A 67,019-nucleotide genomic window follows, 5' to 3' on the forward strand; every position below is an offset into this window, starting at 1 on the left:
ATGCAGGTAGCCTTCCTCCCACCCCTGCACGGCGCATCTCTGCTGTGCTAACGAGACACATTTCCCCAACGTAGAAAAAGAAAAGAAAAGTTCCATTAATTCAGTTAATGTTCTATCTAATGGTTCTTTTAGCAGCTCTCAAGCTTCGAGCACAAACTGTACACTTTGCACTTTCTTTCATCCCTCATGTAAAAAAAAATCATGAATATCATCATCATCATCATCATCATCATCATTATTATTATTATTATTTGCTGCATACAAACAAAAAAGATGATTCAAATGTGTGATCTAACCAGTTTTCATCCTGTCAGCGTGCATGTGAGAGCATGCAGTCAGGAGTGAGGCATAATGCATAAGTCATTCAACTTTTTTTCATTCATAATCGAGTAGATTTAAGAGATAACAGCGTGGGATTAGCAGACTGTAGTAGCTGACATTTGCCACAGGACAAAAAAAACCTGGTCGACGAGACTCTTTTTGTATTTTAACAGAATATTTCTACGGTTTAGTTTTCTGCTAACTACTAATTAATACTAACTAATAACCTTTAAGAAGGAGAGAGAGAGAGAGAGAGAGAGAGAGAGAGAGGATATTATTTATGCCAACTTGCTGTAAAAAGCCCAAAAATTATAATAAATATTACAACAACAAATATGACTGCATTAATATAAACACAGCCACTAAGAATAACTTAACAGTGGTATTTTTTTTATTAATTAATCATGACGATAATTAATAAGTGGACAAAAAAATACTGCAAAGCTTCTGTTACGAGGTGTCCCACACAGTATGTACTTTGGGAAGAGACCATGCACAACAAGATGCTGCCTTGTTAAGCTGTTTGACTTCCTCTTAGCTCCCTGTACGCATGAACGGGGTAAAATAAGAACAATTATATCAGGACCTTTACAGTGAGTCCAATTTTTCTTCTTTAAATTCCACAAAAGTTACCACAGATTTTCATGTGGTTTTCATCTGATGCACTTAAACTGAAGAAGTCATCATCTCTACCACTGAGTCATCTCTTATCCCTCTGTCTCTTAGTCAGTCTTGACAAATCTATAGGCCTATTTGTCACCACAAGAAAAGCACCCCGGCCCCTCCCCGTCCCTCACGCCTTGCTTTAATAAACCGGGTTTGCATGAGATGCCATTCATGTTCAGAAAAGAAAAAAAAACCCAGGCAAGCTGGAAGAGACTCGCGGTGGAGCTTACAGCAGCAAAATGACATCGCCTCTTTCCTACGCATCCCAACCCCAACTGAGACCCAGACATCAAAGGCAGGTGGAGTGAAACCATGAAATTACAGGTAAGGTGTCAATTACCCTTTGAAACCAAGCACTCTCCAAATCCAGGCAAGACCCAGCCGGTCCCTGGAATTAGAACAAATAAAGAGGAACTGAGGAAAGAATGGCAGGGAAGGGAAGGGAGGGAAGAGGAGTGAAGGAGGAGGTTTTACAGGCCATGTTGACAATATGGTATCAGTATAAAAGGCCCTAATTCACCTTTAAATTATCCCCTCCTCCTCTCTTCAGTACAACTGTACAACCATCGCCTGTTTGAGCGCGTGAGAGAGTCTCATCTGGGGAAAAAGGAGGGGATGCAAAAGAGCTGCAAGTAAAATCTGCATCTATGCAACTGTTTTTGCATGCATCAAATTTCCCGTGCAGAGTTTATGTGGCAAAAAGAAGCACTCTTAAACCCACTTGCATCTCTGGTTTCACTCACACACCTTTGCCCCTTAAACATCAAAGTCAAATTTTCGGCATGTAATGAAGGATAAATCTAGCTGAACACCTTCTAATTTACAGGTACACCTTTTTTATGAGTAATAAAGTCTTTATAGGTTAGATTACACTAAGTATGATCTAACTGGGGGGAAAAGAAATGACAACAACATCAGGTTTGGGGTTTTGTTGCTCGTGTGTTTGTTTCTGTATTTCCGAAGTGCTGCTTTTATAAACTACTGAGGCAAAAGAAAGTCTTTTAACTCACGCACAACAGTCTCTTGTTTCTCTGTGATTCCAGTTTGACGATATAGTATTTATTTTTGCCTCATAAAGGAAACTGTCACAGTGGGAATTAATTTAATTAATTCAGTCAGTAAGTCAGTTGACAGCTCATGTGGGGGTGGGGGTGGGGCGATCCATCCGCGGCTTTGGGTTACACAACACACACCCGACAGCGCGAGCCTGGTCCAGCCCAGACGCTGCAGAACACCCACAACGCTTCCCCGCCCCACCACCAACCCCCTCCACCTCCAGCCTGCCTTCCGCTGCCAGGTGGGCCTCACCGAGCCCGGCTTTAAAGAAGGCTGAGGAAGGTAAAGATGACCTTAGCTAGAGGAAACACTACACTTTATACACCCGTTCACAGAATATGCATCAGAGACAACAAAAGATACGACTGAACCAGAAATGCTACGTAACAATATGTTCCCCATTGTGTCTACAGCTTGCAGCTGAAAACAGATTTTTGTAGGTTTTGAAGACTGAAATCTAAACATGAGGTAAATCATGTGATGTGACTGAAAGCTGCAGAATAGCTGCTTCCTGGACTCTGTGGTAAGTAAACACAGTTCACCCACAACATTAAAACCACTGTCAGCTGAAGTGAATAACACTGATTATGTTATTATGATGGCACCTATCAAGGGATGAGGAATATATATATATTAGACGGCAAATTAATCCAACACTGGTGTGTAGGAAAAAGCTAAGTATGACAATATAACAGATTGTAACATGAGCTAAATTCTGTTATTATTCAGTCTGCAGCATGCTGTGGCGTCTACAAAAAGCAGTCTAAAAAAGGCAACTGGTGGTAGGTAGCTGTTCAGTATATGTGAACCACAGGATGGCCCATGTGGTCCAAACCAAGAGAGCTACTGTAGAATATACTGGATGTTAATGCTGGCTTGTTATGCACCTATAATAGCCACATGAGCAGCAGAACTGGACCATAGAGAGAGGACAGCCTGGTTTATGAATCACGTTTTCTTTTGCAAGCTGGCAGAGGCAGTTTGAATCCTTGAGCAATGTGCTCCTAGAAACCCGTCAGTCTCTGTGTGTATCACTTTGATATGTACCAATAACCTACGCCTAATAGCAGTGTCCCCTTTCAGCAGGGTAAGTTCTGTTACAGACGTTGTTCAGGAATGCTTTGAGTACAATGATAAAAGTTGGTGGGAATCAAGTGAGATCTTGCAGCTCACAAGGCTTAAAGTATCTGCTGCTGACATACTGGTGCCATAGTACACAGCACATGCAGCGGTACACCTTCAGAGGTCTTGTGAGGTCCTTGCTTTGACAGCAGGTTAGGACTGTTTTAGTGGCACAAGGTGTGGTTTTGATGTTGCGGTGGAAGTGTTATACAAATAATGGAGTAGCATGGATTAAATGCCCAGTTTATGATGCCCTAATGCACTTTAATACTGTTTATGTTTGGTCTATTTTAAAGCAGTACACCTGTCAGTATTCTGCACAGGACTTTTTATTGATAATTATGATTGAAACCAGACTCATTATGAAAATGCTGTTACTGTTTTTCTTTGTAACTTAGATCCATGTTGCATAATTTTTGACATGTAATTAATCAAGGACCTTTAATTCACATTATCACTTAGAACTCTTTGACCCGAATGGGTTATGCAATACACTAGCAAACTGATATTATCATGTCAACTCAGTCTTTGATACAGAAATTAAAGAAGGAGGGAAAGTCCACAGATCAGCAAAAGATTAAAACCAACTCCCTAACATTATGTAGATCTCCTCATAGTCTGCCTTATCAGAGCGTGAAACATAGACCTCAGGGAGTGTGCCATGGTGTTAGGTGTTTTTCCCTTCTTATAGCATAGCCATAGTAGGTACTACAACTGCAATTTGTACACGTACAACAGTCTACCTGTTTAATGAAACCTGCTGTGAGCTCAGGTTACCTTTACACTTAGTGTGTTTACAAATGCTTCAGTTGCTAATGAATGTTGTATGAATGGAGAGCCAGACAGAGCAGACAGATCGTCTGTCAGCAGCCTGATGACAATAATAAGTCATCTACCTTTTCAAGGTCATAAACAACTTCCCATTATTAATTCGGCATTAACTGCTGTGATTCATTGGGGGTTGCGGTCTACAGTTGATTGCTGCCAAGTGTTTTATGCATGAGCTGAGTTAAAACGTTGGTGTGTGGCATTGTTTCCAGCAGCACAGGCCAAACATCTGTCAATTCATCTTACACTTCCTAATGAAGTCTTTTTTCTTTTTTTGGTTTTTGGTTTTTTTTTTTTTTTAAACAAAAAAACTGGGATACTGTCAAAAGCACTCAAAGTTATACTCTTTTTGCTATTACCCAAAGTACTCATTTCTTAAAGTTATAGTGTGGAAAAACTAACCACTAGATGTCAGTAGACTGCAGATTGCGCTCAACTGAATTCTGTCTTTTACACCTCCCAATTGAAGTGCATAATGAAGCTAATACATAAGTTTAATAAGAAAGATCTTTATTTACTCATCTGTCTGCTTTCCCTGGTAATTTGGCTGTTTCCATCAGTCTGTAAGACTTAATCATCGTCATCAATCATAGTCCAATCATCTTTCTACCCGCCCTTCTTCAAGCCAATCAGCCTCCACTCTGCGTACTTTAAATAAAACTCTCATGTTACCCTTGCAGACTGCTAAATACAGCCTGCTTCCCCCCCCCCCCTCATGCAAGACACTCCATCCAACCCTCCATCTTATCTTCACCACCATCAGCGTCTAGACATTTTACTCTGCCGTGATGGGTCATTTGAGTGTAATCACCAAATACTAAAATTTTGTATATCAAAAACTCTGTTCAGTTCCTTCCAATGATCTGTCCTTATTTAAAACCTAGCTACAGTGGCTGCTGTAGGACAAACAACTCTGGCTACCGTACATTTGTAGTGAATGTGGGCTGCCAGTCTGCTGACCTATTTACTCTGGAGAAAGCTGTAAAACTTTGTGAAAAGAGTCTGATATGACTCGATGAGTCGCTGAAGCTCACTTCTAACTGATGACGGCGATGACGAGTTGATTGGTTGAGGCTTTCCTGAACTTTCTGTCAGTAAGCACTGCTGTTTTTACCACTGTTAGCTGCTATTAGCAGGTGACAGGGAAACTTTTATTTAACTAGCTCTGATATTGTTGGACTTGGATACTTGGCAAATAAAAGCGTGTTTTTGGGCCCTTTAGGCTAACATTAGCTAGCATAATGTTAGCATATAACCAGCTGTTGTTGTTTAGCCAGTTCTTGGCAGTTGTCTGGAGACAGAAGCACTGTGTTTTATTAATCTGCTGACAGTAAGTAAATGTGACCGTCTTGAGAATAAATAAACATATTTGTGCACGTTTTTGTTGGCGTTGGAGCCCTGATGGGAGGACATGAGGCTTTAGGTGAGGAAGAGTATGAGATTGTATCCAGATGCTGGTTGTGTTGTCCCTGTCCTTCCCAACTACATTTTCTAATCTCCTCCGCCTTTGGCATACTGCTTTTGTGGCCAGTCTCAAGCTACATGCAATTGCTTCTAAAGCTATTAGGCAAAGTGTCCATCTTGGTCACTGCATTCAAGATTGTGGGTCAACAAGGTGTTTTCCGCAAAGTGGTGCCCACACCTACATATTTTTTGATGGAACAATTCTAAGCTTATAGGAATGCATCAATTTGTTGGAATACATAATCAATGTATATTTATGTGTATATCGTTCTATTAAGTAAACTCAAAGGATGACTTACCAGTCCTTTAAATTGATTTTGAAGCTAAGAGAGAAGTTTGTCATTGTGCTTGTATGACTGATAAGCATAGTCAGCTGTGCAGTCTTATTCGTCATCAACTGGCTTCTGCACTATGTAAGTGCTTATCAACACATTGCCAGCATCCAGGTGGCTAAAGCTTCTTTAAAAACCTCTCCTGAAAATCATGTATTTTTAAAGCCTTTTTCTTTCATTTCCAATTAAAGTTACTGTGACATGAAAAAGTATTTGCCTTAATAAATAATTATTCTGGTTTCCACAACAACATCCGTGTGGAAAAAAAGCAGCGCTGTCTCTTGAACTTTAAAGCTAAAGTCATTTTAGGCAACCCTTCATCAAACTGTTAGAGGCACCAAGCTTTCAAGTAATGTGTGAACTTGCCTTTGTCAGAGCGACTTAGATAACAACAAGCAAGTGACACTTTTCGTCTGAGACTACCTCAGAGGGGAAGTGATGCAATGCTGACCCAGGAGATTCAAAAACAACTCTGAGCCCAGAATCAAAGAGGCCGGACACTTTTGTCTGTTCTGCTGACAGACGCGACGTTTCAGTGGAGGTGGAGCCATGAAAGTCTCTCAGGTCGGAGTCACTCCTCTGGGATCACTCACACCCTCTTACACACATTTTAAATATATTCCAAGAACTGCCATGTTGTTTATATGTTTGTATGCAGAAGCGAATTGTTCTGGGCAGATGTGAACAAGTTGCTAGCTGCTTGCCTGCGTAAGCAACTGTGTGTGGTGGATTTGAATTTTATGACTCAAACATAAATTATAGATCGAGATTACAAAACAGTGCATCGCTCGAGGTAGAACATAGTTGAAAACACGTGTTTCCACCGATAAATGCAACAACATCAAGTGTTCGAGCAAAGTGTATGAATATTTTCGCTCTCTGGAGGTCGGTTGTTGTTGCTCAGCTGGGACAAGACAGCTGGCCTTCGTGCTATGCCATTACTTCAGATCCCATTATTACAGAGAATCCCAGCAGTAATGGAAATAGCCTGTCGTCTTGGGCCAGGTAGCACAGCTAGCCCATAAATCAAACTGGCGTTAGGGGAGGTGAGTGAGGCGGGGAAGGCAGCGGTGATGGTGATGGATGGGGAGAGTGAGTAGGAGACAAAAGTGGGGTAAGAGAAGACGGGAGGAGTTTCCTGTGCTTGCTGACAAGCTCGAAGAAGGCTTGAGCAAACAGGTCCTATAAGATGCAAGCTAAGATAGCCATCAGTAGACCAGTAGAAGACAGACAAGTTTGATTTAGGTTAGTTTAGATTGAAAATGTGTCATCACTGATTATCACTCTGTCACAGATACACACACCTTATTTGCTGCTCATTTGGTTGTATTCAGTGTTAAATCAGAACTTCAACATTGCCTTTTGAGATGTAGCCTACAGTAACTATCCATTAATTAGTAACAATAAACATGCTTGTGTATTCCTGATATTGTCACAGTTACTTATTGTGAGCAGATTAGACGTGCAGACCTCCCGTTTCTGCACAGCTAGCAACAAACTGGCGAAACAACAAGAGCGTCTAATGGTGAAATTTTAGAGACTGTAACTTTAAAATGAGAAGGAATTAAAATTTTAAATTACATTATTATACTATTATTTTTTGCCAATGCAGACATGTGTTATTATTATTATTATTAGTATTATTATTATTATTATTATTATTATAATGATACCAATGCTCATGTGCCCATGCATATTATGTGCCATTATAGTGATATCCAGTCAGATATGATGTTGTTATCGAGAATTACCGTAATATTTAAATTATGAAAAAGAATGCAAATTGTTGCACAGGTATTTATTTATGAATCAGGCTGCTTCAAATTCAAAAGATATCCAGTTAAATTCGGGAATAACAAAGTGAAGTCTTAATTAAATTCAAAGTGAATTTTTTGGTCTGGATTGAAATGAAATACTGAATATTTGTGAAAGAAACGAATATAGCCGTCACGTAGACACATCAGCTCAAAACTTAGGTTAGGCATCCCTTAACTCATTTGTCCAACAACAGCTCACTAACCTCAGTATTATTCCACTCGCTGGAGATGCAAATTGCTCGGCTGCTCATAATTTACGTCCGACAGCCTGGTGGTTGAAATAATTATTTAAAAACAGTCTTGTGGCATCACAATAATGAAAAGCCACTCTTGGATTTGTTTTATTTGGTGGGGATTTCAGTGATTTGTCTGTGTAAATGGGGTTAAATTCCTCGTGGTGATGTTGCTGAACAATCCTGCCACTGTTTTCTGGAGTTATGACTGACTGGATGCTTAATTATGATCCTGTGAAGTAAGGCAGGTGGAATCATTGTGATCTCTCTGGTTTGCGTTGATTAGCTGTTATGGTGTTTGATTGCTGTGTAATGAAGTCAGAATTAAAGAGTTAAACATTTCAAGGACCGCAACGTCTGCACCGTCTATGTTGTTATTATTTTTTTTTATAACAGAATAAAAACCTTGCAAGTCAGAATTAACACATCATCTATTTGAAGTTCAACAACCGGAGCACAGCATATAACAACTACTATCAAAGCATTAACGCTGCATGTGTAAATTGTTGTAGGTGTGTTTCGCTGATCGAGTAAGCATGGAAGAATCTGGCAGAGATGTCCTGTTTGCGGGAAATCCAGAGGGAAGCCACTTAGAGGGCTGCATTTATCACTCCCATGAGTAATAACCACCGAGGAAAACACAACTTGGCACCAAGCACAATGGCGCAATTGTTTTTTGGGGGGGTTTGTATACGGGAGGGGGTAAAATGAAGTGCTTTTAATATTCACATATATCTGTTACCAGTTTGGATTGCAGGCCTCTCCTCCTTTCAGGAGGGCTTGTTTAGCATTGAGCCCTGGGGGGAACAGGTGGATTTTTTTTCCCTCGCTGTGTCTGGACAAACCAGTACACACCAGGAGACAACATTGCAGAATGGATTTCATAATTCAGGTCTTTTTTAATTAGCTCGTAATAGCGCTTTTGCATTGGAGATCTGCACTATTTGCATGCCTCGTGAGTAGGAAAAAGGTGATTATGTTCCATCATGCCACACATCGATGTTTTCTTTGGCCAGGTGATGTTATGTTTGCTTGGCAGGGGTGCCAGTTTCTGCATTTCAGCACAAAGCATTTTGTTTTAGGGCTAATTACACGGCAGGCAAAGGCAAATGAGCCCCGTTTCTTCCTCTCCTCTGTGGGTGACAGTTATTGACAATCGACCCTGTCTAGCCATAATACGCCAGAGGGAGAGGAATCAACCACTTCCAACATAAACACTTCAGAAAGAGGAGCTTCAAATGGGGCAGGTTTTACCTTGACAACTGTAACTATGTTCAACAAATTAGTCCAAGATTCCCTGGTTGTTTACACACCTTGAAATGAAAAGAGACCATTTTTTTAATCAGACTGACAGCACGGATCCTTCAGATTTAGCATTTTGTTTTCATTGCTGTGGCTGTGAATGGGCACAGCAGATGACACCCACTCCAAGTTGAATCTGAATCATCAGATCTGATGTTTGTGTGTGTGAGTTTGTGTAAGTGAGTGTGTGCAATTGCCAGAGGGTCGCACTGTATTTTCAAACAGTTTTTTGGCATCAGTTGTATCCTGTAGGATTAAGAAGTACACAATTTGACTGTTTTCTGGCACTCATCATCAGATAGTCACAATCTTACTTATTTTGTCCGTTGGGTGTGTTTGAGCGTGCGAGAGCGTCTGAAACCAGGATCAAAGATCAGCAGATTTAGTCAGTGTCTCCCCCCGTTGAGTGACTCTCAGCCTTGTGTGGAAATGGTTGGAAGGGTCAGTGCCCGCCGGTCACCCATGCAGCTATTCCCTCTCTCCTGTGATTGTCCAGCGTCTGCTTCCAACACTCACTCGCAGCAGCTTCAAAGGACGCACCCCGTCACACCCTGCACTTCAAAGACGCACGGTCAACATCTGTGCCAATCAAACTGTGCACAGATGTGTCTGCGTAAGTCGCTACTGATGTGGCAACTTTAAATGGATGACCTGTCAGTCGAGATTTGCCCAGCGTTTTGTTTTTTGTTTTTTAAATCAGCAAGGCCCCCACAAGCTCTAAGTGATTTTCTTTGGCATTTTAATAAATAATAAATAAATAAAATAAAACATCTCCAGCTGTTAGATTAATGGTCTTCAAACCCACAACGATTAAGCAAAGGGGGAAAAAAGTGAAATTGGTATAGCTGCAAAATGTGCATGCAATTTATAAAGTCAAGAGAGACGAGAGTGTTCATATTGCAAATACTATTGTAAAATTTCATATACACAAGTCTACTTTTGTAGACTTTTATGTATATTTTAATGTGATTTTCACCAACCAGCAAGTGTGTTGGGGTTTTTTCTGCTATTGTTTAACTGAGTGCTAGATGTTAGCTTCCATAAACTGTACTGAAGTAACCGGAAAAAAAGACAGAGCAGTAGAGATGTGACATAAATTCTTCAGACGTTACTCTCAACAGGCCGAATAGTCCCACATTTGCCATTTAATATTTTAGACTTATAATTTCATAGCAATTTAGCTTCACCCAGCTCCTCCAACCCCCCTTGCACGCGTCTGGATTTTATTCAGTCCATTATATCATATTTTATCTGCTCTAACATGAATAATAATAGTTTATATTAATAGACTATTATTATTTTGTACCTTTAAGTCATCATAATAAAATCTTTCTCCTATTTGTGCCAGACAAGGTGCTTTATTCTCTATACTACCAACATTATAGAGGGCTGAGATTCATACATCAATAAGCCAGAGCTGCTCTCTTTAGGGGTCGTCACAGCAGATCATCTGCCTCTATCTCTATCGCCTATCGCCTCTTCTGTCACAACAGCCCTCTGCATGTCCTCCTTCACTAGATCCACAAACCTTTTCTGTGGTCTTCTTCTTACCTGGCATATATCCACAGAGTTGAGATGGTTTGGACTAGAGATGGACCGATCCGATATTAGGTATCGGTATCGGTCCGATACTGACCTAAATTACTGGATCGGATATCGGAGAAAAATAAAAAATGTAATCCGATCCATTAAATATCACGAAAGCACCTCACAAAACTTGCAACACGCCGTAACTCACCTCAGAACGTATGCATCACGTGATAGAGCGGCTGTGGCATGCAGGACCTGTTGGTGGTCTGGATAGCATGTGGAGCTTCGCTAGCAACCTGGCATTTCATCTCCGACAAAGTTATCCCCGAGAGAAGTAAAGCAAGTGTGTAAGTCCATCTCTGAATGTTTGTAAAGCATTCCCACGTTAAGCTTAACAAGCGACTGCCTCTCGCTCTCCGGCTGCTACTTCAATCGTGAAACTGCTTAAATCAGCTGATCGGCTTTTCTGTCGCGAGTCTGTCTCTCGTTTGTTTTTGGTCCACTTTGCGCCAGAAAGAGCAAACCAGCGGCTGAACAACAGCAGCACGTTTAAGCTTGATAAGCTGTTGTTAGAATGTATTTAATATTACTTTCTACACCAGGATCTTTTTCTACGTAGCTGACGGCTGGTAACTGTGCAGGGGCGGATCTAGCAAAGTTTAGCCAGGGGGGCCGATAGGGCATTAACTGGGAAAAGGGGGCACAAAGACATACTTTTCTTTCTTATTCTCATTTAAAATGTCTAGCTTTTAATAAATAATTATCTGACACCCAAAGTTTTAATTTGATGTAAAATGAATAGAAGTCAATTACTGTACATAGTGACTATTAAGTCTAATATATATACCCTAGTAAGCTATAGTACTTTTTACTTTGGGAAGGTACCATCTGTGCAGTCTGCAATTTTGTTGAAGAAAGATGTTGAATCTATTTAATATTTCTTGAAAAATAATTGATTTCTGTGCATTTTTTTTCACACTGCATCAAATTAAGGTTGATTACGTCGATTAAGCATCATGAGGTGGCGCGTGAGGGGTGGCTCCCTATTTTTTATTTATTTAATTTTGTTGTTGCTGGGAGTTGGAACCCTATTAGTTAGGTTGCTTAATATTTACGCTAAGTACTCTTTAAAATACCAGAATAGGGAGGATGGTGTAGGTCTAAGTTTATTAGATTGATCAGTATTGCTGAACTATGAAATATTTTTTTTGTATACAGGTATAACAGAATAGCTTTAGTGTAGTTGTTGTTTTAAACTTGAGTATGAACTTGCAGACTTGCAAAATGCAGCAAGATATTTTAAAAAACAGTTTTGTTGATTAAAAAACACTATATCGGATTCATATCGGTATCGGCAGATATCCAAATTTATGATATCGGTATCGGTATCGGACATAAAAAAGTGGTATCGTGCCATCTCTAGTTTGGACATTTGCAGACATGTCCAAACCATCTCTTCTCTAACCTTGTCTCCAAACCACCCGACCTGAACTGTCCCTTTGATCTACTCATTTCTAATCCTGGTCTCTCCCAGATTTAAGCATCTTCAAATCTGCCACCTCCAGCTCGGCCTCCTGTGTTTTGTGGATGCTGCTCTCTCCAAACCATACATCACAGTCTCGCTACTATCTTGTAAATCTTACTGCTATCCTTCTGCCACAAATCACCCCGACACTCCACCCACTCCACCCTCACTGCGTTCCTTTTTCTTGTGTGCTGTCCGTCGCTTTCGATGGTTGCCCCCAGGTATTTAAGCTCCTCCATCATCACTACTTCCACTCATTGCATCTTTACTCCGACACCTGCTTTGCACATGCATTCTTTCAATCCCGCTGACAGCCTCCAATATGCATTGATTGATTCCATTGCACTGACAGTTATTTCAAATCCTCTGAATACCTCTACCCAGTAACAGACACGTCTACAAACACACTGGAGATATCAGAGTGTCAGAGGAGCACTGAGAGCTGGTGCTGGGCTCAGATCTCACGCTTTTGTAAAATACCAGATTCATGTCTTTCCTCTCAGGAGTTTGGAAGTTGCTCACATGAGCTGAAGTGCAGGTGGTCCCATATTCTGCCAAAATGATCTGGATCTGGATCAGGATCAGAATCTGAATCTGCGTAAATTACAGCATCTGAAAACCTCACTTTTCCTGCATGTTCAGACGAGGATTGCGGTCATAGATCATCCTCGCTGTGTGTGTCTGCGTGCTCATATTTTCTTTGGTTCCCTCCTTTTTTCACTTACTGTTTTTTTGCCTTTGTTATCTGTTTTGTTGTTATTTTGTTAAGTCCTCATGGTGGTAATCTTGCTTGTTTTTAACAGAATTGTATTTCTATTGTCAAAAAAACCCAACACACATTTACAAAAATGCTGATCTGTCGCAGAACTGAAAGATCAGACAAGTTTCTGCCTGAGCCGGACAATCTGAGCTTTTCACTCAGTTAAATTTCAGTTAAATTCATAAGTGATTAATATGACCCTTAAAGGACCTTTTTGTACCAAAGAATGACCATCAAAAAAGACACAATTCAGTGAAGTGAAAAGCTAAAATAACGGAAAATTTAGGACTTTGCAAATAAAAAAATATCAACAGATTAAATGTCAAAATAGTTTCAGTTGATCAGTTCATCAATTATTTGTCTTGGTGTGTGTTCTGTTGCAGAATTTCGCAAGAATGGGTGATATTTCTGTCATAAAGTGTTATTTCCATCATGAAAGAAAGATTTTTTTCATCCAAAACATTTCTTTCCTTTTCCGTTTTCTGTTCTTTCATTTTTTTTGGACTCACAGAGAACATCAAACAGGTTTAATTGTTTCTTTTTCTGGGACCTATTTCAGGAAGCGATCTCAAACATTAAGTTTTTTAGGGGGCTTTTTTGTTTTTTCAGCTTTTTTCTTTTTCTTTCTTTTCATAGTTCGTACATTCCTTGACCTTAAGATAATATCATTTTTTTCCTGAGATTTTTTTTTCTAAGTTGAGTTGCTTATTTAGGGATTAATATTGAACCCCTCACTGTAATTACACATATATCCTGCTCGAGCTTCTTTATGAATGTGTTTCAAGACACATTTATTCCCTTGTGGGAATGTGAGCTCCTGGTTCTCAATTTTGTGGGACTGTCGCACATTCTCACCCTGATGTCTGGATGTACAAACAAACTGAGCGCTGCACACAGATGGGTACAAAAGCCAGGCTTACGGCTGAGGCGAGGAGGAGTCAGGTGGATCAAGGAGCAATGTGGGAAAGGTGGAATCTCCCGCTGATCCTCCTGGGACCAACACCAGGAAGAGAAATGTCAGATTTACAGGATTCAGTGTTCTCCTGGGAAACATGGAGGTACTGACGCACATTCACACACGTTTACTGGGAAAAGAAGGTAAATAATTGTAGATATTTGACCGTTCCTGAGAAGATTGTCCTCACACAGTCAAAGACACCCTCAAACTTGTAGTCGCCTTTCTTTCAAGGTCTAACTGGCAGGTATGATTATACAAATGCAAAGTAATGCACGGTCATACAGACTGATAAACTGTCAGATTACAGGATTCAGCTTTTGATGGGAAAATGCTGGGAAACACATTCACAGACATATATAGATAAACATCTGACCCTCAGTTTCATCCTCTCTAGAATAGAAAATGTAAATGTGCAAAAACGAATTAGATGGAAAAAAAACTTTAAATTAATTTACCTTTAGATAAATATATATACATCTAGTTAGCATTTGTAAACACCATTTGTATCCTGACATCTTAAGCACCATTAATTACTTAATGTGCATATTTCATTTTACTGTAACAGAGCGATTTATGAAATAAATTTACATTTTTTTCAAATAATGCATCAGAATCAGAAGCATTTATTTGAATTGTAAACAGTCTGTTTTATAGATAATGCATTTTTATAGCTAAATACAACAGACGCTTCATTAGAAAAGACACAAAGCCTCTAAAAAGTGCCTAAACAGCTTGTGTGACCTTTTTTGCAAAACTCCCCAAACCTATTAACTGAAGATTTATTGTCATTAAGTATACACTGCATTGAAAAAAAATACCATAATTACTTTTTATGAGTTTGCATTTGAAAAAAAATGATTATATTTTCTCAACTAAAAATACAGGCTCTGTCAAATGGCTTTAGAAGAAATATGACAGTGAGTTACAAAATGTAAAGATGACAGTCCTGTGGGACCCCGGCCTGCAGTAAGAAGCGAGATTAGAGAGATTACAGTTAAAGAGTATCTCGTCCTGTGGAGCCCCTTCTAAACACCAGCTCCCATCAGATGGGCCTGGTCTGATGGAGGAAACAGGAGAGATTATACATGTTTAACAGTAATCCCCCTCTTCTGGAGCGATGCCAGTGCAGAGCAGAAGACCTCCGTTCGACTGGAGAAACAAAGAAAAACAAGGAGAGAGAGACAGTCCCGGGTGGAGAGTCCACACTTTTAAAAAGATTTACAACTTTCACGAAAGAATGCTGCAGCTGACTCGGAGAATAAGTCACGTACCAAAGCACGTGCATTTTGTTTTAAAGCTTTTAAAAGAGAAACGTGAAGAGAAGATGTCGATTTCATTCCTGACACTTGTCATGTTTGTTATCTTTTTGAGCCACTAGGCTCCGTGTCTTACTAATTAATTTTGTATTTTTTGGTGGGGGTTATACTACTAGGGTACAGGATGTTATATGTTTGATTCATTCATGGATAGATGCAGGCACAATTACTTTTAACAAAGGAAAAATGACTTTGGTCAAAGTTACTGTTAATCTTTCCTGTCACTGATGTTCAGTTGGCATTTCTAACCAACAACTGCACCTACAAAGTGAAGTTCTTCTGCAAAATCACCTAAAAAAAACGCCCCCCACACTAGTCAGTACAAAATTAAGGCCTATAGTCATCTTATGTCACTGGCTGGTGTCTTTGTAAGGTGATGATTCTGTTCAATTCAATTCAGTTTTATTTATATAGAGCCCAATCACAACAGCAGTCACTTCAAGGAACTTTATACAGTTAAGCAAACAAGACAAAGAAAGGCCAACGATCTCACAACCCCCAGTGAGCAAACACGTGGCAACAGTGGGAAGGAAGAACTCCCTTTTAACAGGAAGAAACTACTGGCAAAACCAGACTTTGGGGGACTTTTCACCCTAAGTCAGTAGTGCCGTGAAAAAGAGACAGGAAAACAGAGAAAGAGAGACACTGGGGGTGGTGTAAGGCAGCGGTCCCCAACCTTTTTTGCGCCATGGAGCGATTTATGTCCGACAATATTTTCACAGACCGGCCTTTAAGGTGTCGCAGATAAATACAACAAAATAAAACTAGTACCTGTACCAAAAAAAGAAGATTTATTAATAACACACAGGAAAAGACACAGGGAAACTGAGTTAACGATAAAAACGATTTAAAAAATAATCGAGCTTCAACTCTCGCGGCCCGGTACCAAACGACTCACAGACCGGTACCAGTCCGTGGCCCGGGTGTTGGGGACCGCTGGCGTAAGACACACAACAAGGGCCTTGCATCAGAATCAAACCTAGGCCACTACATTTAGCCTGCACAACCAGTTTGCGACACCAGCACCCCAGGAGCTTAGATCTAAATTAAATGCGGGCATGAGGTGGTATCTGTGTCAACAGAGCTGAAACAGATTTATTTATTCTCCGCAGCCTTTTGCCATAGCCACACTCACGCCAGCTGATAGAGGAATCCTAACTTTGTGTAGATTCAAACTTGAGTCAGACAGCAGTAGGACGGCTCCCCTCAGCAACAGGCAGCAGTTCAATATTCAAGCCAGAAAACAAGCCTTCACAGTAACAATTACTTATACTGCAGGTATATGTAAGACTCCATTCAAACAGAAGTGTTTTTCATTTAATGTCTAGTCAAATTTTTCTTATTGATGTTGACAGTTTATTTTTACTATAGAAATGCAGTTGCCATAGTGTTTCATGTTATGTGTGAAAACAATACAAGTTCACTTTTGTAAGAATCATATATGTCGGATGATTATGTTTGTTCTGTTTCTTTTGTGTCTTGGATTCTGTGCTCGTGATCGACCTGTAAATCAAGCACTAGTTTAAAACAAAGCATAACACATTAACTCAGGGTGTCAAGTGACATTAATGTGTGTGACACCAGTGATTACATGTTGTGGGACAATTTGCTGCTTTAAAGATCCATTCTGTAGTATTACCTTAAAAGGGATAGCAGTTTTTTTTTTCTGTACTTCATAAACGATATTTATGAATATTACAAGCAGAGTTAGTACTATGAGGCAGATTTACTGACAGTAGTTGATTTTATTCTGGTTTTATTTGCATTTCTAATGTGGAATTGTGTAATGTTGTCTGTATGTTTTATAATAAAATAAAAAAAAGCTCAAAAGCCAAAAGAAAATAACATGCTACCCATGAGGCCGATAGCAAGGAGAGATCAAAGACATAAACAGACAGTCAAACTGACTGACTGACTGATTGATTGAAAGAAAAGCCTGCCAGACAGACTGAGACTGACAGCCACGCTGAGTCAGTGTCTGAGAATGAGAGGCAGAGGTGGAATGAGCAAGCAAGGGAAGCAGAGAGCGAGAAAGAGAGGGAGAGAAATGAAACATTAGAAAACATAAAGTTGAAAATGACTGTGTTAATTTACCTCTGATAACTGGTTCAGTGCCAGACCACACACACGGACGATCAGATATAGATGTCTGCACATACACACACACACATATACACACACTGCATACCTGGATGGGTGGGCTCGATTGCTCGAGGCTACAGTTGTAGTTGTAATTCGTCTCCATCGCAACAACAACGACTCATGGCTGACAATCAAAATACTGGAACAATTCTTCAAAGCTAATTAAAGTCTAATGATCTTTTTATTCTGTAGTAACCATAAATTGGTAAATATGCAACTATTGAATTACATTAAATGCATTGCACGTCCAATAACCAAATCAGGTGGTGATATAATTTTTTTTAATATTCAGAATGTTGTTGGGTGAATTACTCACAGATTCTGCAGATATACCAAACATTTCTGTAGCTAAATTAACTCATCATCATCCAAGGTGGGTAGTCAGTTTTAACCTGTAATTTCTAACTATTATATCCTTCCTAACTTGTAATTGGGAGAATATGACTCATGACTTAATTGGTGAGGAGCAGGAAAATGTTATAAGGAGAGAGAAAAAATCCTCCATGCATGCTATTTCCCCACTTTACAGTAATGAACCCACGTGATCACTCTTCAGTCAGATCCCGAAGACATAAGGAAAAGAAACTCTTAGTAAGCATTTGTAAGCACTTTAATTACCATAATAGGTCTATTTCAGAGAAAATGGCCTTAATGATATAAAATTGTCATCCTGTTCAGTCAATAGACACTAACATTTTAGATATGGCAAGACATTTGTTCATGTAATTTACTATTTAACATTCATTACATTTTTACATTTACTGTAAGTGCTTCAGAACCTAAAATGAACATTTGGTAACACATTCACGCTTCCAGCCAAATCTGAAACTTTTTTATCCTCACTGATGAGCGTCTCTGTTTTTCTAAAACATGGTCGTGTAGTTTTTGCTTGTACCTGCAGAGGGCAGTGCAGGCCTACAATTGTAAAAAAGTAACAAACTGTTACGTTGTCTCCCTCTGCGTGTCAATAGTGGTAAATCGTGACACTTCAACACGGATTCTCAAAATTTAACGCAATAAACCGAATTGTCTTTGCTCCAGGTAGCAAAAAGGTGTCACCAGCACATTATTTTCTACATTATTATTTTATCAGAATATATAAATTATTTTTAAGGTAGAATAGAACAGCCCTTAATTGTCATTGTTCATGTACAATAAAATTATGGGTACTCCATGAAAACTGTGCAGAAGTAAAATTTAAAAAATCAAAATAGTAAAGATAGAAGAAATATACACAGTCAGGTAAGAGTGAAAGGTATATACAAGGTTTAACACAACATGCCCCAGTTCCAGGTGATGATGTCAGGAAAGACCTTGCAAACCTGTTACTACATCTATTACAACACTATTTATGCTTCAAGTTTTAAGAAGTCTCAGGCTTGAGCAGTGAGAATCTTATACTAGACAAAAATGGGACCAGACACTGGTCTCTCCTCAGTTCCCAGATGTTTATGGACTGTTGTTAAAAGTAGAAGGGATGTAATGGTAAACATCGCTGTTCAACTGTTTTCAGACTTGTTGGTGCCATCAAATTCAAAATTATCCTATTGTTAGTATTATTTTTAACGTTAAACCTCAGTTTAAGTATTTCATGTGCTTTCTGTGTTTTATGGTAAATTAAAAATGGGGTTATGAAATTTGCAAGTCATTGCATTCTGTTTTATTTTTATTTTCATTTTACACACCATCCCGTTGTTTTTGGAGTTGGAGTTGTAGATTGGCAAAAGTTTTTAATGTATTTATAAATTTTCAAATTAGTGACGGGCCACTCGAATACCCTGGTCTGGAGTACAAACTGTTACAGTTACATTTAAATCAAGTGTGCAGTTTTACATATATGTGAAATTTTATATAGATTTTCATATATGAATATATATTTTAGTCTCATCCAGCTGCACACTTTGTAAATACTTCCTCCAAAGGAAATGTCTAATGGGATCACAGAGCGTGATGATAAATATGTGACCTTTTGAATAGCAGATGTTGTCCAAGGCCCAGACTCACAAAGCTCTACTACTAATACACTTACAATCACAAAACAATTCCCTTTACAGTAGATGAATGTGGCAGAGAGGGTATGCTTAGCCAAAGAAACTTACAGTGCAAATATGAAGACATTTATTCACATTAATTGTAAAAATCAATATGTTCTTTACGAGCATAAGGCATAGAGTCCAGTGAAGATCATAGACACAGGCTGCTGACTAAGGAGTAATGATACATAATAAGCTTGAGGGGACACAGACTACAACCTAATTACCAGGTCCTAAAGACCTTTGCTGAAACGAAAAACCTCAGTATATTTCCCTGTCTATAATGCCTGACTGTCTCCCCCCAAATCAGCCAACTAGAAACGTTCCCAGACATTCGGAGCAGGATAATTCTGTCCAAACTCCACCCAGTAGGAGTTTAAATTTAAGCAACCGAGAGCCTGGACAAGTATGCAAAGAAAAAAAAACAATTAAATACAACTAGAAACATAAGTGTAATATTAAGATCAAGGATTCAATACTTTTTTGCCATGTCATCGTTAGGAATTTGCCTCAGTGGGCCCATGTCTGACAATAATCACAGCAAAACACCTAATTATATCTGATATATGAGGGGATTTGTTAAGAAAACTACAATTAGTTCTCTGTGTGCACAGTACACAAACCTCTGTGTCAGATGACATCCTGATGTGAACCATGTGTTGACAACATCGAAGTGATTGTGCTTCTGCTGATTTTAGGCGGCATCATACATCACACAAAGACACAATTACATACCATTGCAAGTGGCTTTTACTGTAAATAGCAGTATCACGTTCCTGAGTTTCACTATCACTATCAATCTACTGTTACCTTTCTGTTAAAGCTTGGAGAGGGTTAATGTCTCCTTAGGTGCTGATGGTACAGACTTATCTTAACTGTGAGTTGAGTCAAAATGTACAGGAAATGGCCTAGACTGTCATTCTAAACACAGTACAGCCAAGTTTTTTTGAAAAAATGTTTTTTCATTGAAAGCAGCACTGCTCAGCTCGCCATGTCGTAAATTTCAAAGTTGAGAAACAAAGTGTTAAATCATCGAAGCATCTTCAAACCTACAAAGATATTTCATCCATTCTGTTTCTGATTTATATTTTTGCAATACTGTGCCTCTGCATATAGGATTTCCTTGGTAAGGGCGTAAATTACGAATTGTGTCTTTTTGCAGTGGGTATGTTAAAGTCTGAGCCAAGATGCCGAAGCTTTGCGCATATTTTCAACACATGCTGGAATTCCTGCCTCAAAAACTGCTTTGCAATGCATTTTCTCGCCATATTTTTCTGCATCTCTTACAGAAATCAAAGAGGAACACGATGTTTTCTTCTGAGTGTTGTGTTTATGAACCTGAAGTTATAAGAAGCCAATTAAAGCATGAGTTTCAAAAACTACTGCTACTATATACTACATACTTTGCTCATCTTCATTTAAAGATCAACTCAATAATATGACTGTATCAGGAAAAGTCACACATAGGAATTCCAAGCAAAGACAATGGCAAAAAAATAAAAGCCATGCAAAAAAGTAACGACCTCAAGAACATGTTTTATGTTTTCCTGTTTTTCATTCCAGGAAACAGAGAATGGGAGGATGGTCCGACTCCCCCTTGTGCTTTGCGTAATATTGGCTTCCTTTGTTCCAAATGAAAGCCTTTAAAAACAGCACACATGCTCGTTCTGTATCAGTTAAAGCGACATCATGGTGTCAAAGGTGCTCGTGGGTGCTGCTGTTTTTGTTGTCGCCCTCATTTCAGAGAGTACGTTTGTGCTGCTTTATCTGTGTTTTTTGGTGCAACATTTCAGATGTTATTTTTCTGCTATTAATATTTTGCGCGTCTGTAAAAGAAAAATATGCTTCTTCATCTCAGGTGCGGGCATAATCGGAGGCAGGGAGGCAGCGCCGCATTCTCGGCCCTACATGGCCTCCATCCAGGTGCCAGAAGGGGAGAATCTGAAACATGAATGCGGAGGCTTTGTGGTAGCAGATCAGTGGGTGATGACTGCAGTGCACTGTCTACCTAACGGGTAAGGCAACATTTTTTACAGTGTAACAAATGTATGGAAACATTTGCAAGATCAGAATCATATTAGCATGATATTTTCCATTTAAAGCTGGTGCTGTTTGGATTGTGTTTGTTTGTATTTGCTTGGGCAATAATCTCTCCTGTGCTTGTTCAAGTTTCATGTTTAAATTTGCTCAATGGCTCTACAAAAGCATTTAGAGTTTGCTTTTATGTAGTAGATAACTCTTTTTCTTGATGATTATTCAATAATATAACACTATTGTGCTCTTTTTTAAGACCAGATGGAAGGAAGGTGATGCTCGGTGTCCATTCTCTGAGTGAACCTGAAGAGACAAAGCAAATCTTTGACATTTTGGAACTTCACAATCACCAAGATTTTGACCCAAGTAATTATGACAATGATATTGCTTTAATTAAGGTAAGTGCATATGCTATGCCCTTATACTATCTGAATACTCAGAAACAAGAGTCTATAATAGTAAACCAAAACAGTGATATAGTTGGAATCATTATCTGTGGGGGCTTTTGCAGCTGGATCGTCCATTTAACATTTCCGAAGCGGTTAAAGCGGTGGAATTTCTGCGTGCTGGAGGCACAAACCCCGACACCGGTAACGAGGTCGAAACAGCTGGCTGGGGATCGGTTGACAACCTGGGGGCCAGACCAGATAAACTCAAAGAGGTGACTGTCGAGGTGATTAGCCCAGATCGGTGCAGACGCAGCGACTACTTTGGTAGAAAGTTCACCACTAACATGATATGTGCACATAAAGTATGCGCAAACCCCTGTGACCAACCACATAAGAATGAGGACAGTTGTGATGTAAGTTTTACTTCCTTTTATTCTCCTAAACATAAATGATGAAACGTGAAAACAGTTGTTAGACAGCTGGCTTAGATTGCATTACTGATCCTAAACTTGTGCTTTTTTTTCCTGCTTCTTTGTTGTGGTCATTCAGGGGGACTCTGGGGGTCCTCTGCTCTATAAAGGCGTTGTGGTGGGCATCACCTCAAATGGCGGAAAAAAGTGCGGCCAAACAAAAAAGCCTGGAATTTATACTATCATCTCTCACTACACTCAATGGATTGACAACATCATGAATCCACAGCCAGCCGCAGCAGAAGAGCAGAGCGCATAAATGAAAGCAGATGTTACATTCAAGTTTTTAGCTACAGCTGACTATGCATCTGTCACAGTGTTTTTTATATATACATATATGATTAATGCATGTCTGTAGGAGCAGTTCATCAATGTGTGGCAAATGACAAAAACATATGTAAACGTCTTTATTTTTTTCTACTGCTCCTGATTGCTCCCTCTATGGGCGTCGCCATAGGGAATTGTCTGCCTCCATTTTACCCTCTCTAGCATCATAATAACAATCACATAATGTAGCACTTTGCTGTATTATGGAATTAATAAAAACGTAGTACATGTCTCGTGTTATACCTGTACCTTGCAGAGATAGATAGATAGATAGATAGATAGATAGATAGATAGATAGATAGATAGATAGATAGATAGATAGATAGATAGATAGATAGATAGATTGATTGATTGATTGATTGATTCTACCTAAAATAAGATTGTATTACTGGGCATCCCAGCTCAGAACAGTAGTAGAGATGAAGAGATTGGTTCTGTTAAACAGAACTCCAGGAATGCCAGGAATATTAATATCTACAGTGCAATGTCTTAGTCAACAGTCTCAGAGGAAAATTAACGTAATACACGGGTTAAACAAACACTGTAGGTATGGAATGCAGTGCATGCAATTAAAGGGGAAAGTAGCAGGTCATGGACCATGCTTACTGTTCACTAGGAAATATCAAGTGTCCCCCCTCTGTACTTGTTATTTTTAATAGAAGATAGGCCAAAAGTTAAGAATAAACCAATTATTTGATGGAAACGTGTTCACATTATCTACTCCAGGAAAAAATAATTGGCTTACTCCTAGGTGACTTATGTATAGACATCTAAAAATTAGACATCACATCACTAAACACACTGACTGTGGCGTTCTGAAAAAGGATCCAACCAATATCGAATTATGATTTCATCTACGTATTCCAACAATAAAACATATATGTATTTTAAAAAGTGAGTGACAGAGATATCAGAAAATGCCAGATATATTATACAGCTTTAATTACTTTAACTTATAAGAAGATGGACACTTATCATTGCTGTCACTTATCAGCTTTGTTCTATCAATAGTTTATATATCTGTTTGTAGCTAAACTATATTTCAAATGAAGCCAACCCTGAAAGTCAGTCGGTGCCTTTTCCTCTTGTTTAGTTTTGTTTAACACTACCTGTAAGTTGTGCTATTGGCAATAAAGTTCCAAATGTACTTTGTGAGTAGAAAGACAAACAATAATAGATCAGACTAACTGAAAATATGGTTAAAAGCCAAAGTTTACAATGTTGGAACACAACACCAAGATGTCATCTAAACAATTTATGCATCACTGTTGTAATTTTAATACATGTGTGTCAGCTTATTGGCAAGTGGAAACATTTGTAAAATTGTCTTCAAGTCTCAGGCAATCAAGACAACAACAACAACAACAGATCTCATAAACTTTCCAGTCTTCATACCAGTGGTGAGGAAGTCCAAAAGCAAATAAAAAGAGCACATGTACTTTTTCTTTTCCTCCTTTCACTGGTCTGTGCAGACAAGCAGGTATGTGAGTAGTTCCCAACATGCTCCACTGATTTGTTTAGCTTGATCAAAACCACACCATCACCCCCGCCATTGTGTTCTACCAAGAGGCTCACATTTCTAAAAGACAGTACATCTTAACAGTCATTTAAAGGTATTCATAGCTAGTTAACTTAAAATACAAAGGTTATAAAGACAATAAAAAAGATTACAAGGACATTTTCTGCAAGTGATTCAACCTTCAAAAGCAAACCATACTACCACATGAGTATCAAATAAAGGAAACAAATGTTTAATGTAATTCAATCCAATTTAAAACATCTACACTAACACTTTTTTTTTACCAAACAGGAAGTTTAAGAAAGGTTCAAGGCTCTAGGGTACATCATTGTACTGCTTTTCCATCTGCAGTGTTCCCCTTTTTATAAGAAAGAGAAGTTAATTTTCTCTTAATAAGTAGTTCACTTCCAGTGCTCCTTCCTTCCTCTCTTCAATCACTTTGTTTCGTTCCTGCAGCTCCTGCAAAGAAAATCTCTTCACTATGTGGGGGTGTCCTCCATGTGAGGCAACCAGTTTACTGATCCCAGACAGCAAATCTTTCACCTGAGGATAGCTCAAAGCATTCTGGGATTTTATAATGTTTAGCTCATAATAACGGCTCCCGCACTTCCGGACAAGATCCTGCAGAGCTGAATGAGCACCAGCAACATAGTTGTTGATTTTCTGAGGCCTGCACTTGTTGTTGTCGAATTGAACGAACAACACGATGGCATGCTCTGCGAATTCTCGTCCAAAGATCTTCTGGAGGTGTCCGAACATCTCGCACTCTCCCTGGGTGAAGCGTCCCACCTGGAGCACCAGCAGGAAAACATGGGGCCCAGGTACGGCCAGAGCCAGGCAGTCCTTCACAAGCTCTACATTCTCCACCCCGTCTTCGTCCCACAGCTCAGGGGTGTCGACGAGGATGAGCTTCCTCCCTGCTGCGTATACCTCCTTTCTCTCGCAAAATACGGTCGGTAGGGCCGGTTCATGAGTGGATCCGTTAATTGAGTACTGGCTACCTGCTCTCTCTAGGATTACATTCAGAGCAGAAGACTTACCGCTGCCACTGAGACCAAGAAAGATCACAGAGATCTTATTCTTTTCATCATCTGAAAGCCAAAAATGAAATGGAAAATGACTGTTAGAAAACACCTACAGAAAATTAGACCATACAACTCTTATGAAAATGTTGAAAATATGATTACACACTAGCTACAGCCCCAATAATATCTATAACTTGTGGAGGGCCATTTCCCCTGTTGGGGTCTATATCATGTTCTTCTGGTTTTACATGTGTCAAACTGAATTGTAACACTAAATATTATAACAATATCCATATAAAAATGTAACTCTATCACCCCCTAGGGGCAATTAACATCACTTTTACCTCTTCCAGTAGATGCTGGACGATGTATTCACCACTCTTTGGTGTACAGGGAAGTTATAGGTCTGTATTTTTATTCATCTTGACAACTTTAGTTTTAAAACACCAGAACAAATGGAAATAGCTCTTACCATCAGGGGTACTGATCTGAAGTTGCAACATGGCTCTGTGGCTTCTTACAGCCTCCTCAAGGTTCTCTCTTTTTGCCTCATACTGCTTTTGTTCAGCTCCCTCCTTCTTTCTTTCCTCATCGTGCTTTGCATTCAGCTCCTCCAGCTCCTTGGCTCTTCTCTGCTCCTGTTGTTGAAGTAGCTGCATGAAAGCTTGCTCCTTCTCTTCTGCCTCGCGTACTTTCATTTTCAGCATGTTCATGGCCGAGTCTTCTGTCCTACGTTTCATGGATTCACTTAGCATGCTTTCAGTGTAACCTGTGACGCCATTTTCAGTCATCAGGTAGTCAACCATCTCGAGCAGGGTGTGCAGCCCGCCACCCGGAGCAGAGGACCTAACTCGGCAGTACCTGCCATCACATACATTTATCAAATCTAGCAGGGCGTCATCTAATGTGTCAACAACCTTTCCATCTTCCACAGAGAGGACAATTAAGTATTTTAAAGCCTCAGCTCCAAAGTGGGCCTGAAGGATCCCTGTCAGTCTTTGTTCTCTCATTGTGTAACAGCCACCTTGGATCAGCAACAGAAATGTTCTGATTTCCTCTGTGCAAGACTTGAAACAGCTATCGATTGTCTCACAGATGCTCTCCTCTGTCATGTTTTCCTTTAACTCTGCATAGTGCAAGCTGATCGAACGATCCTCCACAGTCAAATCACAGACTTGGTTTGATCCCACAGATCTAAAACTTAACTTGTGACTTTCATCCTCAGAGCTATCCTGAGCCAGAGATTTCAGAGCAGACCATTCTTCCATCATTGATATGACCACCATCATCTCTCTTATATCTGTTACATTTTCTGTCAAACAAAACAATAACAACTTTTCAGTACACAAACCAACACATCCTTAGGATCTAACGTTTAAAATAATTTGCAACTATTTAGTCAATGATTTGACCTCATAGTAAAAGAAAAATACGATTACTCACTCCTAGCCATGTCTTTTGCAGGTGCTCCAGCAAGTCTGCACTAAGATTCTTGTCAGCTCAAGATAACACCTGAAACTAGACACTCAGGCTCTGAAACAAGCATTATAAAGGAAAAAGGTAAAACAGGTAAAAGGTAAAACAGGATGCTTCTGGATTACAACATGTGGCACTACAAGTTCAACTGTCAAGGAAGTGCATTCCACCGTTCACGCCTGGATGAACATGTATTTTCCTTGTGCTTCACTTTAGGTTTGAGAATACAAAAGAAAAAAAGCATTACTTCAAATAATTTTGGTGCACAAAGCAGTTTTCCATGCTAAACTTTAAAATTCAGTAAAGACTTGATCTTAACACAACAGGCCTAAGATAACGTGCTTCCGCCTAAGATGGAAGCGCTCATAATGTCAGTGTCTGCACAAGGTGAACATTTTAAATGGAACCATTGTGGGAATTTGCAAACACATAATCAGCTTGCCTGATCCGGTTTCCCTTTCCTACTTTAATCATTTACTGCCCTCTGCACCATGGAGCCAGTCTGCAAGACATCCGGTAATTGTTTTTGTTTTTTTTAATCTGGATAACAGCTGAATCAGCCACACTGCAGACCGTCAAGAAACATAAGTTTACTTTGGAGTCATGGCATGCCAAATATACTGTGGTTCAACAGCCTGTGAACACTTCATCTCCGATGAATTACTACTAATAAAAATTCCAAGGAAGAAAATCCCCAAGAAACCATTAAATGAGCAGTAATAACACATAGCTATATTATAACACGCCACGTTAGAATAAAGACACACTACAGTATGCAGCTGTTTTACCCCGTACGTGATCGCAGAAGGATTGCAGCATCACTAGAAGCTGCGTGAAACTGCCAGCTGCTGTCAAAACGGCCCAAAACAAGACCGTACTAAGACGTGACAACGGGGGCATCGTCTGTTAAAACCCGAAAATTTTATTTCTTATAATGGATTGGTGTGTCCGACACGACGCGAAATACTATAAAACTGTGTCGGGAGTAAATCAAATCATAATCTTATATTGTAAAGTTTGCCCGGAAGTACTTATATGCTGGTTTAGTAACCCCCCCAATTATTGAAATCGTTCGCTCCGTTGCTATGCTATCTTCTGTAGACACTCTCCAGGGTGATGGAGAAGAAAATGTAGTTACACGGCCCGATACGGAAAAATACGCAACGCTTTGTCGGTTTTGTGTGAACGGTGACAACAATTACAATGTCAAGTATAAGGAAAGTTAACGGGAAATTCTCTGGAATCAACCCAGCCGTGAGGTGATGTTTGAATCGAGTTGTGTTTTGTTAGAAAATGCTTCACCGTAGCTGCCATGCTAACGTAGCTAACGTTAGACAGAACCACTCTCCGTTACTAGTCGACGTATCAACGCCATTTATCGTTATTAATTTTGACTGAATAGCGTATAGTAATGCCCACATTATCAACGTTTCAAACCAGCTGAAGTTTATATTTTTTATTAATAAAAACATCTGGTCAAGCTGCATAATAGTTTTGCTATCCCCTGCCGGGGATTTCTCATTCAATGCATCCCAGTGGAGGCAGTTTATGTTGTTACAATTTTAACAGCGTAGTAAACGAAGAATTCTAAAATTATCTAAGCGAATCCTATTAAATAAGTTAATGCTTGATACTATTGAGTGTTTTATTAGGTGAACCTGTGTTACAGCTATATTATTTCTAGAGGTAGGACTCACCAGACACCCCACAACACGACAATACTACTCACGGTAGCATATTGTGGCGATTTTTAACGTTTTGCGATATACTGAATATTGCAATAACGTATATTGTAATTTATCACTTTGTTTTTATCTTTTTTTATTTTTTATTTTTGCCACAAAATGAGATTATCAAGCATACTGTCAGGAAAGCCAAGCCACACAACAGTCAGTCTGATATCAGTCTGCAATTAAATGGGCTCAAATTGCCAATTACATGCAACTTCATTAGCTTCCGTAAATTTGGCATAACAAAAGCTCTATCTTTCCAAAAAGAAGAATTACTTTTCTATCTAAAATGCATCATCAATAACCATGAAAGCCATGACTTTGTACTTATTTATGGGTTGTTGTTTTTTATCATGCTTTTCAGTTGCTGTCGTCTGCGTCAAGTTCAGGCTCTGCTCTGTGGAAGTGGCACTGCCATTCCTGATGGCATCCTGTGCTCTCTCGGTATGTTAAGTCAGAAACTTTGATGTGTCAGTTGTTAAGGCTAAAACAAAGTTTGTTAAGCAGAATAGAAAGTGAATTGAATATTTTCTCTGGACACTCCAAAGCCATAAACTTTATTTATTGTATTTTTCTCTATTTTAGGAATTGATAGCAGATATAATGAGGGGTGCACTGAGCTGGCAAAATACTTGTTCTATGGACTATATGAACAAAACCAGGTGAATCTGGAGCATGGCCTTGAGGAATTTCCTGAAGAAATGCTGGATGGTGAGTGTGGGTCTCCATATGCATGTCATATTTTTGTGCATGCTTTAGTTTTTATCAGGGTTGACACATCACTTGTCCTTGTGTCAGATGTAATCCTGCTGATTAAGGTGGACTGTGTTCACCTGTACTGCAACCCACTGAACTACAGTTACCTGTTGCCCTATGTGTCCCACTGGAGAAACCTACACCTGTACTGCATGACAGAAACAGAGGTAAAAATAAATAGATAAATAAGAAGAAGAAGGAGAAAAAAAACTATACCTCTCACTTTATTACAGTTCCTGTTTAGTCGATTAATTAAGAAGTACTTAGGTTTAACAGGTTGCATGTTTAACTCATTGACTGCACAATGATAGCGCATTTATTGTCATCAATGACATAAAGAGGATTTTCCTTTAAAATGTGTTTCTTTGTAGCAGTGTTTGTAATTCTGTTATTCTATTCTAAAGCTTACATTTACTGTCGTTTTTTCCTTCCACTTGCAGTATGAAGATGAAGAAGCAGCAGAAGAATTTAAAATCTCCAGTTTTGTTGCAATGGTGCAGGACTGTTATCACATTGGAGTACCTTACAGCTCGCAAGGTACATGTTTTTACATTTTAATTTCCCCATCATTTACTACTTGTGTCTTTCAAAGAAATTAAAATGTCTTCTTAAACTGTAATTCATGTTGTTGTGTTAGTTTTATCTACTTCTGAAATGAGACCTCCCAATTAACAAAACCTAGTTAAACTTAGTTTCTGTTAATTTTAGGACAAATCCAGAAGTTTGATATGTTTATGGTGGAAAAATGGCCTCTGCTTCAAGCTTTTGCTCTGGAAGGCATTGGTGGAGGAAGCTTTTTTACCATGAAATACAAGGTAAAGCCTAACAGCAAAAGAAACTACAATATGTAGAAAGTTCTTAGGATCCTATGCTTCTGTTTGTTTGTTTGTTTGTTTGTTTGTTTTATGTATCTCTACTTATGCAGCTAATGGACATGAGTGAGAATCTGTGGCAGGTTTACAACAGACTCGACCCAGTGTCGCTGGATAATCTCCTCACAGAGGTAACAATGAGTTTAATTTTCTGTCAGCTTTACCAAATTTGAAAGTTTCTTGTTACTTTTAGTGGCGAGGCCTACAGTACTTCATCATCTGACATCTGAAGTTTTTTTTAAATTGCCAAAAATCCAGTGCCGCTATTAGGAATCATTTTTTTTTGGACTAGCCATTAATATATAAATCATTATTTGGTAACTACAAGTCATAGTAAGCACAGTACTGTGAAATGGTTTAAATCTGTATTTTGCTAGACTTTCTTGTAATTGCTGACGTGGTCTTCAGCAATCATTCAAAGGTTTTTTCTTGACATTGGCTGCTTTTTCACTTTTTCAGTTCAATTAATAACCACCAATTCAATTTCCAATTGTATCTTTAGCCACTTTTTCACTAACAGCCTATCATGGGAACACATAATTTGTGCTGATTTCCATAACTGAATCTACAAAAAATAGAAAAAAATAACAGATTGACAAGCAAAAAAAATTTTTTTGATCCAACAAAGTGATTCCTACAGCGCTATTAGCCAAAGACGTATTAACTGGGGACATTGTCACTTACAAAATGCGGATACTGGACAAGTAGAGGACAAAAGAAGAAATGGTAGGTCTAAAAAACTATCTATGGCAAATGAACAGTATTTGAAAGTCATATCAGCAAATACCTGACACAGGACCTGACAGATGAATCCAGTCCTTTAGTTGATCCATCTAGTGTTCACTGAAACCTCATCAGAAATTATCTTGATTGAAGAGTGGCTGTCAAAAACTCATAAAATGTGCAAGACCTAGACTGAAAAACGGTGTCAACAGTTCTTATATGTGATGAGTACAAATGAAATTGTTGGTTAAAATTGTTGTCTATACTGTATGTAGAGCGAGATTGACAACAGTGAGTTTCTACAACTATCTGTAAAAACATCTGGAACCCCTGTCATGGTTTAGCACTGAATGTCAGCCAGTGGTGTTGGGATCTTACCAAAACTGATCATGTTATGAATGCAGAAAAGCACAGGTAGATTTTGATCCGCCATGCATTAACATTTAGAAAGTGTCTAGATGACAGCTTGGTGACAGTTTTATTATTCAGGACGTGAATAATCCTAAGAAAGCATAACTGGGTAGAAAACCACACACTGGAAAATTATCACTCATGTATTGGCCTCCCCAAATTCTGGACCTCAACATTATTGAAGCAGTGGGATCATTTTGACAGAGAAACAGGACAAAAGTCTTTCCTTCAAGAATCCTGAGGACTATTGCTGAAGATTACTTTAGCATATTATAGGAAAGCTTGTTTAAGAGAGTTTATGCTGTTTTGAATAATAAAGCTGGTCATACCAAATATTGACTTTCAAGCTCATTAGAATTCTAGAAACTATGTTTTATTAAATCCCTGCACCTATTTCCCATTTTCCAAGAAAAACAGAGGAATGAGGGACTCCACGGTACTGTATGTAAAGAGATATGTCGTATTACCTGAGTGCTGTTGGTTTTGTTTTAGGACCTGGTCAACTTTGAGAAACAGTGGAATGGCTTCTTCTCGGGCATGGACCTGGAAAGTCATCTTTCTATCTTGGAGCTCTCTGAAGCACAAGCAGGGGAGGTACATTTATGCCTTCATATCCTCACAAAACTAGAATAACTGCTGTGTGATATTTGGAGTAATTTAAATTGTTCTGATTTTTTTCTGGATATACTTTTTCCAAAAAAGAGACATCAACTGCTTTTTTTACACAGTGAAAAGATAAATAATATTAAATATTATTTAATATTGTCATAATAATTAGTCATAATATTGAATGACTAATCAGACTTTGTTGCCAGTTCTGTTGCAAAGAGTAGCAGCTGAAAAAAGATTGTCTGCACAAATGTTATGCAGTTTATAACAAATGCAAAGAGTATTTGCAGACAGCAGGGGGTTTTATCAGTCTAACAGAAGTAGAGTGTACCTGTATGAGCATAAAGTGTATTCTCAACAATCTGCAGGCATTCCGTTCCTATTACCTTCATGGACTGATCTCAAGAAAAATCACAGATAAAAGGTATTCTTTGTATTCACTCGTGTGTAAATATTGAAATGATGTTTATCTGTGGTCTTGTTGGCATGGAATGAAATAAACACACACCTTTTCTCAGTGAAACATTTCTTTATTTCAGTAAATGCCAGCAGCCCTATGTGTTGTTTGGGAAACACTCTGCCTTAGAAGATCTGGAGAACTATTTATTCAACTTTCCCTCAGAGAGTCATCAGGTCCGCAACACAGGGCCTCAAGGTTCTGCAGCCAGACACATGGTGAGGAACAGCAGCATAGTGAAGGATAATAACTTCTCTGGGGTAGAGCAGAGAGCAAGTACGAAGCAGACATTTAAATCATCAATAAATAATATAACCCTACATCTACACCTATTACTATAAAACATTTGGTAATGACTGGACAAATGCCAAAGTGATTATTAGGTTCAAAGACCTCTGTTAAGACTCCACTATTTCAAATGGAGTGGATTTTTTTCCACTTCTAATGAATGTGCTATAAAACAAATTACTCAATTAAAAGAGAAAAAATTAGCTGCAGCACCATCTACTGGGCAGCATTTTGATAAGTCATCTGGAGCACTTAAGTCTGTTAATATGTCCTCCTGTAAATAAGAGATGTAGGTCAGTTTGCAAATTCTGGGTCTCAATATTGTTACTTGTGTTGTTTGTAAAGTGGGAACGTTCTGCTGTTCATGTCATTCATACAAAACACCTTTTACCCCATTAGATTCTCCAGTGTGTGGCTCCCAAAGGACCTCTAGCCTGCGCTCGGACCTATTTCTTTGGGACTACCCACAACCCATATCTTGGTGAAGTTTATTGTGTGACTTTACTTGTGTCTATTCATCTGTTGCATATTTAGAACATCTTATATTTACTTTGTTGTCCTTAGTACTTCAGAGACTGCAATATATGATATATTAACCCATAGTTAAAGCAGTAATAACATTTTCCCCTTGTATTTTTCACAGGAAATCAGAACACAGAGCAAAAGAAGACAGACGTCTTGTAAGTGTTTAATTTTTAATCTTTCATTTCCCTTTAAGCTGTTGGGTGTCAAACGTTTGAGAATATCTAACGAAAACTTTTCTTTTTCTTCAGAGTTTTGTCACAGATTTATTCAGCTGCCATTCAAGCAGTTCTGTCGGGAATCAAATGCTACTCCTGTACCACCAGCGCTACCAAGGTTAGAGAAAAAGTACACAGATTTTAGCATTGGCTTTACAGCATGTACTCTAGCATATACAGTTGTTCACTGTGTAATCCTTTGTAGGCTAAGGATGTGGCTGAGAACACCTTTCTGATGTCATTGGACTCGATGAATTTAAGCCAGTATCGCAGTTTTCTCAGGTAGCAATTGATTACTTTTTTTTTTCAATCATCAACTGTGTCAGACCTTGATCAAAGGTTTAAAGTATATGTTATATCCCTTTGCTCTTGTGTTTGCTCTCTACAGGTCCAAATGTGAATTCACCATTCAAGCAGTGAATAAGCAAGGAATGTGGGTGTTATCTGCACGTTCTCAAATTTGCTTGTGGCTTAATATACAAAGATTTGTAGATATACAGAAATACAAACAAAAGGACAAAAACATGAGGAAAATAATAATCAGTAAATAATTTAACATATTTAGTAACTAAAAGTCAGCTCTTTACTTCCTTTTTATGTTCTGTCCTAACATAAATCCTTCTTTTGCCAAATTATGCACATACGTATAAATGCACATGTACACACATATAGGTTAAGTTGTGGGTGGGAACACCCAATAAAAGCCCTTCTTCCTCATTGTACCTTGCTTTTGGACTTTGCTTCAGTTCATCACTCAGTCTGTTCCACAGCTTTACTCCAAATACAGAGATGCAAAAAAAACCACAAAAATTATTTGAATTTAACTCCCCCTCAAATTGTGTTCTCCATCTCCTTTAAATAACAGTTTTAGAATATTATCAGGAAGTAGGTCAGTGTTATGGATTATCGTTACAGCCCTTTTTTTGCAATATAGATCACGATGATAGTGAACATTTTGAAGTATTGCCCCAAACCTCTGTTTAAGCATTCAAATATGGGGAAGTCAGTGAACAGTGTTTTCATTGTGTTATCTGAAAACTATATCCCAAATTGATGCTTTCTTAAAACTTTTTTTCTTATTTGTTTTCAGGATAATTCCTCTCACTAATGAAGACAGCCGCTACGTAATAAAAACAGTAAGTTAGAGAAGCACATTATAACTTGTTTGATCAAAGGTTTTTGATAAAATTATTTGTGTACACAATGTTCTACATTTGCAATAATTCTATGTTCCTTAAGGCTTCCCTGATTGTCCATGACATCCCAGACCTGCAGTGGGACAGGGGGGAACTGGGATCTGTAGTCTTCTCTGAATCCTTCTTGGAGTCCAGTATCAACATTCAACAGAGAGGTACAGTGCAGATTAGATTTGAATGGATTGCTGATTCAATCTGCAAAGGAAGTTTGATATACATAATTAACATTACAAATCCACTGCAAACATAAAAAGCTGAAAGTCATCTACAGTCATCACAGTAGTACAAAGATATCTTATTTTCCGTGCCATGGGTTGTGTTTGTTGTACATCTTGTGTTTGTCATTCTTTGGCTTGTTTTTTGTTTCCCCACGTTAAACATGTCTGGTTCTTCTCCTGTAGATGGCACTGTGTCCTCAGACAGCTGCTACACCATCTTGACTGCAACAGTGCCTCGCTACGCCTGCTGGCTGGTATGTGTGGTACTGAATGTAGAAATCAGGACCAATATTTGAAGTAATCTGACAGACCTATGCTGAATCTGTGATATAAACATAGCATTTTCTTTGACTTTTGATTTTTTATTGTCATTTTGTTTTCAGATGGAATCTGATGTCAAGCAGTCTGAACAAGCTCAGCAGCTCACTAAGGTAGGTTCCAAAGCCTCTGCTCATAGCACTACAGGTTGCTTGTCTAAGTCCTTCATGTACAACCTGATGATCTACATTATTTGTTTTAAACAGGATGACGATGGTACTTGTTTGGGAAAAGTTCTGACTGCAGCAGATGCTGCATATGTGTTGTCCAGCAGCCACCTCTCAGCTCCTGAAGAAGGTGAGCATTGTTGAAAAACCTGGGAGGAATTTAGCATTTTCTATTTTGATTTTCCTGCAATCATTCAAAATGTGTTTTATTCAAATTTTGATTTCAGGAAAGATCATTTTCTTTTCTGAGGGACTGTTTATCCATTCTCAATATGGAAGCATCACTATTTCCAAGGATCACATCAACAAAGTCAAGTTTTACAATCCGGTATGCATAAAACTACTCGTTTTATCATATGAGAGCTACATTTTTAGCTCTCATATGGTAGTTCATCTTTACACACCTATATATTTCTGTGCAACATCTGTTTAACAGTTAAAATTCAGAGTTTCAGTACCTTCCATGTAAAAGTATGATAAAACATATTATATTGGATTTCTCATTCCTACTTCTTGTGTTTTGTGTGTCGTTTTATCACCAGGACTACAGCACTGTGGCTTCTCTGTTTGTAGAGTATGAGGACAGCTTGCTCCCCCACCTTCCATTCCCTCTCCACAGCTCTGATAGGTGTCTGGTCTTTGCTCTACTTCCAAGGTCTAAGAGCCAGAGGGCCTTCTACTCTAAGGTGAGAGGGGTAAAATCTCATTAGCAAGTTTGTCCATTAAGTTTGTTTGTTTTTTCTGGTGAATTTATCATTTTAATTAATTATTAAGAATATCCAATTAACACTTCTCTTGTTGGCACAAGAATGTCATTATTTATTTGTCTACTATATACTAAAATGTGTTTTAGCCCCCTTTCTCTTTATATTATTCCCATTAAAGCCACAGTTGTACTTGTATAAACCTGTTATCTTATTTTTGTAGGTTTTGTCTGTGTGGAAAAGCTCTGGACTCGCTCTGCAATTCTTGGACCAAGACAACCTGACGTGGAACCAGAAAAATATGTAAGCAAACAGTGCTTGCTTTGCCAGTTTCAGCTATTGTGAAGTATGATCATTTGAGTAGGTAGACAGATAAGTAGATTTGTTTCAGGGTAGACATTCTGTTTTCCTCTTTCAGGCACACCAAGCTGCAGAAGCTGCACGACAGTCAGGAGCCACCAATGGCCAAACGCAGAGGCAGCCTGAAGACTTCATACTGTCAGCTGCCAGGACAGGAAATGTTAGTACACACGTAGCAACAGAGTGCTCCAGAACTGGATCAAACAAGTAGTAAAACCTGATGCTAGGTGTTGCTTAATCATGAGTATGCACTCCCAAAATAGCTTTTAAGCCTGTGTTGCACTGTTTCAATCAGTGTTGACCATCTACACTTCTTAGGTCTGTTATGCTGACACAGAGTATATATGATCAAAGAGCCAAAATAAGAAATGCATTCTTTTCCCCCAGTCTGCATAGCTAGAGCCAAAACATGCATAAAGCACTTATTTTGCATTGTTTTGTTTGTTAGCCCGTATAATTAAAACTCCAGCTGCTTCAAAACTAGAACTGCCAGAATCCCAAAGTCCTCAAAACCACCAGGAGGCGTCATTTTGACCTCGTCCTGCCACAACAGCATTGATGGCAAATAATTAACTTCTTGAAGAAGTTAAGTTGTTAATTATCATCTAATTTCTCAAACTTTAAGTATTAAAGAAGGTTTTTATTTGTTTTATAATCTATTTAGATTGTTTCATTACAGGTTGTAAAGTTAAAATTCAAATTAGAGTAAACTAATAAACATAAAAATAAACTAAGGAACTGAAACTGCTGGATTTCACTCTTTACTTGGACTCTGCTCAGCTCAGTTACAGTTCCCTTGCTCTTCAGAACAGCCAGCAAACCCACCCGGGCACTCAACTTTTACCTAACTACATTCTACTATATATTAATTTACCGATCACATCGAGCAAGCTTTTGCTCGTGTTATAGCAGCTTTCATATTAAAATGTGTGTAAACAGTCGTGTTGCTAGCCAACTCAGTGTGCTGCAGTAGTGGTTTTGGATTAATTTCTATGGGGTCAAAGTAATGTCCTCTGCAGTTCTAGTGATCATATAGTTTTTTACATTTTGAGCCCACAAATCCCAAAATGTTTTAGTTGTTGAATAGAAATGTAACAGAGTTACATGATTTTTAAAATGCCAAGGGTTCAAAATGACCCCATTCGCAGTTCTAGTGTTAAGCATTTGCACCCAAAATAAGCGTCCTGTGCGTTGTTCCATAATACTCACTGTCCATAGTGTTATTTTGTATTATCAGTGTAATTTCAATTGCTGTTTTCTTTAGACAGTAATGGCATGTAAACACAATACAGTAAATGCAATCATAGGTTTGTCTAGGCATGTCGGTCTGTGTCAACCACATTTCTGTTCACTGATTCCTGTATTCTGGCCTGTACCAGGTTTCTTCAGCATTTTGCTCTTAGTAGCATTGGTCAAGAGCCCATTATGTATGACCACCTGGGGATGCTCTTTCCCTCTGCAGAGCTTAGGAATATACCCCCTTGTCAGGGAGACAAGGTGAGTATGTTGTCTTAGGATGCAGTGAATCCTTCTCTCTCTCTCTCCCTCTCTCTCTCTCTCTCTCTCTTTAAAGATTGTAGACATAGTAAATCATTTTCTGATTGCTTTCTTATCTAGCACCTAGTTTAATTATAATAAAGCTGATTTAATGAATATCTGATGTGGGCTTTTTTAATGTGTGAAAAGGTTGTCATCACCATCATCACTGGACTGCCAGGAAGCCATAAGAAGATACTTTGCAACTTCTCAGTCCAGCTAAACCACAAATGTGAAAGGTACAACATTTCTCAAATAACATAGTAAATACCAGACTTATAACACAACCAAATATACACAAGTTTTTCAATCATTACACTCACAGGTGGGTGGTTTATGAGCCTGCTCCGGAAAGTTTCTCAGCTTCTCATCTCCAAAAGTATTTGTCCAGCTTCTTGGAGAGCCAAAGAGGTACAAGAGGCAAACCCCGTCTGTTGGTGCTCACACCGGGGTAAGAAAAAATTAGCAGTTAAGACTAATTTGTGCTTTAGACCTAAAGCAGACCAGTCATAAGACTTGTACCTTTTTAATATTAAAGATGTATTCATCTAATATAAAAGAGCTTAGAATATGAAACTATTAAAACATGCAGGATGTTGAGTATAGAATAGATCAATATTGTTTACATTTGTGAATGTTCCTACTTACAGATATACAGATGTTCTAGATGTGGTCCAGGCTGTGCTCTTCCATCCTGACCCAGTTGTTCAGGCATGCTTCACAATTGGTGCAGTTACTGCCTGTGTGAACCCTCTCACCTCCTTTATCGAGCACAGGTACGATTTGAGATATTTCTCTCTGCTATTTTTAAGATATAAAACAATTTTGGATTATAGTAACTAGTGGTAAGTAAATCACCATGACTCTGAAAGTGCAGTCAGCTCAGTTTCACAGCAGTTAAAGTCAATTCATTGATCCAGGTTAACGATGAAAAATTGTATATTACTTTTGTTGTATAGTTTGCCATTCACCTCTCTGTGTGCTTAGTTTCCTGAAACACGTGTGTCCACCATAGATTTTTCTAGCACATGAGCAGATGTGCAATAAAGTAATTTGCTACCAACGAAGATTATTTCTGAAATGACACACATTTCAGTTTGTTGTGCAAAGTTTAAGAGTTTCAGTGAGGTCAAACGCACCAGTATTAAGGGTTTCACTTAGGTATATTTTCAAGCAACATATGGACAGGCCAGATAATTACAGACAGGAGATGCTCATAAATTGTTAAAGTGCTGGAGGTTTCCATGAAAAGGTTACATGACACTTTTAGCTATTAAAACTCAAGGCTGGGTCCCTTTTTACAGAGAGGATCAGCTCTACATTTAATCTCACTCTCCTTTTGTTACAGGCTTTAGATGGAGTTTACAGAGCTTCTCACTGTCATAGATTTACTGAGCAGCTCAACACAATATGGCATACTACTCCGGTTGATAGGCTGTTTTTCCAAAGCAGGCCAAGCTTGACCAAGCCCCTGATGCTTTCATACACACAAGGCCAGTCTAAAGGGTGTAGTCTTTGCATGCTTTGAAAACTTGTGCCATCATCTGTCTTCATCAGAACTTTCATTTAAAAAAATCAATAGACGTTATATAACACATCCTTTGTTAGTTAAGCTATAGTAACTAGATTCTGGGTATTAAGCTTGACAAATGTTAACTACACATATAAATTCCATGTACTGGTTAGGAATTAAAGTCATTTTTATGCAAAAAAAAAAAACCCATTTTCAGAGGCTGAAAAGTAATTGCACAAATTTTACTGTTTTAAATACCGTAATTGTTTTTCATCATTATATTCAGGAAAGTCTTGATTTGTTTTATAGCATGCTTTGGGTCATTATCCATTCACTAGAGACTTAATTCCAAAGGCCCATGTTATAATATTGTCTCCACCATGTTTGACACATGATGTGGTATGTTTCCGGTCATGAGCTGTTTCTCTCCTGCTCCACAGTTTTGTCTTCCCATCATTCTGATACAGGTTAATGCTGGTTTCACCTGTCCAAAGAATTTTTCTGTTAAGGGCTTCTTGAGTGTAACCAGTGGTTTGCACCTTTTTATGAATCCACTGTAATTACATTCAGGAAGGCATCTCTGGATCATAGACTTTATCAGTAGCATGTCTGCCTCCTCGTGAGTGTTATTGAGTTGTGAGGTGTTGTGAGGGGTCTGAACCATGTGATGAATTATGTAATCATGGACTTTAGTTGTCTTCTGTTTTCTTTCATGTCTTTTGTTGTTGCTGAGCTGGTCAATGCTTTCGTTCTTTATAAGAATACACCAGATTGTAATTTTGCCATTTTTAAAGTGTTTGTTATGTCTCTTATAGCTTTATTTTTTATTTTAAACCTTATGAGTCTGTCCTCTTGCAAATATCTCTTTGGACCTCGTGCTGAGAGTTGCAGTGAACAGTTACCAGCTACAAGTTCAAAACTGAATCAGTTCCAGATATTTTATTTGTTTCATTTGTCATGAATTAATGAGCGATTGGGCCTCTCATGACCATGAAAGTGCCTGTCAGTCAGTTGTGCACCTAAATCTGAGTCTATGAAAATCTGGGACTATATATAAAACTTTGGTAAACCCCTTAAAGTAAATCTTAAAGTCTGTACTTCAGTTAGATGTTGTTTGTGTCTACTGTGGAGATGTGCATGAGCAAAATTCTAAAAATGGTCCATGCTTGTGTCACAAGCTAGGCTTATGAAATATGTCTTGAATTGCATGCATTAATCATGCAGTGATTACCTTTTCAGTTAAACACAGTACCTACTTAGTTCAGGAGTGGAAAATGTGTAATAAGAATTTAGCTAACAATGCAGTTAGCAGTGACTTTTCCAATTGAGGCATCTTCATCAAGCCTCCTGTCCCTGTCTGTTGCCACAGATTGTATGGAGGTCTGTGGACCCCTACTATGGCACTAATTGGATACGGTTAGCCCAGCTTAGGTCTGACCTGCCTGTCACCCGCTTCAGCATAGCCCTTTAATCCCCCAGATCCACATGTGTGGCCAGCAACCCCCCTCAGCGAAGCTCATCAGTCAGTCATGATCTATTCTTTGTGATGGATGCAGACAGTTCATTACGTCAGGACAGGAAAGATAAATGCCTTTCAAACTGCTGATCCCCAAGCCTGCAGGCTCCCAAAGAAGGGTAGTGGTTGTAAGGAGACTTCAGAAAGTGGTGTATAACACAGATCGATATGAAAACTCCGGATACATTGTTACAATGAATTTTAATTAATTAAATTACAGAAAGATGTTCCATTGGTCCATTGCCAGTCAAAGTCCTGATGTCATACATTATGGCCAAGGCCCACAATGTGGAATTAGTCTGTTTATTGCTGCTCAACGCTGGTATGCATTCATTAGTCAGAAATAGAGCTCTTATTAAGGATGATGTGGTGACACAGGACATGGGCAAAATAAAGAGGGCAGAAAAGTGAATACATTTAAATACACCTCTTGTGTGTTGTTGAGTATGGAACCTATAGTGCAAGCAGTAAGCGTCTCAGTCAAAAATAAAATTTGCATTAGGTAGTTTCTAGAATATGTTTAATATTTAACTATAGTTCTCCTCTCTCATTTCTTCTTGTCATTTTGTTTTTTAGGTTTGCTTTTCCTAAGCTGTTGGAGCAGCTCAGCCAAGGTTAGTCTAGTCTGTTTCACTGCACTTTCATTCACCTGTCCAGCAGCACAGTATGTTTAATGCTGAGGAAGGACCATGTCGATAGATAGTTAGAATTTTCTTTTGTTTGCAGCAAAGCTAGACTCTTCTTTATCGGCCTGTAGCTGCATTATAAATTGTTACAGACCATTTATCAATTAACCAAAGTTTTGTATTGTTTGTACTAGAAAGTGTTGACTTATGAAATATGATGCTCTTTACCTTAGAGTTGCTGACATGTAAGATACTTTATAATAAATATGGAGGTAAAAACTTTTAGTTCTTAAGCACCATTTATATAAAACGATATGCTCGTTGTGCATCACTTTCTAGCTGACACATCACCACTTAATGGACATAAAAGGCTCTTGTTGCCTAGGTGACAGGTAGTTTTTCCTTCCCAGTGTCACCAAGTGCTTGCTCATAGGGGGTCTTTTGATTGTTGGGGTTTTCTCTGTTTTTTGTAGTATCTTTTCTTTACAACCTAAAGCGCCTTCAGATGAATGCTGTTGTGATTTGGCACTATATAAATAAAACAATTTCATTTAATTAAAGTGTTTTGTAAGTACAACTTAGTGATGGAGGTAAAAATAGCAACAATACTAATACAGATTATTTTGTGACATAGTAAGTTTTAAATAATGTTTTTTAGAGATGTTGTTACATACAGTAGGAGCTATAAAAACGTTTCACACCTCATTGGTGCAAACATTACTGTATGTTTGAGATGGTTTACTTTCCATTTCACATTCTCAAGTGAGAATTTTCACATTTTTGGGTTTACTGTCATCATATTTCCCATCTTTGTTACTGGATCCTAATTTGGGGCAGTGCGGAGGAAAAACATGGAACTGTGAAGGGAAAAAATATGTCGTTCCCTTTTATATCAGTCAGCTCATGTGAGGTGATCAAAATGCATATTCTGCTTTCAGGCAGAAAAAAAGCAGTGGTATGGACAATAAATTAAATGTAGTGTGAAATACGGTATTTCAGCAGGGACAAAACTGAGGAGATTCTGTATTTTTTGGGAAAGTGATCCATTTTCTTGTGGAATTTTCATTCTTTTTTTGTGCCTTGTTGTATGTCAGGTATTGTGAGTACAGTGGTGTTCACTGGGCTGACAGCAGAGAAGAAGCACCCTCTCATGCAGCATGTTCAGCAGTTGGTACGCTCTGCCAACCCCACTGCTGCCTTCATACTGGCAGAGAGAGGAGCTGTCACCAGGTAGGCGCCCACAGAATCATGATCAATGCTGCAAACAGTCATTTCACTGCTTTTATCTTTGCCTAAAATATTCACTCTAGGCTACATTTTATTCCACTCTCTGAGTCTATGTTTAAATCTTCTGGGTCAGAGCACGGCTCACTTAACTCCTGAATGTGTAATGAACACTCCCCAATGCATTCTATACTTAATATTTTATCGTTGTGATTGACAGTCTGCTACAGATCAAAGTACTCCTTTGTCACATTTGGTGTTCAAAATGCAAACACTTACAGACCGATTACTGGTACAGTAGAATATTAGATGTTAAATATCTATTTTTTATTATTATTTTTCTCCCTAATTAGGGATGAAGATATGAATCTGATATTGTCTGAGAGCAGCTTCAATGAGCCACAGATGCTGAGAGCCCGTTACGTCCTCTACCCTGGATGGTAAGGCACCCATATGTCCTCCTGTGTCAACACACAACCTCTTGGCTGCTGAATGACAGATTGATTCCTGCTTCGGCTTTCCTCAGTCCTGCCTCCCTGCAGTTTAATTGCTGCTCAGCTACAGTGGTGTGTGTATCGGCAGCTGATTGGCATGAAGCCCCTCAGGGCATCTCGTGTTCTATCACCAGTTGCCTCCTGGCAGCACAGTAACAAGCTGTTGGCCATGCAGTTGCCATATACACAGAGGGGTCTCTTTTCCTTTGGACTATGTCCAGCCAGTCTTCATGCCTCAATGCTCAGCCTAATATGAACTGCTGCTAAATCCTCCTCTCAGATCATACACAGTATCTGGCCAGAGTGTGGCCCGTTTTAATTTGCTCATCTTCAGCCTTTAATTTGTACAGTTTGTGTATATTGGGGTGTGTTTGGGATTCTTCTTAGATGCCCTCATATCAAGGAGCGAGAAATGTTTGTTTTGTTTATACCTGCTGTTAAAAGAATCTGCATTTAGAAATTTGTCTTGCATTTTAGCAGCAAATCACATACACTGGCCTCTTCACTGTGAGCAGCTGGTTGAGTAAACAGCTTTCCAGCCAAAGACAAAATGTAGCACAAACATTTGGCTTGGTCTAGATTTAACTTTCACGTGTTCTTTGTTCCAGGTGCAAAGGGCGCTTCTGCTCTGGTTCTGGGACTCTGGTCCTCACCCAGCAGCGCGTGGCTTTTAACCGGCCCCTAGAGAGGCCTCTATTTGTCACCCACTGTAAAGGTGAGATGGAAAGAAGCCCCCTGCCTCGTGACAGACTCTCTAGATATGAGATGGAAGGATTTGGTTGTGATTACATGAGCTGCCTTCCCTCCGAATATGGAGGTGTTGAAGTAATTATCAGCCGTTGCTTTGAAGTCATCTGTACTTCCAAAGGATGGCTTTAGAGTCTTGTCACAAACTTGCTTTCTAGGAAATTTTCACTTTACATAATTTGCTCGACAATACTAAATGATCAAACTCGCATTGTTTTTCTGCAGCAATCAAGTCATCGCTACGGCCAAGCCCCTTCCAAGGAAATATGTACAATGTTTGGGGAAAAGTCAGATTTTCTGGTAGGATTCACATATTTTTCCCTTTGATTTTACTCTTTATAAAATATATTTGCAATATACTTCTGCTAACTTTTAAAAATTTCAGATCCTACTTTGAAGAACTTGCTTATGAAAAACATGACAAAAAACAAATGTGACTTCTTTCCTTGGGAAATATTTTAATCTACATTTGCATTTCCCAGTTTGGGGAATCATTAGACAAAAGGTTTCTCTCAAGGCAGGAAAGAAGCTCCTGACGGTAGGAATTTTGCTTGGTTGTTGCTCTGGTGTCTGGTGCTTAGAACTCAGCCCATATTCCACTAGTTTGGTTTGCTTCACATAATTTTCTCACTCTTTTTGTTATTTTTTATTTTAAGACGTGTGTAGAGTTGTTGCATGAGGAGAAAGTGCAGGTGCCTGTGAGGAGATGTTCAGCGAGTGTGAATATATTTGTATAGTTGGGAAGATAGAGTATGAAACCAGTGTGGTGTCTGAGACTCCGACTTTCCCTTAATGTATATTTTAGTAGCTGCCTATTGGGTAGTGTATCATTTACATCCATGTAGTTATTTTGTTTGAGTTTTTCGATTTAGCTGATATACATCCAACACATATTGTTGAAGTGGGACGTATTTATCTTGCTTTTATCTGGTTTTGTACACACGGGTTCTGTGAGCCGTTTTGGGAACAGAAGCCCTGTATGGATGTTAAAACATTAACACTCCACCAACAGCATGCTGGTAACATATGAAGCTGCTGTAGCAGGTGTTAGACAAGGTGTGAACTTTACTGAGACTCAAATCTGAGCTTCTTCATCTGTGAAACCTCCAGACTCAGACCAGCTGATGGAAGTGAGCTACAATGCACTGAGTGGGAACCTGAGAATTGTCCCTGAAGACAACAGTGACCCTCTGAGTCAGGGTCCCAAAGAGACCAACACCTCCTGTTTCCTATTCTTTGATGGTGTTGGTCTCACTGAGGATGGACTGAAGGACTGGTTAAGACTGTGCGCCAAGCAGGTAGACACTGAACACTGACACTCATGTATAGCCATGTTATCACACAACATCAGTCAGGTTTTTAAAAAATAACGTTTTGTTTCTTTCTTTGTTTTTTTTTTTTACGTTTACAGAAGCAGGCAAAGAAAACTAAGAAGACCAAAAGTACCCTTTCACCACAAGAAATCAAGAGCATCCACGTGAGTCTCCACTTTCTAACATGCTCAGAACTATAGGGACTATAGGTATAATTGATGATAATTGTCATGCAATACATAATATTTCATAAAAGGCTCTAAACAAGCAGAAATACTCAAAGGCAGGAGTACTTTGACACATATGCTGCAGACTGTAGAAACTAAAGATGAAAGCACGCCCTCTTTTTTTTTTTTTGATCTACATACATGCCAGTGTGTTCACGTTTAGATATTTTTTACAGAATTTCATGTTTACCAGTTTTTTGTTTCCAGAACAAAATCATTGCTCATCTTTGGAGTTTGATTTGTTTGAAGTTTCTAAATAAAATCAAAACATTTTACAAATTAGGATGCACTAACCACATCTATGAAATCAAAGGATTATACACACATCTGATAAACAATGAATGCACAAAAATCTCCCAAGGTTACCATTAACATTTGCTGATAGAGACAGTTTTCTAACTGATGTTAAATATGGGTGCCATTGTTCTTTTTTGTGGTCTGTTCTTTATTTATCAGGTTTTGCTAATTCTTAAATATTGGGCTAGATGAGGGACTTGTGGCTTTTATCAATAATCTTGACTGAACCTGATATCGTATGTTTCTGTTTAGATGACCAGACATTTGGAACCTCTTCCACCAGGCTACTTCTACAATGGTTACCAATATGTTGACATCTTTGGAGATAAAACAAACTTCCATCCCAGTATCCTTTTCACAAGGGTTACTGTAAAACTGTATGTCCCTGTCATTAAGGCTTGAGAACAAAAGTCTGAAATAGTCATGAGTCAGTTTGATTTGACTGACTGAGATTTTGACACAGAAGAACAGTGAAAAATACTGAGATGCATCTTTATATACTGCTGTGTGGAGTGCATGTGTTGCAGTTTTCCTTACATTGCTGCTACCCTAGACATGGAGGAATTCATTAAAGAGTATATCGCTGAGGCCAACAAGGAGATAGAGCAATTCAACTGTCAGCTGGAGTCGCAGGGACAGCCCGACCTCTTTGAGCCGTGATAGAATCTTCGTGTATGTTCACTCCATCTGTCGTATTTACCTTGTAAGGGAACCACTGTGGGGGGTGAGGGAGGGCAAAGGGGATATGTGCTGAACACTCCACTAGAGCAGTCAGTGTGTGGTCACACATCATGTATCTTCACAAGCCGCTTCTGCTGGAAGTCCTTTCTTATTTACTTTATCATTTTATTTCTTATTTGGAGCCTTCAATCATCAATGAAAAGGTGGTTATGTAATTGTATGGCTGTTTGCCATGCTGTAGACTACGCTAGCATTAGCACTTTGGTGAGTTGGGTTTCATTGTTATGGTAGCTAATTTAGATTAAGACATGTTTGTCAAGAGATGCAATTTGCTCACAGCTGTAGACAAATCAGAACAAGCACCACACAAATCTCCACCTTTAAACCAGTATGATTATACCACTGAGTCTGCAAGCTATGCGACTTTCACAATTGAAGGGAAGGGCCACACACTCCTTGTGCGTTTCTGTTTATCGCAGTTGGCAAATTAATGCCTCTATTTCTGGGCAGGCGTGGATAGCCGTGTGATTCTGGTGGGCTCCCTGGTGGGGTTTCTCAAGAATCGCTCCTCCTCTGTTGTCACCCAATCCATGGTCCACCTGTTAGCTTGTCTGTAAGCCACACAGCAGCAGAGGAAGACTTGATCATTGAGCTGTAAACATTGGACAGCCTGTTGGCAACAGACAACTGATGAATGATGCCATTAATCGCATAGCTATAGACCGTCCCAGTGCTTTATTTTAAGACATGTCAAGGGAATCTTATGAAAGTGCAATTAACCAGATTTCAATTCCAGCAGCAAAGTGTTGTAAAACAGCTGAGGCTGTCATGAAACATATTGAATTACTGGGGTTACCGAGGTCCTCCACAAACTTCATCATAGCCCTGTGTTCTGTTTGTTGTAATGTTAGTTAGTTTACACCAGCACATGATAAACAAAAAGTTTAGACAGCCAGAAGTGGATCATTCATTATGCCACTATTTGCTGAAAATTCACACATCCCCCTGATTCTTTTGAGTGGCAGCATTTGGGGAGGACAGGGAAAATGAAATAAAGTGGGGAAAATACTGCTTTATTAAATATTGGCTAGATTAGGGTTAACATGAGTAAAGTGATTAGTAAAAGGTATAAGGCTTTGTATCAGTGGTGTGATGTTGCAGAGAACAGTCTTGTTTAAATGAGTTATTCCACTGTTTGCTCTGCGATTGTGTGTCACACTAATGTTTTATGCACGTCTTCCTTTTATCAGGGTTCCTACACAGGTTTGGAAATTCTGTGACCTGTAAGAAAATGTGTTTAATAGGCAGTCATTTCTCTGGGAAAAGCTGCGACAGCTGCATATTTAAAGAGCCACTAATCTATAATATTTATACTGAACAAGTATTTCAGTATAACTGCGTCAAAAAGATATGAAATTTTGAGGTGCAGAATGTGTAGGAACCCTGCTTCAGTATCTGGAGATTCAGTGGCTTTCATTCATTATGGGGTTAGCAGTGTAGTATATTAGTGCAATCCAATACACTAATATGCTTTTAAGAAATACTGCTGCAGCTATAATTGCATGATATATTGCAGTGGCTGCTGTACCAAAAAAATGTCTGTAATCAGTGAGAACTTTGAGATTTACGGATAAGTGAGGAAAAATGTTTCTGTTCAGTCTACGTTTCAAGTCTACAATCAAAAGTTTCCTCAAATGGAGGGCACGCTTGCTAGTGAGGTGAACATTTGCTGTTATAATCTCCTTTAAAAACATATTTTTAGATCAGTGGAGACCTCAGTGTGTTATGGGTACCCTTCATAATTCATATTTTGGATAACTGTCTGACGGTGCTTTTTTCCTTTTCAGACAAAAACAGTGTGATTACATCATTAGCAAGTTTTGGGTTTTTTTCCCCAGGTGACCTCTCTGTCTGTGCAGATTTAAGTGATCCAGCACTGCTAGCCCCATCCATCCACTTTGACCTGAACAAGCCATATAGTCTTAGGTGTGCTAGGTGTGGAGCGATCATGCGTAGTTTTAAAATAGCACATAACCTAGCGGTGAAGTACATCTTCTAACATGTGTTGCTCTGACATGTTCCAGATAGCCAGAAAAAAGGGGGGCTCACAAGGAAGGGAGGAGCTCACCCCAAGTTAGTCATTCCATTAGCTCCTCTCCTGATGTTCTTCTCTTTTATTCTATGAAGAAGTGCAATTGTTCTTTGTCTTTTTATATATTCTACTTACAGTACCCTCAAAAAGCTCTTTAAGGACATAACTGAGGAAACAAATGAGCTGCTAAATTCTCAGTCTCTGATTTTCACTCACTTTCAAGTGCTCACAAAACAAGTCAAGGGTTTGGTGCAACATTAAATGCCGCTTGGAGGGGAGGCAGGGGGGTATTACCTCTGCTTACAAATGACGGACAACAAAATGCACACAGATTACAGTGCTTCTTTTAATGGAGTGGGATAATATATAACTTAAATCCTCTGGTGACAAAATGATAACTATCGTTTAAGCTGGATGTTCTTTTTAGCGTTTCAGAGATGCACTCTAAGCCGTCTGTTTGCAACAACAGTTGCCGTCATTCTGTAGTTATGTAATACTGCAGAGAGTTGCCTTGACTGACAGTGAAATAGTTGTTGGGAATATGTATGGGAGACCATTTTGAAAGCTGCTTTATGTCCAAGAGCAGAGATGTTGTAACCTTAATTGGCTAAGAGATCATAAAGTGGTCCTTAAAGAAGTGAGGGTTATGTAAGATGTTTGTGACTTTTAAATGAAAGCACTACTAACAGTGTACGCTATAATTACTGCTACAAATGTGTCTACACTATTTTGCATGTTTGAGATGTCACGTGAATATACCACGACATATATTCTGACACAATTGCCTTTCACCAAACTGGTACAGCAAAGAGAAAATAATCGCATTTATTTTACATATCTGCTGAGAATTTGAATGACCTCTAAGCAACAAATAGTATTTTTGTAAGACCGTGAATTGAGCATTCAAGGTGCAAAACAAAACATTTCCTTTCGCACAAGCTTCAAAAAGCAAAAGCAGATGCAAATTTTTTGTAGAAAAAACAAACTAACTTGAGAATCTGATAAGTTGTGAGACATCAGGTTTCTCAGATCCAGCAGTGCCTTGGCTACAGCTAAGAAAAGCAGAGATTAAAGCTGCATTCAGAACTCCATCCCTCTCCCTTTCACCAGGGGAGGAGGTGTTGTCAGGCGAGGATCTGTCCTTCAGCAGTGTTGGTGAAAGGAATCCATGGAGTCGTTCTTTAAAGCAATGTGTTTTTACTAAGCCAGAGGGTAAAGTAGTCAAGGTCACACACAGGGAGGCCGCTGGCTGGCTCAGGATAATTCAGGTATTCTCACTAACAAACCAAAAATATGGTGTAAAAGGGGCAGGGCACCACAGCAACTCTGATTTATGTTCACACTTACATTTGTTTTGTGTCTTTCGTTCAAGTTCATTTGGTCTTTTAAATGAAACGTACATTTTTGTCTCAGTTCTTTTAAGATCTAGAAAATTTCATTCATATGTTTTTAGGATACGTGCCTAGCACAAGCTGGGATACAAAAATGTAAAGCTTTGCATCAGAGTATGCCCCACCCCTATGAAATAAGCAAAAAGGAGGATTTAGTTTGTGACTAAAGTTGGGTGGTCCCTTCTTTCTTGCACATGGGACCCCCAGAGAGCCCTCCACAAGCCTCTCAGTGTGACTGCTACGTAGCTCTCTGGCAGACTGAGCACTCTGGTGTCTTCATCCTGTATGTGGAGACTAGCTATTTTGTAGCTGAAGTTATAGGACAAAAAAACAAAGTTTGGTGTTAATTGGTTATTTGGGAAGGGCGGAAATGTGACGTTCTCATACTGCAGTGTGATAATGCAGTGTTAAAGGTTTTTCTGTTCTTTTCTAGTTTGGCTCCAGTGTTCAAAAAAGGGGCCACCCTCTAAAAGTGGAAGTGGATCTTTTTATGGTGTTTTTGCGCTTATTAGAAAAAATGCAGCCCGCAAATGGATTTTTGACTGACCAAATATTTCTCAGGCCTCGGGGACCGTTGATACTAATTGTTTGAGGCGTTCTGTTCCGAGAAGGTTAAATTTGAGCACATGCTCTTCACTCCTCAGTCCTTACAGACGGCGAGGAGTTCTTTCAGGTGTAGTTATTATTATTTCTGTGCCCGAGGTTACATATTTGCCCTTACAAACTCAAGTTTTAAAGAAAAAGATGGAGGTGAAGTTGTGGTTAATGTCTTGGGTCTGTAGCTACATAGCAACAGGCTGCACGGCCGCATACAAAACGAGGATGTTGTAATTTATGTTAAGGAACAGTTGCGATTCAAGTTGGCAAACATTTGATTTCATGATGGCAGAATTAGATCTCAGCAAAGGGCTCAATCTTTTTCTTCCCTATACAGGCCGTCCAAAGCGAAAGGGGGAAAAAATAACTTTGTATTGTGATGGGAAGCAAAAAACAACTTTAAAAGTGCCAAACTGACTTCCACGTCTTGTTTTAAGAGTGTTCACGGAAAGTGAGCAAAAACAAATTGCATTTGCACAAAACTACTGTAACTTCTGTTTTTCTTCCTGTGACTGATGCTTTTATAAACTAATTGTTGTATTTATTGCACCACGTAATACATTAAATATTTATAAGTTTAATGAGTTTGTTGTCTTTATCATTTCATTCAACATGTAGGAATTTAACCTTCTAGGACCTGGCGTCCACCTATGTGGACATCACATTTTGGGTTGTTTAGACCACAATACTAAATTTTTCTCTACAAGGGCCTGATATCCTCTTCTCCGAAACTACATCAGGTAAAAAGATAGTTCTTTGTTTTTACATTCATCAGGTCCCAAATAGCAAAAAAATAAAAATGCATGCCATGAAAGAGTTCAGGTCTTAGGAGGTTGAAGGTCTGAGTTACGTCGCACACTTATGTGTGATGGACTTGAGAAATGACGGCTGGAATAGCACAGAGAGAACAAGAGGAATCCTGCCCCACAGATCCCTTTATTTCCTCATGCTGTGTGAAGATAGTCTGTGTGTCCTTGTATTGTTGCCAGGCAGATACATTCATTCACATGGCTAACCTCTGACATCAGTGTTTCCTCGCCTCTCTTCTGCCACCACTGTGCCGCCAGTTTCTCCCCAGCGACTCAAGGCAAGACTACCCGCCCAGATACACTTAGCACACTCAAAACACGCTCTAGCCATATCTCTTCCACCATTAGTTGCTCTTTTTTTCCTCCCCACCCATTCTATTGTTGTATTTTTACCGAGGAGCTGAACTGAGGCTATTTGTGGCCTATTATGAGGGCCACATGTAAACACTCATCGCTCTTGCTGGTGTCTGCCAAAGCCTGCTGAGTGGGTCCAGGTCTCTACAACAATGGACCACTGTGCTAGATGTTTTCAATTTTACAAAGTGAAATTCTATGGAATTTATTTTTGTTTGTACTTTAAGGCCAGTAAAGTAATAGCTGTCTTAATTTAGAACTCCTGTGAAGCAAATCTTCACAATAAATCTTGAGAACTTGTGACAGGTATTCCAGAAGCTACCAGATAAATCAGTGTAAGTAAGACAATTGTAAAACGACCATTGACAGGCCTTTGTTGCATAATTAACATAATTTGGAGACTTAAATTGCAACGTTGCGTGACTGTGACTGCAGAAAACAAAAGACATACCATCATCACTGTATATATTTATTGCACAGTTTTTGACAACCGTCATTTCATAATGCAGTTTTGTTTCTCATAACAACAATAATAATACACACAGCTCTCTTGATCAGTTTAATATCACGGCTGAGCACCACAGCTGAGCACCATTGTCAAGCTTGAAGGTTTGCTGGTGATGAATACTACCTGCATCAAATAATAGCTTTCAAATAAAAATGTCATGTTGGTTTGCGATTGTATTTATAATACTACGCTGCTGCAATGCTTATACAGTTGCAAGAACATAATTTAAGATCAATTCTTATAGAGTTACAGGAAAGAGAAAGAAAAGCTTGCAAACCTTTTGAACTGTTTTTTTTCCCTGCATAAATATAGCCAAAAACATGTTTAGACTTAGAAATCTGAAAACTAGATGGCGAAAACCCACTTTTAGCTCATTCGACTGCAATATTTGGTAAGTTTCCCTGCTTGGGTCGCTCTTTTTTTTTTTATTATTTCTGTTAAAGTTAAAAAAATTTGATTGAAAATATGTTTTTGTTCTTCTTCTACTGTTAGATACTTTTGATATTGTCTTGCTAATTATTGCTAATTATCTCTGTGTTGTTGGGTTGTTGTTGTTTTTTAAAAATCAACAATCAAGAGTTCATTGTAGCTTTAATCAAGAACTGTCCTGATCCAGATGCAGCAAGGAGTCCCATGACACTACCACCACCATGTTTCACAGGTGGAAAAGGTTCTGTCCAAACACAATGCTTCTCATTTAAAATATTTAAATGACTAAACTGCTTATCCAACTTAGTGCAAAGGGCACCAAGGCCTGTACAGCACCATTGTGCTTTTTGGAGAACAGTAGCTTTCTACTTGCTCATCTTGCACACCATTTTTTCAATGTGTTCTTGGTGAAATGATTGAGATGAGCTACATGACCATTAGCCATTGTGAGAGAGTCTTTCTGTCGCTAAGGAGCTACCCAGGGTCCCACTGGGGCCTCACAAGCTATCACAGCTTTCATTCTTGGAGTGCAGGTAAACCTCTCCTCTAAAGGGTTGTTGAACATTGTTGTTGAATCTGCCTTTGGCATACTCTGAATTATAATTTGTGGTTTGAGTCACTTCCCTAAATATGTTTAGTGAAAGTCAGTTATTAACAGATCAGTGTCTCCAGTTACTCTTGATTTTACCATTACATTTACTGCTAATCCTAGAGGGTTACATACTTCTGCCGCTCACAGTTATGCACTATTTGACCATTTCTCCCAATAACCAAATGACCAAGTCTAATTTTTGTTCCATGCTATTTATTTAATTTTGTTCTTTTTTGTCTACTTTCAAGACTTGTGCATGCACTTAAATATCTTCAGAAATGTAGAAAATCTCCAGTGTTGTACCTGTTACTGTATGCTTCATTTTGACAAGCTTTAACATACCGCCATCTGCACTTTGTTAATACAGATAAACATAGAAGATCTGAGCTCACAGTTTGAATTATTTGCAAGTATTCTGAGTGCGATTTGCTTCGGTAGCCCCCACACCCCCGCATTTTGATTTCACACTTCTTTGTCCTGCTGCTTGATGTCAAAGGTCATCAAAACAGCCATGTCACTGGAGTCCCCCAAGGAGACAGCCAGTTTTAGTACCTGAAGAGCATTTCCACTGAAAACGTCACCCTCCCAGATTCTGCTTTTATTAAGTTTCAGGTCAGTCCGTGTCTCTCCCACCACGCTTACCCTCTGGATCCCTGGAACCCGTACCCTGAAGCGAACCCATGAGGCGGGCTCCAGTAGGCCCACACGAGGCTCAAAGAGAACGCAGCCTTTGCTCCAGGCAGAATAGACACAAGGGAAAGGGATCCCCGGCTGATCGCAGATGTTCCTTAGGATAAAGTCACACATGGGGTTAAAATCTCCACCAGGGGTTATCCTAGCGTAGAGGCCCAGCCGATATACCCCAGTATCAGGCAGGCTGATGCTCACTGTCACTTTTGTGTCTGTGTATGTGCAGAACAAGTAGCGGGAAAGTGGAAAAGCTGCTGATTTGTTCTCTTCTTTGCTGAGCACAGTGTGAAGCTCAAGGTCGCGATGGTTGTGGAAGGTGATGTTGCATTTGCCTTGCTGGGTAACCACCACTGCTGTTGTATGACTGAATTTGGAAAGTCCCGCCTCTGACGTCCGGGTCCCTGGGCCACATGCTGAGCCCAGGTTAGGAGGGAAGAGCTCATGAGGACTAACCACCTTCCCCCTGCAGTGCAACAGGAAGTTTGCAGTGTTCTGGAACTTGACTTCCGTTTTCTCATAATCCCGCACAAACACCGACAGCCGGTAGAAGCCATGTAAAGGGCAGAGGACGTGGCACGTCAGGGTGTCTGGTTTAATCTGAGTAGCCAGGCAGCGTTTGGCTATGGCAGCATCCATCTCTGGGTGAACCAGTTCACACAGCATCATCAGAGGCCTGGAGGTCTTCAGCACCAAATCAAAGACACCTTCGTCCACCTCAGCAACCTCGCTGCTCTGGCTGCTGCTTGTGACTCCAAGAGATCCTGCAACTGGCTGCAGCCCCCAAGACAAGAAGGGGTTCTCTGGGATCTCTTCCATCGCTCTGGGGGTAGGACACTCGACTGTGAAGGAGCAAACCCAAACCAGAGGCGTGGCAGCTGCCTCGGGTCTAGCAAACACCTTCACATCGTACATTCCACTTGCGGGTGGCAGGAGTTGCAACTTCATGCTCCGATGGGAGACAGTTAGGATACCGAATGAAGAGTTGATAGACTCTTTCTGCTCTGAAGCACCACAGTGGAGGAGGTCTTGGTGCTGGGTGATCTCATAGGTAAAGGTTGTTGGCTTTGAGAAGCCAAGGGACACACTTGCCTCACCATTATCTGAGCAGAAAATACAAGAGAGCGTTTGTTTTTGTTTTTTTTAACGTACTTGAAGATAGATGTTAAAAATAAATATGAGTGCATTCTTGATTAAAACATAATGACATTCAACAATAAGACTAAACCAAAAAAAAGAAAGCTGACCAGAAGAACAAAACAAAAAAGTTGTCAGGTAACCTGTGACAATGTGACAGTGATGTGGCCGAATCAGCCTAAGCCCCATACTGAAGAAGGCTGAGGTCTTGAAGACCCTTCTCTCAAACTCTTCCTGGGAGATGGGTATGCCTAGGAGCTGCCATTTCTCCTCATCAGGGAAGTGCGAATCGATGAACTCCTCCGGGTCCGTTAGGAAATAGAAATCATCAAACCTTGAAGGAACAGATAGAGACAGTGTGCTGGTTTTAGACTCAACCTGCTGCCTGTCATGGGATTATTCGAATAAGCAGCTGTTAAACTTCAGTCATTATTGTCGTACCACCGTGTCATTGTGGTGTTGTTTGCAGCAACCTAACCGCTAAATAGTGAATGTGTTGAAATCATTTCCTTTTCACACCTTTTCACAAAGCTTTCATGTTCCATATCTACTCGTCCCGCTCCCCAGCAGGCATCCAATAGGAACCACTGTCCTCCCAGAAGCACAGCGTTCCACAGGTGATCAGATTTCACATGCTTCAGGCTTTGGCCCTGGCGGTATCCTATGCCCTTACTGTGGCCCGGCACTTCTTGGCACTCGATGCCCACCTCTCTGTAAACACAAACCAAACAACATGCTCATGGCTTTTTGTTTTTATATCGCATGTCCTCAAACTCGAGTTCATAAACTCAGAAGGCCTTTAATGCAGCAGTTAATAAACTGGCGATCACAAATCAACAACAGCTGTTTTCGGAGGTGTTGTGTTTACCTGCACATCTCCGTACAAAGGTTGGAGTAGCTGCAGCAAACACCGCGGCCAGCCGCAATCACCTCCTCTGGTGAACTCAGCTTCTCCGAGTGGCCAAGGTACCCGCTCACATCATACTCTGTGAAAGCAACCTTCCTTTTATTCACAGTAGGATGAATGACACCTGTATGAGTGAATGCTGCTGAACATAGATGGATTCGCCACCTTAAACTCAAAAATATGTCTCATTAGCTAAACCTAGTGGGCTTGTGTGGGCTGTAGTTACCGATGTTGTGGCACAGCCAGACCCAGATGGCACGAAGTTTCTCCAGCTCAGTTCTGGCTTCCTTTGTGATGCTTTGTACAATTGTTTTCACATTGTACACGCACTTTTCTTTCAGCTCCAAAACAAACACAACGATATGCACTGTTAGAACTCACAGCTTTTTAAAGGTAACTAACATAGGCAAAGATGGAGTCACAAACTTTCATGGAGTTGGAATGACTTAATTCCTTATAGTTTTACAGCGTTGTGTCCCTGTGTCTCTCTAGTGTTGAACTAACCAAATACTGAAACTGACTGAACTGCAGTTCTGTTCATCTTGGCATATGGAAAGTGTTCTAGTGTGACTCACTGCTGAAGCTAAAGCACTAAGATTAAGCACTAAATGGCAGATAGATTTGCAGACACTTAAAAAAAACACACACACACACACACACACACACACACACACACACACACACAAAAGTACTTCTGACCTCTGCTCCAGCCCTCACAGCATGTGAGTCAACCCTGTGGAACACGTCTGAGCTGGTGAAGAGGTCCTTTCTGTGCTTTCTCGTCACTGTTACTGAAGCACACGCTCTCGGCCTCTGTCCCAGCTGTGCTTTTTGCTGCAAGTGTCTTGGTTCATCTGCCTCCTTCCTCACAGCACTCTTTTTCACCACCGTGATGGTTCTAGCCGCGCTCTCAGACGACAGTTGTCTCTTTGCAGCGGGACGCTGCTCCTCGCTCTCCACTATCAGTTTCTCAAACACACACTGCCTGGAGAGCACAGTACTCTTGGAGGCTTCACCACAGACCAGGACCTGTGCTGCTGCCACGTCTTGTCCAGGAGGAAGCTCTGGTAGACTCTCCTGTGCCTGCTTCTCATTGTGTGCCTGAGCTCCTATAACCCTAACTGAGCTTGGATTGCTTAAAACAGGATTGTCCTGAAGCTCACGAAGCTCCAGGGTTTTCACCTGTATGCATCCCTTCCGGGTCACATCGTTTTCCTGAGAAAGGTGTGCAGCACGGGCAAACGGGAAAGAAAACTTTTGAATTGCAACTTCAGCGGACATTATGCTGGATGCATGGTATCCTGTCCAGAGACAAGGTGGATAAAATGTAAAATTCAGTTATTATCTGTAAGATATTTTTAGCTTAATCTCATGAGCAGATAGTGACTCAGTATTTTGTTCTGCTTAGAGTGAGACACACAACTGCTGAGGGATCCCTCGTGCGCAAGCTGTTCGGAAGACAGAAGCAGAGAGCTTATTCTATACAGTGCAGTGCGCTGTGTGTAAGACAGAGATGAATTGGCAATTATATCATGTCTATTCATAACCAAATGAATGCAAAAGCTAAAATCATTAATCACTGTCTCAGCTAAAAGCAGAAATAAATCTTTCGTCATATTACATGACCCCGTAACTTCCTGTACGTGATGAACCTTCACACTGATGGCCGTATTCATCTCTTTAAAATAAGCAACGTATGGGAAAAACTGCTTATTCTTGACAGGGCAGCAGGCTGGCACAGCGGCTGTCCTTCAGCCAGATGACCTGTTTGAAGCCACGTGGCATGTATCTGCCCTGCTCAAGTGTCCCTCACCAGGTCCTATCAGCTGTGTGCACTGCGTAGCAGTTAACCCTGACCCCTTCCTGAGGAGCAATTCAAGCAAAACTTTCAGATGACAGTAAAGCTAGCCCCTATCATGTCAAAGTTAATCCATTGTCCTAAAATAATTAGGTGTGCTCGAGTTTTTAAGAATAGTACTTTTTTTTTTTTTTTAATAAATAAAAACATGGATGAAAGTAGCTCTCAAAATACTGATTTATGCCTGATTTACACTTAAAAGGGCAGGAGGGGAAACCCGTTCTGTGTAGGCTTAACTGCTCCTACATCCCTATATGTTAGTGAGGCTTATACTCACCCTGAGAGGATTTCAAAAGCCTGCTGGATGTTTGCCGGAGTATCGACCAGAGATGTTTCCACTGTGTGTTCTTTGTGGTCCCCAGTTGCAGGGTGGGAGGCTTATATATTCTCCTATTGGCCTGCCAGGACAGACCCCAGAATAACAGGCCTAAAAATACTACAAAGCAGTTAAGACCAGCCAATAGAGAGAGCCCCAACTGAGAAGTGTGTGACGTCTGTGTGTGTATTTGTAAGCGCTTGTAAAGCTTACAAATGTATGTTTGGATGTGCTTGTGTGTGTTTGGTACGTGCTTTTGCTAATAACACCGCCACCACCGCCGGCATATCTGGACACACAAGTGAGTGTAAATTATTGGACATCTGTGTCAGTTTGTGCATGTGTATCCGTGTAAATTTTGAATGTGCAGGTTTGTACAGTGTTAATGTTTGGATCCATTCCTGCTGAACAGGCAGGTGGAAGGGTTAATGTTTGAGCATGTGCTGATTGTGACAAAGGGGCAGGATTCAGAGAGTTGGCATAAAATAACGTTGATATCAACGTTAAAGACTGCTTCTGGTGCACATAAGCACAAATAGCTGTTTTTTCACAGTTAAGGAGACAAGGAAAAGGCAACAGCTCCTCAGACAGGTGGGGAAAATATTTTGGAAATATTTCTTATTCACCTTTTAGACAACAGTTGGATAAGATCTGCATCAGCCTTTATCTGTCTGATCGGTTTTGAAGGTAACAGTTTTTCTTCCACTTCTAAATCTTGCTACTCTCCAAGTTATTATCTTCTTTGTATGTGAAAATGATAAGGTGTGATTTAATGTGAGATATTAGACTCATTTGTTGACTCATGAAGTAACTTCCTTGTTTTGTTTTTTTCACTTTCAGGACCAAAGGAAACTATTTCAACCAGCAATTTGAACAAAAATTAAAAGAAAAATTGAAAGAAAAAAAATTACTACATTAAAAAAAATATGTGTGCAATTGATGTAGGAACACCAGAAAGTCATTAGTGTAACAAAACGTTTCTGCATACAAGCCAAGAAACACTGCGAGTGCAAAAGTCAGCCAAGACAGCTCACTTTATGTGCAATATTTACTTTTAAAGGAATAGTATTTGTATTTCGGATATATTTATTTCATTTTAAATGCCCATTTAGATGTTTGTTTTTTGGTATTTGTGAACCTATTTTAATATATTGACCCTCTTGGCAGATGTGAAATGTAAAAGTGAAAGGCCAGAAATCAAATGTGACCTAATATTTGGATGCAAACTATAATGTGATTTTTTAAAATCCTCATAAATAATTTCCTAATGTTGCTTTTATCTAATTTCATAGATAAAAGACTTTCTATGACAATTTGAGTCTAATTGACCTTGAGACCAGAGGTCCAAAGTACTGTGCTCTTTAGCATCCCAGTTTGGAACAATATCCCTATTTCCCATTATGTTTTAAAAACAAACAATGGCAGTAAGAAATATAAAAATTTATTTTTAAATAGCTCTATATAGGATTGTCACTTTGACCTTCAGATCAACCTATTGACTCTTACACAAAGGTCAAATGTGACATATTTTGCCTCTTTATATGATGCTCTCTATATGTTGACAATACTCACCACACTTGTAAGAATTATAGTTTCAATGTTCTAAAGGTTTTTGTATATTTTTGACCTATTAATCACTAAGTTGACCTTGGTAGATGTAAGCCAAATGTTAATGGGTTGTTAACATGACCCTACTCTACACCCCTACAAAGTTTTATGAGAACACATTCAAAACATTTTGAGCTATCATGTTCAGTGGCACGCAGACACCCCAACGCTATCAAAAACATGGTGGAGATAAAGCTGAGTGAAGGGGTAAATTGAACTAAAGAAAAGGATGCAGCAGCAAGAGTCAGACTGCCATGCGTTTTAATAAAAGCGCAGTCCGCGTATCATCTGGTATATACATCATGGACGCTTTGAACTTTTAAGCTAAACCAATTTTGTGCTTTTCAAGTATAGGCTTCAGGCTGTTTTCATGCCAAGGGAGCTGAGAGCATCGAGGTTTTCTCACCTTTTACTTTCAACACAACACTCTGTCATCTTCAGTGCGTTTCGTCTGTGTACATAAACACTGCAGAAAAGGGAAGTGGTCCTTGAACGACGATTGAACCCGCCACAGAAATAAAAAGAAAGAAAGAAAGAAAGAAAGAGAACTTGTTGGATTATCACAGAAACATATCACCCAGCAGATACAGTGTTATATAACACTGCCATATGTTGGTGTTGATATTGATGCGCAGGCAGAGCAAAGGGACCGCCACCTCTGCCAGTGCTGGATCCCGGGCCAGATGACTGGGAAAGTGCAGAGTAATAATGCCATCTGGAACAGCTGTCTGCCAAGGAATCTCTTCCTGGCTTATTAGGGAGAGTGGAGGAGCGGGATTGGGTGCTGTGGGGGTTTCTCTCCACCTCACAGAGAGGTGAGACGCACTGGTGGGAGAGATGTTTGATGCAGCAGAGAAATGAAGGAAATAACCACAGGCTGAAAAAGAACAGATGTATCCCACTCGCTTTTGGGTGCAGGAGGTTTGTGTGTGATTCTTCTGCAGTGTAATAAACTGTGTGCTTTCAGTCCAAATGGGCATTAATTAACATCTAAAACTTTATTCCGGCTGATACAGCCCTCCCCATAGGTACTGTCTCGAGATCAATGATAGTTTCCACTACACAGAACTTTGAAAGCCCCAAATGGTCTCTGTGATAATACTGAAATTTGAAATTATAACCAAAAAAAACCCCACACACATACATGGAGAAATAAACGCCATAAGAAATGTAGTGGATCAAATAACACAAAAGCAGGGGAATTAAAAAGAACACAAATTTGACTTGAAAGTTGTGGTACCGCACTGGGGGGTCGTGGGTGTGTGTGCAGCTCGGTTATGACCGCAGGCAAAAAAAAGCTGTTACGATGAGATCTAAGGGACTGACTGGGTTTGTATTCTTCAAACATATCAAACAAATGTTAGCCTTTGCTGTTACGTGATCTAAGAAACTGCGGAAGCCCTCAATAATCAATTCTATAACTAACTCGGTGCTCAGTTGTCTTTCTAGTTATTCCACATGTAGCTTTCGACACGTGTTCTGTTTCAGAAGATCAAGAATGAGTGAGAGTGTTGCACCCCGCAGGAGGTGAAGACAAAAATCAGTTGCTATAAATCCCACGTGGACAAGAGACCTCTCTTTTATGCTATTTTTAGACTCTAAAAGACAGATTTAGTCATATTTGTGGCAAGGCTGTGGTGATGCGACAGCCAGAGTGACAACCTAAGTCCAATATGACAAAAACTATTTCTAACTTAGGGCTTTAGTTTCTATTGCAAACCCAAGAAATGGTTTATTATGATGTTCAAACAAACGCTTGATCACAAAAGGTCTCTGTTATGTTCACCTTTGTGAATGTGTTCTAATAACTGCTTTATATAGCACATCTACCTGAGGGGTATTGACAGGAAATAATTAAAAAACTTTGCAGAGCAATATAACTTACCAGCTGCAGCTAAGAACTCAGAGTACTCAGCTGATAGCAATTCTGCATTTTAACAGCTGGTAAATGTGGTGTAAAAACCACATAATCTGGACAGCTGGCTTCTAAAAAATAATATTAATAATGAGTCAGTTATGTATTCCAATTTTGTTGTAACAATGTCTAGTTTGAAAAAAATCCAAAAAACATCAATGGGCAATAAGCCCTTCTGTGATAATACCATAGAAGCTATGGTAAACTGCTGATACAAATACTGGGGGCAAATCAGTTCTGTGGGTTATACAATTAACCAAAGTCCAGCGTATAACAGCACCGAACAAGAAGCACTCACAGAGCATAAACCTCTGCCAAGGCAGCTCACTCTCTGGGCGTTATTTACTTTCAAGGGAATAATACTGTATTTTCTATATAATCATTTTGTTTCTTTGTTCTTTTTAAGCCTACTTTAATAATTTTCTAGGGCAGTAAAAATCCGATTAGGGCAGCGTGGCAGACGTTTACTTTGATTACACAAACATTATGTTGAAGCAGATAATGGATCAGAGGTACTGATTTGTAAATACCTGGACATGGATTATTTGACCTTCAAGTAGAGGTCAGATTACCAAGGTCACGTAAGGAACTCTATATAACCTTAATATTACTTTGACCTTGAAATCAACATTACTTTGATTACTTTGAAAGTCATAGGTCAAATGTGACATATTTTAAACGTAGTTTCTATATGTTAATAACACAGACCACACAGACAGAAACCCATGCATGCAAATGCTACCAGAAGCATGACCTAGATCAGGGCTGCCCAATCCCAGTCCTCGAGAGCTACTATCCTGCAGCTTTTAGATGCATCCCTACTCCAACACAGCTGAATCAAATGAATGGCTTGTTATCAGGCCTTTGCCAAACACGATGGCATGCTGAAGAGGTAATCAAACCATTTGATTCAGCTGTGTTGGAGTAGGGATGCATCTAAAAGCTGCAGGACGGTAGCTCTCGAGGACCGGGATTGGGCACCCCTGACCTAGATGGTATGTGGATTGTTGTTTTTTGGGGGCTTTCTCTCTGTAAGGTCTCTACTTTACAGTATAAACCACCAGGGGGAGACTGTTGTTGTGCTTTGGTGCTATATAAATAAAATTTAACTATTTAGTAAGAGTAATAAGAGTCAGTAAGTAAGTAATCATTACCTACTCTTTTACAAGGTAGATGATTTTCGAGGAAGTTTTCTGTATTTCTGCTCTCTGGCTTGCTATTTTTAAATATAAAATAATACATAATTAGACTGTGATACAAAAATGCTAATAATATTCAGTAAGCCCCCCTCCCGCTCCTTATTTTCTATTTATAATTTAGTAAAAAAAAAAACAAAACTGTCAATCAGTAAAAATGATAAGAGGTTTTACATTATGCAGTTGTCATTTTTCTGCTGTGTAATCGAAACACAGTATAAAATCTAAAATCCGCGCTGTATCAGGGGGCAGCAGGTGTCGCATTCAATGACTGGTTTCAGTAAATTGGAACACTGTAGCCAGTCAGCTTTTTCCCGCTCTGGATACTGTTATGTGACAGTCCGCAGCGCAGCGCGAGCGGTGGGCGGGGCTGGTGTTCAGGCACTCGGCGGGCGCGTGCGGTCATCAGCACCTGACGACCACCGTTAATTAATTGATGACACTTTCTCTAGTTCTTTAAATGTAGCGACCGGAGAAAACAAAGTCAAACCTTTCGTTATTGCTCGGTTTCTTTATTTTAAAAAGAGGAGGAAGAAGAAAAGAATATATTCTCGACATTTTCTGGAGACCGGGAACATTATGAAAACTGTTAAGGACGATGGAAAGGTGAGGGCGGCGTCAGTGAATCGTTTTACTAAAGGTAAGATGTGGAAATATAAAACTTTTTTGCTAATGTTTTCCCTCACAGGTGACAGTTCACCTTATATAAGGACTGTATTTCTTATTTTAGTCACTTGTTATGCACCGGAGTTAAAAACAAGGCACGCGGATGGCGAACTTAAAGAGTGTGGTACAAGTCTTCATCTTAAACACACTCAGTAATATGTTTTGGCTTCAGTCCTGACAGGTGTGTATGATTAACAATAATAATTGTTTTAATTAAATGAGTCATAACAACTACCTGTACTGTCATTGTAAGACATGGTTTAGGCTGGGAGGGAATTATTATATGTGTAAATACAATTGGCTTCCTCAGTTCTCAGCAGAACTCATTATAAATGGATGGAGTACATGCTGAACACACAAGCAAGGCAAGTACTGTCATTGGCGCCAAAACACATGCAAAGAAGCAGCTTTAAGTCTAACAAAAGCGAAATATGGCGTCTAATATCTGCAACCATAAACACTGATATTTATTTCATTCAGTCTTCAAGAATATAGAACAGCAGAATCGGCCTTACCTTCTACATCATTAAGATTTTAAGCAAGTTCAATGGTGAGGCACACTGATAAGATGATTTAAGTACATTTTAGAGTCATTCACTGATTTTGTGACCTTTTTAAAATTATAACACCATATGAGAGGTATTATGTTTTTTCTCAAGCTCTGATCCTCCAGCAGAGCATCTGATCTTAAGGGAGTTTGAGGATTTTACACACTTTAGATGTTCCTAAGGCTGTGTTTTTTCAGACAGGGTTCTCAGATGTAGTTGGAGTTGGCTAGCTTTTATAACAACTTTGATCTTAAATTGTGATGTGTCCACTGTTGTTGCAACCTTGTCATGCTCCTCTGTGCATGACAAGAAGACTCTCCATCTAGTCTTCTGCTCTTTTCCAACCATCAGTATGTGTGGTTGGCCAGTGGCAGCTTGTCTGTTTGGAGCTCTTAACATCTTCCCTCTCTTTGCCACCATCCACTGGATATATCCAGTTTGAATGACATTCCAATCTTCTAGCCATTGATCCTGGTGAAATGGATCAATGAGTGGATGTCTTGTTCACTCCTGGCATACAGCCTGACATCATAATTGTACTAGGTGAGACATCATGAATTAAAAATCGACCTAACCTGCTTCAAATTTGGCTGATTTTCACATTTGTCATTTTCTCATGTACTTGTGCACCACTCCCAGCTGATATTGCTCTGTTGTAATACCTCTTAAACTTGTGCATGGGTAGCAGCTTTCAGTGGAAGAGTCTGCCCTGTTCAAGTCCACATGTGATGCTTCAGACTTGGATATAACCCAGAGCATCCTTGTTGTGGCTGAAGAGATCCACAGGGTTGTCTGCGTGAACCTCAGTCATACTGTCAGGGGAAACTGACAGTATGACTGTACCATGCTTCCTCTCTTTGTTGCTATGCTACTTTGTGACCTTGTCCTCTTTTTCACAATTAAATTTGAGTTAAATTGTTGCCATTTTGATATAGTGGAGAAACTTAAGCATTGCAGATAAACATGCATGTGATCAGAAAAGGGTTTCAAGGAAATTAGTTTAAATCAGTGTTGTTTTTCATTTTTATCAGTAGAGTTTCATAAATTATTCCATCTTGTATATGAGGTGGTTGATGGTCACTTACCTTTTGAGATTGAACAATGATGACTGTGAACCATGAACAGCATTGTGGACAATGCACTCTGTTAGTACAGATAATGCCTCCCTTGATGTGGCTTCTGCAGTGGCCGTGGACTTTGCCTTCACAGCCGCATTGTGTTCCTGGTGATGGCTATCAGCGTCCTGTTACCCTTGAATAGTAGCAAGCACTCTATCTATGCAGTGTTAAGTTGTAGGTTTCTTGTACTCAGTCCAAGCATTACCTAGGTACATTGTGGTCTCTCGAGTAGTTCCTTTGTTATCTATGTAGGGATACATCTATCTGACTGGTTTGTATATCGGTTTGATCCTGACTCAGAAAGTTGGATTGGGTATCAGTGGAAATGGGCTAATCTATGGGACAGATTAATTTGGTAACTCAATGTTTCCCCAACCTAATGAACTATAGACTTACATAATGACTGAAACTAGCACCACTGATGAACAATATACTGTGAGGTCAGTTTCTTGATCACTAATATAGAAGTTTTCTTGACCATTGATCAACTACCACTGATGATGATCGAAAATACATAAACAGGGTGTACCTTTAAGACAAATCTGTATACCTAAATAATAATAATAAACTTTATTTATAAAGCACACTTAAAAACCAAGGGTATGCCAAGGTGCTTAACAAGTAAAATAGAGTATAGGAGGAGGATAATAGAAATAGGACCAAAGCAAGTACTAAATATGCAAGCAGATAACTGTCACTAATACATAGGAAAGCAACAGGTACAGAGCAAACAAGAATTTAAATGAGCATAGAAGTGCATGATATAAAATCATAAAAGAAATATTAACTAGAGGGAAAGGCAAGATTGAATAAGTGGGTTTTTAATCGTGATTTGAACAGTGCAATGGAATCAGATGCGCGGAGGTCGAGAGGAAGGGTATTCCACAGTACCGGGGCAGCCAGAGCAAACGCACGGTCACCCCGGGACTTCAGTCGAGATCTGGGTTGGGTCAGAAGTAGTTGAGTGGCAGATCTGAGTGTTCTAGCAGGAGTATGTGGTTTGAGAAGTTCACTAAGATAACTTGGCGCTAATTTATTAATAGTTTTGAAAGTAAGGAGTAATATTTTAAATTGAATACGGTACTTTATGGGCAGCCAATGCAGGCTAGCTAGGACAGGGGTAATATGGCAAAATTTCCTGGTACCAGTCAAAAGGCGGGCTGCTGCATTTTGGACTGTTTGCAGTTTAAGAAGAAGAGAAGAGGGAAGACCATAGTACAAGGAGTTACAATAATCCAACCTGGAGGTCACAAAAGCGTGAATAAGCTTCTCCAGGTCCTCATGCGGAATATAATGCCTAGCCTTAGAGATAAGGCGCAGTTGGTGAAAGCTAGTTCTCACTACAGCAGACACTTGCTTATCGAGTTTGAGCGAGCTATCCAGCAGTACACCCAAGTTACTGACATAGTCACAAGAAAAACTAGCAAAGGAACCCAGGGCAGCACAGAGTTGGGCACGAGGGATTTTACTGTTGAACACCACAATCTCAGTCTTCTTATCATTTAAAACGAGGGAATTACTCAGGAACCATTCTTTGACCTCCCGCATGCATTCTTGAAAATAGTGCAGGGACACAGCAAGGTCGTCAGTAAGTTCAAAATAGATCTGTATGTCATCGGCATAACAGTGGAAGGCGATATTGTATTTTTCAAAGATTGTGCCTAGAGGGAGCAAATACAATGAGAAGAGAATAGGGCCTAAAACTGATCCTTGAGGCACACCACAACAGACCGGAGCGGAGGAAGAGGAGAAGGTACCTAAGTGAACTGATAAGGATCTATCAGCGAGGTATGATTTAAACCAGTCGAGGGCAGTGCCTCTAATACCCACAGTGTGCTCAAGTCTTAGTAATAAAATGTTATGGTCTACCATATCAAAGGCCGAAGAGAGGTCCAGTAAAACTAGGACCATAGAGCGTCCAGT

At 39.5% G+C, this 67,019-nt stretch overlaps 4 protein-coding genes across 4 annotated transcripts; 2 read left to right on the plus strand and 2 right to left on the minus strand.

Annotated features, from left to right (window-relative positions):
• Positions 1 to 21,091: 21,091 nt before the first annotated feature.
• Positions 21,092 to 22,872, plus strand: cfd (complement factor D (adipsin)). The gene is made up of 5 exons (XM_085342856.1): positions 21,092 to 21,152; positions 21,264 to 21,420; positions 21,696 to 21,837; positions 21,951 to 22,241; positions 22,378 to 22,872. The coding sequence occupies exons 1-5, from the start codon at positions 21,095 to 21,097 to the stop codon at positions 22,555 to 22,557; spliced, it is 828 nt and encodes a 275-aa protein (XP_085198982.1). The 5' UTR covers positions 21,092 to 21,094; the 3' UTR covers positions 22,558 to 22,872.
• A 1,650-nt stretch (positions 22,873 to 24,522) lies between these two features.
• LOC146611653 (uncharacterized) lies at positions 24,523 to 26,622 on the minus strand. Its single transcript, XM_085342767.1, has 3 exons — positions 26,613 to 26,622; positions 25,642 to 26,481; positions 24,523 to 25,235 (listed from the first exon to the last, which is right to left on the minus strand). Exons 1-3 carry the CDS (start codon positions 26,620 to 26,622, stop codon positions 24,523 to 24,525), a joined length of 1,563 nt encoding a protein of 520 aa, XP_085198893.1.
• Positions 26,623 to 27,839: 1,217 nt separating this feature from the next.
• dnaaf9 (dynein axonemal assembly factor 9) lies at positions 27,840 to 47,855 on the plus strand. The gene is made up of 37 exons (XM_085342538.1): positions 27,840 to 27,904; positions 28,740 to 28,819; positions 28,961 to 29,086; positions 29,174 to 29,298; positions 29,572 to 29,668; positions 29,840 to 29,946; positions 30,057 to 30,134; positions 31,630 to 31,731; positions 32,115 to 32,170; positions 32,286 to 32,421; positions 32,891 to 32,972; positions 33,135 to 33,171; positions 33,265 to 33,349; positions 33,437 to 33,513; positions 33,620 to 33,664; positions 34,322 to 34,367; positions 34,471 to 34,582; positions 34,829 to 34,899; positions 35,029 to 35,076; positions 35,170 to 35,260; positions 35,358 to 35,458; positions 35,673 to 35,816; positions 36,058 to 36,137; positions 36,253 to 36,354; positions 37,574 to 37,691; positions 37,881 to 37,969; positions 38,056 to 38,181; positions 38,381 to 38,506; positions 41,336 to 41,373; positions 42,480 to 42,615; positions 42,963 to 43,049; positions 43,712 to 43,818; positions 44,076 to 44,150; positions 44,961 to 45,148; positions 45,262 to 45,327; positions 45,940 to 46,033; positions 46,241 to 47,855. Exons 1-37 carry the CDS (start codon positions 27,849 to 27,851, stop codon positions 46,345 to 46,347), a joined length of 3,441 nt encoding a protein of 1,146 aa, XP_085198664.1. The 5' UTR covers positions 27,840 to 27,848; the 3' UTR covers positions 46,348 to 47,855.
• A 4,219-nt stretch (positions 47,856 to 52,074) lies between these two features.
• Positions 52,075 to 58,084, minus strand: ky (kyphoscoliosis peptidase). The gene is made up of 7 exons (XM_085343389.1): positions 58,007 to 58,084; positions 56,571 to 57,172; positions 56,098 to 56,212; positions 55,833 to 55,950; positions 55,484 to 55,675; positions 55,108 to 55,298; positions 52,075 to 54,930 (listed from the first exon to the last, which is right to left on the minus strand). Exons 2-7 carry the CDS (start codon positions 57,150 to 57,152, stop codon positions 53,603 to 53,605), a joined length of 2,526 nt encoding a protein of 841 aa, XP_085199515.1. The 5' UTR covers positions 57,153 to 57,172; positions 58,007 to 58,084; the 3' UTR covers positions 52,075 to 53,602.
• Positions 58,085 to 67,019: the final 8,935 nt, after the last annotated feature.

The sequence above is a fragment of the Diplotaxodon limnothrissa genome, linkage group LG19, assembly GCF_057381915.1.
Source record: "Diplotaxodon limnothrissa isolate DT_005_m linkage group LG19, D_limnothrissa_male_GT1.1, whole genome shotgun sequence".
In the NCBI taxonomy this organism is placed as follows: domain Eukaryota; kingdom Metazoa; phylum Chordata; class Actinopteri; order Cichliformes; family Cichlidae; genus Diplotaxodon; species Diplotaxodon limnothrissa.

Coding starts and splice junctions, on each gene's coding strand:
- cfd (XM_085342856.1), top strand. CDS start 21,095: ATGGTGTCAAAGGTGCTCGTGGGTGCTGCTGTTTTTGTTGTCGCCCTC. Junction 21,153..21,263: donor TGTCGCCCTCATTTCAGAGA/GTACGTTTGTGC, acceptor TCTTCATCTCAG/GTGCGGGCATAATCGGAGGC. Junction 21,838..21,950: donor ATGATATTGCTTTAATTAAG/GTAAGTGCATAT, acceptor GGGCTTTTGCAG/CTGGATCGTCCATTTAACAT.
- LOC146611653 (XM_085342767.1), bottom strand. Junction 25,236..25,641: donor TCAGATCAGTACCCCTGATG/GTAAGAGCTATT, acceptor TTTGGCTTTCAG/ATGATGAAAAGAATAAGATC.
- dnaaf9 (XM_085342538.1), top strand. CDS start 27,849: ATGTCAAGTATAAGGAAAGTTAACGGGAAATTCTCTGGAATCAACCCA. Junction 37,692..37,880: donor CCCCTTGTCAGGGAGACAAG/GTGAGTATGTTG, acceptor ATGTGTGAAAAG/GTTGTCATCACCATCATCAC. Junction 38,182..38,380: donor CTGTTGGTGCTCACACCGGG/GTAAGAAAAAAT, acceptor TCCTACTTACAG/ATATACAGATGTTCTAGATG.
- ky (XM_085343389.1), bottom strand. CDS start 57,152: ATGTCCGCTGAAGTTGCAATTCAAAAGTTTTCTTTCCCGTTTGCCCGT. Junction 55,676..55,832: donor CTTTGTACGGAGATGTGCAG/GTAAACACAACA, acceptor TTGTGTTTACAG/AGAGGTGGGCATCGAGTGCC. Junction 55,299..55,483: donor CATGAAAGCTTTGTGAAAAG/GTGTGAAAAGGA, acceptor TGTTCCTTCAAG/GTTTGATGATTTCTATTTCC.